Here is a 71,295-nt window from a genome sequence, read left to right as displayed (position 1 = left end):
CCAGCACCCTGCCGGAGGGGGGATCCCTCACCGGTGGCCATCTTCATCATCCCGGCGATCTCCATGACGAGGAGCGAGTATTTCACCCTCGGGGCTGAGGGTATGTACCAGTAGCTATGTGTTTGATCTCTCTCTCTCTCGTGTTCTTGATTTGGCACGATCTTGATGTATCGCGAGCTTTGCTATTATAGTTGGACCTTATGATGTTTCTCCCCCTCTACTCTCTTGTAATGGATTGAGTTTTCCCTTTGAAGTTATCTTATCGGATTGAGTCTTTAAGGATTTGAGAACACTTCATGTATGTCTTGCATGGGATACCCATGGTGACAATGGGGTATTCTATTGATTCACTTGATGTATGCTTTGGTGATCAACTTGCGGGTTTCATGACCTTGGGAATCTATGCATAGGGGTTGGCACACGTTTTCGTCTTGACTCTCCGGTAGAAATTTTGGGGCACTCTTTGAAGTTCTTTGTGTTGGCTGAATAGATGAATCTAAGATTGGGTGATGCATATCGTATAATCATACCCACGGATACTTGTGGTGACATTGGAGTATCTAGGTGACATTAGGGTTTTGGTTGATTTGTGTCTTAAGGTGTTATTCTAGTACGAACTCTATGATAGATCGAATGGAAAGAATAGCTTCGTGTTATTTTACTACGGACTCTTGAATAGATCGATCAGAAAGAATAACTTTGAGGTGGTTTCGTACCCTACAATAATCTCTTTGTTTGTTCTCCGCTATTAGTGACTTTGGAGTGACTCTTTATTGCATGTTGAGGGATAGTTATATGATCCAGTTATGTTATTATTGTTGAGAGAACTTGCACTAGTGAAAGCATGAACCCTAGGCCTTGTTTCAACGCATTGCAATATCGTTTTCGCTCACTTTTATCATTAGTTACCTTGCTGTTTTTATATTTTCAGATTACAAAAACCTATATCTACCATCAATATTGCACTTGTATCACCATCTCTTCGCCGAACTAGTGCACCTATACAATTTACCATTGTATTGGGTGTGTTGGGGACACAAGAGACTCTTCGTTATTTGGTTGCAGGGTTGTTTGAGAGAGACCATCTTCATCCTACGCCTCCCATGGATTGATAAACCTTAGGTCATCCACTTGAGGGAAATTTGCTACTCTCCTACAAACTTCTGCACTTGGAGGCCCAACAACGTCTACAAGAAGAAGGTTGTGTAGTAGACATCACTGCTCCATCAGATTCTACAGCCTGAAACATTAGCACTCAGGTCAAATGATTTGTGCTTATATACATCCGATGGTGCTTTTATCTGCAAGGACTGTAAACTTTATGCCAACAGGCCTTTTGTTGTATGGTTGGAATTTATTTTGTTGTGATACAGCATTTATGATGCTGCCAAAGGCTGCAGTAATTACGACGCTATTTTTGTATAGTGCAGGTTTATCTTAGTAATGTATTCGACCGAAAGCTTCGTAGGATCCCAACATGCCAACATTCGTCGGGCCCATTCCAATTGGGATAAAAATGATTCTGGGCCGAAATTTGCATGTAGCCCACTAAAAATATCTGGGCCTAAATCAGCATAAGCTTTCATATTTTTCTGGTTGGCCTGTGCCCATAGTGGGCCTTTAACAGGCCTAAACATAATTTGGGCCCTCAGTAATAATAGGCCGTTTACAGGTGTAAATATCTTGAGCCCATAAAAAACATGGGCCTTTAATAGGCTGAAAGTAAGATTGGGCCCTGATTGTGCCAAATAACCCACTGGTCTTAGCAGGCCGAAATGGTGGCCCATTTACAATGCGGATCGTCCACGGGCCGAAATTCAAACGGGACGTAAATGCGCCGACCTACTACACGGGCCTTTAACAGGCCGGAAGTTCGATCGGGCTTGATTAGTGTCATTTTTATATGGGCCGTTAGTAGGCCTCATGTGACGTTGGGCCACATATGGCCCATGGATTTCGTCCGATGTTAACAGGCCAAAAGTCACAACAGGCTGAAAGTGGCCCAAATCTATAGTGGGCCTCTAACAGGCCGAATGTCAGACATGGCCGAATATGACCCATATCCTTCACGATCGTTTATGGGCCGAAAGTTTCAATGGCCTATAAATGGGCCCAAATGAAGCAAGACCTTTAATAGGCCAGAAACACACCAGGCCGTAATTCGGCCCAAATACTTAGCGGACTATTAACGGGCCAGAAGTGACCATGGGCCGCGATGATGACAAGTTTAGGACGGGTCGTTGACGGGCCGATTTGACACTAGCCGTACGGGCCTTAACTGAGAATGTTGGGCCTTTAGCTGGGCCGACCCATTATGGTCTGCAAAATCTTGTGGGCCTTTAGCTAGGCCGGTCCATTATGGTCCGCTAAATCTTGTGGGCCTTTAGTTGGGCCGGCCCATTTAATCTTTATGGGCCACTTTTGGGCCGGTCCACGTGTCAACATATCATAGGTGCATCTCGCCCATTGGATGAGTGACACCTGTGCCAACGCGGAGCTGACACGTGGTTCCGTCAGCCAATGAGAATTTTACACGTGGAAAATCGGCATTGGTCGTGGCTGTTAGCGGGTTATCGGATCCAAAACCGGACCCGATAGCTTAACGGCGACCCGTTACAGTGGATGCCACGTGTCGGTCACCCTTGACGAAAGCACTCCTATGACGCGTGATTTATCGTCATGGAAGTGGACACTTCCGTGATGATAATTTTGGTAATGTCATGGAACACTTCTATGATAGCACAGGTATGACTATCTTGATTCTGTCATAAACTCGTCATGGATGTACATGCATGACAGAAAACGTGACCTACTGTGACAAGCATGTATCATCACGGAAGTGTATTTTTTTTTAGTGAGCCCGGTGACGGTGTGCAGCCCCAGGGTTGTGGCAATGATGAGAAGCCGGCCGGAGACCCGACGCTTTGCTGGCTCCCGGACGCGTACGAGCAGTGGCCGCTGAGTGGATTCATCATCCCCACGCGAGCCGCCTCAGCTTGTTCGGTCGAGCGCTTCGCCACCGCCGCAGCCGCGAGCGCCGCCCTGTCCCGGGCCTTCTTGGCGTTCGCCCTGTTCCGCCGGTCGGTAGTGACAGCCTCCCAGCGCTGAACTTCCGCCCTCCAGTCGGCGTTAGACATGCCCGGGGGCTTGGACGGTGGTGCCCTCTGATTCCTCTGCTTCGACTGGGTGGCGGCAGCGGTGGCATCCTTCGCGGCGGGGGGGCCATGTACTTCTTTGGTGGCTGGCTGGGAGGGGAGGAGGAGGAGATTGGCAAGAGGAATGGAAAATGGGAGGGAAGCCGAGGGGGGAATGGGAGGAAACGGTGTGAAAAGGGCCTCCTCTCGATGACAGAGCGGCCCCACGCCCCTTTTCGCTTCTGCCGGCGCCCCCAGGCGCTTGTGTTCGGCTCGGGTTCGCCGGTGGTTATTTCGGCCCAAACCAGCGCTAAATGAGATCATGGGGGCGCGACTGGGCCGATTTTTGGGCGCCAGCGCTAAAAAAATGCCTTGGGGGCCTGTTGGGGGCGCGGCTGGAGATGCTCTTAGGTGTTGTTCTTACTTGAACAAACCTCCTACTTATACTTAACCCCCTCGCAAGCATCCTCAACTACGATAAAATAATTAAGAATAAATTCTAACCATAGCATTAAACTTTTGTATCCAATCGGTCCCTTATGGAATAGCGCATGAACTAGGGTTTAAGCTTATGTCACTCTCGTGATACGTCTCCAACGTATCTATAATTTTTGATTATTCCATGCTATTATATATTCTGTTTTGGATGTTTAATGGGCTTATTTATACACTTTTATATTATTTTTGGACTAACCTATTAACCAGAGGCCCAGCCCAAATTGCTGTTTTTTTGCCTATTTCAGTGTTTCGAAGGAAAGGAATATCAAACGGAGTCCAAACGGAATGAAACCTTCGGGAGAGTTATTTTTGGAACAAACGTGATTCAGAGGACTTGGAGTGGACGTCAAGAAACACACGAGGAGGCCACGAGGCAGGGGCGCGCCTACCTGTAACATCCCAAATTTTCAATTTGGAATGTTATACATAGATCATCATTTGCATATCATGTTTTGTTGCATTTTGACAAATCCTCGATAAATCCTAAGCAACTCAAGGACCCTCGGAGAGAGTTGGGGATTTTCCCGAATTTTTTTTTAAAATTAATTTTTCCAACGAGGATTTTGGTTTTAATTATTTTTCTCTTCGGACAAATATTTCAATTTTAAATGAACGAGAGGAGAAAATATGACTTCTCCAAAACAATTGAAAAACAGGAGGAAAAATTTTAAAATCAATATTTGGGATTTATTTGGATTTTATTTGCAATTTTTATTGCATTAAAAATATTGCATGTTTTCAAAATATTTATTTTTGATCTTAAAAATGTTCACCCTATTCTAGATTTTCTAACTAGACGGGGAAAATTTATTTCATATTTTTCTGATTTCTATTTATTTTTCTACGCAATATGTTCCGCGGAACTTATTTAAAAAAAAACGCGCCCGCGCCGACTGGGCCAAAGGCCCAGCCGACGGCCCGCCCGCGGCCTCTCCTCCTCCCGCACGAAGCCGCCGCCGCCGGAGTCCGTTCCGGGCACGGAAGCCGCCGCCGCCTCGGGTGCCCCCTTCCCCAAGCACCGCCGCCCCCCCCCCTCCTTAAATACCCCCCTCTCTTCTCTCCTCACCCCGCCGCCGCCGCCGACATCGCCGCCGCCCGCCCGCATCATCGCCGCCGCTGCCGCCGGTTGCCTCGCCCGCCGCCGCCGCCGGGAGCCCGGAGCCGCCGCCCCTCGCCGCCTCCCCGAGCCCCGAGCCCGCCGCCGAGCCCCGCCCCGCCGGAGCCCCTCGCCGGAGCCCGCCCGACGAGGTACTGCCGCCGGCCGTTTTTCCCCGTCGTTGACCGGTTCTCTGTAAAAAAAACCCTTCGTTTAAAAAAAAACCTAGATCGGTTTTTTTTCGGTTTTCTTATTTCGCGAGCGTTCACCGAACCGTTCGTTTTAACGAACGCGTTCGTCGGTTTTTCTCTGTTAACGAACGTCTGTTATTAACCGTTCGTCCGTTTTTCTTTTTTCGACGGATTTTCTCGTTATTTTCTCAGATTCGATTTCTGATCGAATCTTCGAATCTGTTTAACTTCTCACTCGTTTATCGGAATCAGGCGATTCAAGCGCCCAGAGTTTCGTTTCGAAATTCTCTTTCCGTTTAACCTACTCAAACAAGTTTTTGCTACAGTAAAATTTGACCTAGATCCAGATTAGCAAACGAAGTTTCTTTCTTTCGCCGTTTGACTTTCGTTGCTTCTTTCGAGTTGATTCTTTTTGCAAACCGGAGTTCTTAAGTTGAATTTTCTGGTTGGATCTTTCATTCGAATTTTACCTGTGCATTAGTTGAGTACTGATTGTATGCTTGTTGTTTGCGATAGAGTACCCGGAGTGTGCCGCTTGTTACTTCGACTCGCTAGGTTTTGCGGATCATCAGCAAGGCAAGTAACACTTTGATCATACCCCGTTCCTACCCAGTTTTATTGCATTAGATCTGTTTTCCTCAAACACTTGCATGATTAGGATCAAATTAAACTGTGGGTATTCGGTTGTAGTTGAGGTAGTACCTATTACCTGTTTCATTTATCAAACCCTTGGGAGTTATTTCTACGTTGCTCTTATATTGCCATGCTATGCTCGTAGACGTGGATTGGGTTTGAGTGATATTCATGACAGATGTGAGATGTTTAATAATGGTTCAACTTAAGGTGGCAACTAAAACTCACATCTGGGTGGATTGAGGCACCTGGAGAACCCAGTGTTGTCTGTATGTATAAGGTCCGCCACCCAGGCTCAAAGGGATCATAAGATTATTCATGCTAGAAACTTCCGTGTGCAGCCACAAGCTATTATGGGCTCTAGCATAGCTGAGTAGGTTACAGGATCTCTTGAAGAGGTGGACTAGCAGATGTAGGGGAAAGTAGGTGTACCGGTCCATCCAGAGTGAAGAGTGATTGTTTCTGAAAGACTGTGTCTCGGTCATCCGTTTCTCAAACATCATGCAGTGCGAGAATCAAGCGGAGGCGATCGAGTCTTGTGGGGAAAAGTGCACAAACATCTGCAGAGTGTACAACTGATCATGATTAGCCGTGTCCCCGGTTATGGACGACTTGAGTATCTAGTATCTGGATTATCATTTGAATCTCATCACTGTGATACTTATAATTAATTTTGTTGGGTTAATGATGTTACTTAATTGGGATTGAGTTGGAGGTACCTTCTCAATGTTTCAACCACCATGATAGTTAAATAAAATTTATTCCTTTGTAGTAGGATAAAATTGGCTTTTCGCAAAACTGTAACCATAGAGCCTTTCCACCAGCCATATATGCATATAGTATAGCATTATTATTGTTCATTGCTCTCTATGTGTTACATTGCCAGCATATTCTATGTGCTGACCCGTTTTCGGGCTGCAACGTTTCATGTTGCAGACTTTTCAGACGACGAGTAAGGTGCCTTAGGTCGTGGTCTTATATTCAGTGATGCCGCTGGAGTTGATGGACTCACTTATCTTCCAAGTCTTCCGCTGTTATCGTTGTTAGATGGCCTTAAGCCATGTTTTTCTTACTCAATCTCTTTGGAGATATTCGATGTAATAAGTGTGTGATTGCTACCCTGTTATAAATCCTCCATTTGTACTGTGCGTGTCAGCATTACTGATCCAGGGATGACACTGGTGCACAGCAGCACAGGCCATTTGAGGTCTGGTCGCTACAAAGTTGGTATTAGAGCACACGCTGACTGTAGGACACGACCACTAAGCTTAAGCCCTAGAAAACTTCTCTCTTCTCATTTCTGACCCCTCTCCACTTTCTACTCTTTTAGGAATGGCGAATGCAAGGAGCAAGTTCATGCAACCAGATGAAGATACGCTGTTTGGACGACATTTGAAGGAAGTCACCAAGTACTTGAACATAGGAATACCAAGCATCACCGGAACCTACAACGCCACATTACCTGAAGAGGAGAGCTGGAAGATTCAAGTTATCATTCCAGGAAGAACGTTTGCGCCAATTACGGAACCCATGAGATTGGTTTTCGAAGCACCAACTTGGAGTTTAGGGAAGAGCATGGCCGCACACATCACCATGGGACGCATTGGAGAAGTCTATCACCAGGAGCTTAAGGATACGATTTATCAAATTTGTGGACGTCGAGACGCGCAATGGGAGATGATCAAGACCAAGAAGGATGGATCAATTGCAGCTTTCATCCAGGAGCAGAACCAACATATTCGACGCCAGGAGAATCAGATGTGCACGGACAAGGAAGAACTGAAGAAGGCATTCACGAAGATCAAGGAACTCCAAGAAGAACTCAAGACTACACGCGAAGATTACTTGGAGGAAATCAAGGCACTAGTCGGGAAGATTGACGACCTGGAGATTAAGATTGGATCATTCGTGGGAAACCCAGTGCCAAAAGCAGAAGTCGACGAATGCACTTGTCCGGATAACTACATCATCATCGACGACACCGACTCGGAACCAAGTGAAGACGAATGGATTGATGAAGCTGGAGCAGACATCATGGAGTCTTCAACGGATCAGAATTTTTAGTAGACCACCATATCAGTAGTAGTTTTTCCCCCATCTAGTAGTATAGTTCAAGCACTTTGTAACGCTAGTTAGATCGATTGTTTTGCCTTGTTTGGATTGATTGAGTGATATTGATTGAATTTGTCTCATGAGCATATGGGTAGTGTTTTCTCTCTAGACCTCATTCTATTCTTAATTCTCATCTTTTCTAAACCTATCAGATGCCTCCGAGACGCGACACCGGATTTGTTTTCCCGCCAGAGATCACCCAGTTGATTCAGCAACAGAATGCCCTAATGCAAGTGTTAGTGCAGAACCAAGGCAACAACAACAACAACAACCCACCGCCACCACCACCTGTTGATCACTTAGCCCGTTTCTTAAGGCTAAACCCGCCGGTGTTTTCCAGTAGCACCGAGCCGATTGTTGCAGATGATTGGCTCCGCAAGGTTGGAAGGGAGTTGACCACTGCAGGATGCACAGATGCGGAAAGAGTGCGTTTTGCCGCACATCAGCTTGATGGACCCGCATCATCATGGTGGGAGAATTATACAGCCACGCACCCTATTGACACTGTCACATGGGACCAGTTTCAGCAAGCTTTCCGTACAGCTCATGTTTCAGCAGGAGCTATGGCTATGAAGAAGCGTGAGTTTCGCAACCTACGCCAAGGAGGACGCACCGTAGGCCAGTATGTGGAGGATTTCAGTAAGTTAGCACGTTATGCACCAGATGACGTTGCTACAGATGCAGCCAAGCAGGAGAAGTTTCTGGAAGGATTGAATGATGAGCTGAGTATGCAGTTGATGGTAGCAACTTTCAACAACTACCAGGAGCTGGTAGATAGAGCTCTCATGATTGAAGGGAAGCAACAGCAGATTAAAAACCGCAAGAGGAAGTATGGACAAGGGAAGTACAATTCTGGAGCCCAGCAGAAGCCACGATTTACCCCGAAGGCGGGAGGACAGTTTCAGCATACCCATGGAGGAGGTAGTTCGCACAACCATAATGGCTCCAAGATTGGTAATGGGAATGGAGGAGGAAACGGACAGAACCGCACCAACCCATCTACCCCAACCAAGAGAGATCTAAGTCACATTACCTGTTTCAAGTGCCAGAAGACGGGACATTACGCTACCGATTGTCCCGAAGCCCAAAATGGAAATGGAAATGGAAGCTCTGGGAAGAAGCCGAACCCGTTCAACAAAGGACATGTGAACCACATGAGCGTGGAGGAGATTGAAGCTCAGCCTGATGCAGTAATAGGTAAGTTTTTGGTTAAGTCATTTACTGCAACCGTTCTTTTCGATACTGGTGCATCGCATTCATACATATCAAGGGGATTCGTAAACAAGTTTAAGATGTCCACCCAAGTTCTCAAAAGCCCCATGTTAGTAACCTCGCCAGGAGCAGGGTAAATGGCCACCCAAGGATGTTTTCAGATACCGTTGGCCATTGGTAGGCATGTTTTCCCCTCAGACCTCATTGTTTTGGAATCGCAAGGTTTGGATGTGATTTTGGGAATGGATTGGCTATCGTTGTATGGAGGAAACATCGATTGTGCCAGCAAGACGATTTTTCTTACCACCCCGGAAGGAAAAAGGATCAAGTATGTATCCAGGCATATGCCGAAGAGGACTCAAGTGAATTCCTTATCAGGAGTTGTACAGGAGGAAGTACCAGTGGTGAAGGACTATCCGGATGTATTTCCAGAAGAGTTGCCAGGCATGCCACCAGATAGAGACATTGAGTTCTTGATTGAACTTTTGCCAGGCACAGGGCCAATATCTAAGAGACCGTACAGGATGCCCGCAAAGGATTTGGAGGAAATTAAGAAGCAGATTAAGGAGTTACTGGATAAAGGCTATATTCGCCCAAGTTCGTCACCTTGGGGATCACCAGTACTTCTAGTAGAGAAGAAAGATGGATCACTAAGGATGGTTGTTGATTACCGTGGATTGAATGAAGTGACCATCAAAAACAAGTACCCACTGCCGATGATCAATGATTTGTTTGACCGCTTGCAAGGAGCTAAAGTATTTTCCAAGATCGATCTACGATCAGGATACCATCAGTTAAAGATTCGAGAACAGGATATACCTAAGACGGCATTTACCACCAGATATGGATTGTATGAGTATACCGTTATGTCATTTGGACTGACTAACGCACCGGCCTATTTCATGAACCTGATGAACAAAGTGTTTATGGAGTTTTTGGATAAGTTCGTCGTGGTGTTCATTGATGATATTTTAATCTTTTCCAAGGATGAAGAAGAGCATGAGGAGCATTTGCGATTGGTACTTGAGAAGCTCAGAGAACATCAGTTATATGCCAAGTTCAGCAAATGTGAGTTTTGGTTGAAGGAAGTTGGATTCCTTGGACATGTTATTTCTGGAGAAGGAATAGCAGTAGACCCTGCCAAGGTTGACACAGTGACAAGTTGGGAATCGCCCACTACAGTTGGAGAAATCCGGAGTTTTCTTGGACTTGCAGGATACTACCGGAGATTTATCGAGAATTTCTCAAGGATTGCTAAGCCCATGACTGAGCTATTGAAGAAGGACACCAAATTCGATTGGACTGAGAAATGTGAAGCTAGTTTCCAAGAGTTGAAGAAATGATTGGTTACCTCACCAGTGTTGATTCTGCCTGATCAACGCAAGGACTATGAAGTTTATTGCGACGCTTCTCGTCGAGGACTTGGAGCAGTGCTTATGCAGGAAGGAAGAGTTGTTTCATATGCTTCACGACAACTTAAACCCCATGAGAAGAATTATGCTACGCATGATTTGGAATTAGCAGCCGTGGTGCATGCATTGAAGACATGGAGACATTTTCTCATCGGAAACCATTGTGAGGTGTACACGGATCACAAGAGTTTGAAGTACATTTTCACGCAGAAGGAGTTAAACCTCAGACAGAGGAGATGGTTGGAGCTCATCAAAGACTATGATATGAGATTGCATTATCACCCTGGAAAGGCTAACGTAGTAGCAGACGCGTTGAGCCGCAAGAGTCATGTCAACACCCTCATGACAGGAGAGTTACCTCAGGAGTTAGCCGAGGACCTACGTGAGCTATGTTTGGAGATAGTCCCTAGAGGCTATTTAGCGACATTGGAGATTCAGTCTACCTTGATGGAAAGGATCAGAGAAGCTCAGAAGACAGACAAGGAGATTGAAGAGATAAAAGAGAAGATGAGCAAAGGAAAAGCCAAGGGATTTCGTGAGGATGAGCACGATACCTTATGGTTCGAGGACCGCGTATATGTGCCAAATGATCCGGAGATCAGGAAGTTGATTTTGCAAGAAGCCCATGATTCACCGTACTCAATTCACCTAGGAAATACCAAGATGTATTTGGATTTGAAGAATACTTTCTGGTGGACCGGAATGAAGAAGGATATTGCGGAGTATGTAGCAGTTTGTGATGTATATCAGAGAGTGAAGGCAGAGCATCAGAAGCCAGCAGGATTGCTACAGCCATTGCCGATACCCGAATGGAAGTGGGATAAAATAGGCATGGATTTTATCACAGGATTACCCAGGACTCGTACAGGCTATGACTCGATATGGGTTGTAGTCGACCGTTTGACGAAAGTGGCTCATTTCATTCCAGTGAAGACCACTTACACCAGTGCTAAGTTGGCAAAGATATACATGACCAGAATAGTATGTTTGCATGGAGTTCCGAGGACCATTGTATCAGACAAAGGAACCCAATTTACCTCGAAGTTTTGGAAGCAGTTACATGAAACGTTGGGAACCAGGATGGAATTTAGTACAGCTTTTCACCCACAGACAGATGGACAGACCGAGAGAGTCAACCAGATTTTGGAGGACATGTTGAGAGCATGTGCACTAGATTATGGATCTAGTTGGGACGACAATTTGCCATATGCGGAGTTTTCGTATAACAACAGTTATCAAACCAGTTTGAAGATGGCCCCTTTCGAAGCTTTGTACGGAAGGAGGTGTAGAACACCGTTGTTGTGGGACGAAGTTGGAGACCGTCAGTTGTTTGGACCAGATTTGATTAAGGAGTCTGAACAGAAAGTAAGGTTGATTCGCGATAGGCTCAAGGTAGCCCAGTCCAGGCAGAAGAGTTATGCCGATTCTAAACGAAAGGAGACAGTTCACGAAGTCGGAGACAGAGTGTATCTTCGAGTATCACCACTTCGAGGAGTGAAGCGCTTTGGAGTTAAGGGAAAGTTAGCGCCCCGTTTTATCGGACCATACAGAGTGTTGGAACGTATGGGAGAAGTTGCCTACAAGCTGGAATTGCCCGAAGGATTGTCTGGAGTACATGATGTATTTCATGTTTCGCAGTTGAAGAAGTGCCACGCAGAGATGGCTGAGATACCACTAAGAGATACTGTGCCACTAGAAGCGATTCAGTTGGATAGTGATTTGACTTATGAGGAGAAACCAGTTAAGATTCTCGCGTATGCCAGTCGAGTTACCCGCAGCAAGGTTATCATGTTTTGCAAAGTCCAGTGGAGTCACCACACGGAGGATGAAGCCACCTGGGAGCGAGAGGAAGATCTACGGAATAACCACTCCCATCTGTTTTCTAGCCAACCCGAATCTCGAGGGCGAGATTCATCTTAAGGGGGGTAGGTTTGTAACATCCCAAATTTTCAATTTGGAATGTTATACATAGATCATCATTTGCATATCATCTTAAGGGGGGTAGAATTTGATTTTAAAAATGTTCACCCTATTCTAGATTTTCTAACTAGACGGGGAAAATTTATTTCATATTTTTCTGATTTCTATTTATTTTTCTACGCAATATGTTCCGCGGAACTTATTTTTTTAAAAAAACGCGCCCGCGCCGACTGGGCCAAAGGCCCAGCCGACGGCCCGCCCGCGGCCTCTCCTCCTCCCGCACGAAGCCGCCGCCGCCGGAGTCCGTTCCGGGCATGGAAGCCGCCGCCGGCTCGGGTGCCCCCTTCCCCAAGCACCGCCGCCCCCCCCCTCCTTAAATACCCCCCCTCTCTTCTCTCCTCACCCCGCCGCCGCCGCCGACATCGCCGCCGCCCGCCCGCATCATCGCCGCCGCCGCCGCCGGTTGCCTCGCCCGCCGCCGCCGCCGGGAGCCCGGAGCCGCCGCCCCTCGCCGCCTCCCCGAGCCCCGAGCCCGCCGCCGAGCCCCGCCCCGCCGGAGCCCGCCCGACGAGGTACTGCCGCCGGCCGTTTTTCCCCGTCGTTGACCGGTTTTCTGTAAAAAAAACCCTTCGTTTAAAAAAAAACCCTAGATCGGTTTTTTTTAGGTTTTCTTATTTCGCGAGCGTTCACCGAACCGTTCGTTTTAACGAACGCGTTCGTCGGTTTTTCTCTGTTAACGAACGTCCGTTATTAACCGTTCGTCCGTTTTTCTTTTTTCGACGGATTTTCTCGTTATTTTCTCAGATTCGATTTCTGATCGAATCTTCGAATCTGTTTAACTTCTCGCTCGTTTATCGGAATCAGGCGATTCAAGCGCCCAGAGTTTCGTTTCGAAATTCTCTTTCCGTTTAACCTATTCAAACAAGTTTTTGCTACAGTAAAATTTGACCTAGATCCAGATTAGCAAATGAAGTTTCTTTCTTTCGCCGTTTGACTTTCGTTGCTTCTTTCGAGTTGATTCTTTTTGCAAACCGGAGTTCTTAAGTTGAATTTTCTGGTTGGATCTTTCATTCGAATTTTACCTGCGCATTAGTTGAGTACTGATTGTATGCTTGTTGTTTGCGATAGAGTACCCGGAGTGTGCCGCTTGTTACTTCGACTCGCTAGGTTTTGCGGATCATCAGCAAGGCAAGTAACACTTTGATCATACCCCGTTCATACCCAGTTTTATTGCATTAGATCTGTTTTCCTCAAACACTTGCATGATTAGGATCAAATTAAACTGTGGGTATTGGGTTGTAGTTGAGGTAGTACCTATTACCTGTTTCATTTATCAAACCCTTGGGAGTTACTTCTACGTTGCTCTTATATTGCCATGCTATGCTCGTAGACGTGGATTGGGTTTGAGTGATATTCATGACAGATGTGAGATGTTTAATAATGGTTCAACTTAAGGTGGCATCTAAAACTCACATCTGGGTGGATTGAGGCACCTGGAGAACCCAGTGTTGTCTGTATGTATAAGGTCCGCCACCCAGGCTCAAAGGGATCATAAGATTATTCATGCTAGAAACTTCCGTGTGCAGCCACAAGCTATTATGGGCTCTAGCATAGCTGAGTAGGTTACAGGATCTCTTGAAGAGGTGGACTAGCAGATGTAGGGGAAAGTAGGTGTACCGGTCCATCCAGAGTAAAGAGTGATTGTTTCTGAAAGACTGTGTCTCGGTCATCCGTTTCTCAAACATCATGCAGTGCGAGAATCAAGCGGAGGCGATCGGGTCTTGTGGGGAAAAGTGCACAAACATCTGCAGAGTGTACAACTGATCATGATTAGCCGTGTCCCCGGTTATGGACGACTTGAGTATCTAGTATCTGGATTATCATTTGAATCTCATCACTGTGATACTTATAATTAATTTTGTTGGGTTAATGATGTTACTTAATTGGGATTGAGTTGGAGGTACCTTCTCAATGTTTCAACCACCATGATAGTTAAATAAAATTTATTCCTTTGTAGTAGGATAAAATTGGCTTTTCGCAAAACTGTAACCATAGAGCCTTTCCACCAGCCATATATGCATATAGTATAGCATTATTATTGTTCATTGCTCTCTATGTGTTACATTGCCAGCATATTCTATGTGCTGACCCGTTTTCGGGCTGCAACGTTTCATGTTGCAGACTTTTCAGACGACGAGTAAGGTGCCTTAGGTCGTGGTCTTATACTCAGTGATGCCGCTGGAGTTGATGGACTCACTTATCTTCCAAGTCTTCCGCTGTTATCGTTGTTAGATGGCCTTAAGCCATTTTTTTTACTCAGTCTCTTTGGAGATATTCGATGTAATAAGTGTGTGATTGCTACTCTGTTATAAATCCTCCATTTGTACTGTGCGTGTCAGCATTACTGATCCAGGGATGACACTGGTGCACAGCAGCATAGGCCATTTGAGGTCTGGTCGCTACACTACCCCCCTGGGCGCGCCCTCCACCCTCGTGGGCCCCTCGTGGCTCCACCGACCTACTTCTTCCTCCTATATATACCTACGTACCCCCAAACCATCGAGGAACACCACGAAAACCTAATTCCACCGCCATAACTCTCTGTACCCATGAGATCCCATCTTGGGGCCTTTTCCGGCGTCCTCCCGGAGGGGCATTGATCACGGAGGGCTTCTACATCAACACCATAGCCTCTCCGATGATGTGTGAGTAGTTTACCTCAGACCTTCGGGTCCATAGTTATTAGCTAGATGGCTTCTTCTCTCTCTTTGGATCTCAATACAAAGTTCTCCCCGATTCTCTTGGAGGTCTATTTGATGTAACTCTTCTTTTGCGGTGTGTTTGTCGAGATCCGATGAATTGTGGGTTTATGATCAAGATTATCTATGAACAATATTTGAATCTCCTCTGAATTCTTTTATGTATGATTGGTTATCTTTGCAAGTCTCTTCGAATTATCATTTTGGTTTGGCCTACTAGATTGATCTTTCTTGCAATGGGAGAAGTGCTTAGCTTTGAGTTCAATCTTGCGATGCTCGATCCCAGTGACAGTAGGGAAACGACACGTATTGTATTGTTGCCATCAAGGATAAAGAGATGGGTTTTATATCATATTGCATGAGTTTATCCCTCTACATCATGTCATCTTGCTTAAAGCGTTACTCTGTTCTTATGAACTTAATACTCTAGATGCATGCTGGATAGCGGTCGATGTGTGGAGTAATAGTAGTAGATGCAGGCAGGAGTCGGTCTACTTGTCACGGACGTGATGCCTATATACATGATCATACCTAAATATTCTAATAACTATGCTCAATTCAATCAATTGCTCAACAGTAATTCGTTTACCCACCGTAATACTTATGCTATCGTGAGAGAAGCCACTAGTGAAACCTATGGCCCCGGGGTCTATTCTCCATCATATTAATCTCCCGTCAACAAGCTATTTCTATCGCCGTTTATTTTGCTTTCTTTACTTTTAGTCTTTGTTATAAAAAATACCAAAAATATTATCTTATCATCTCTATCAGATCTCACTCTCGTAAGTGACCGTGAAGGGATTGACAACCCCTTTATCACGTTGGTTGCGAGGTTCTTATTTGTTTGTGTAGGTGCATGGGACTTGAGCGTGGCCTCCTACTGGATTGATACCTTGGTTCTCAAAAACTGAGGGAAATACTTACGCTACTTTACTGCATCACCCTTTCCTCTTCAAGGGAAAACCAACGCAGTGCTCAAGAGGTAGCATCTTGCAACCGATCATCTAATAACTACTTGAAAATGCATTCCCTTAGGCCCAAATATGGTGAAGTGTCATGTAGTCGACGTTCACATGACACTACTAAGGGAATCACAACATACATACTATCAAAATATCGAACACATCAAGTTCACATGATTACTTGCAACATGATTTCTCCCCTGACCTCAAGAACAAAAGTAACTACTCACAAATGACAATCATGCTCAAGATTAGAGGGGTATTAAATAGCATATTGGATCTGAACATATAATCTTCCACCAAATAAACCATATAGTAATCAACTACAAGATGTAATCAACACTACTAGTCACCCACAAGCACCAATCTATAGTTCCGGTACAAAGATTGAACACAAGAGATGAACTAGGGTTTGAGATGAGATGGTGTTGTTGAAGATGTTGATGGAGATTGCCCTCCCCAAGGTGGGAGAGTTGTTGGTGATGATGATGACGATGATTTGCCCATCCGGGAGGGAAGTTCCCCCGGCGGAATCGCTCCACCAGAGGGCAAAAGTGCTCCTGCCCAAGTTCCGCCTCGAGACGGCGGGGCTCCGTCCTGAAAGTTCTCCCTTTATTTTTTCTAGGTCAAAATGACTTATATACCAGAAGATGGGCATCGGAGGTGGGCCAGGGTGAGCACAACCCACCAGGGCGCCTGGGTTCCCTGGCGCGCCCAGGTGGGTTGTGCCCACCTGGTGGGCCCCCTCTGGTACTTATTGGCTCCAATATTCCTCATATATCCCATAAAAATTCTCTGTAAAGTTTCAGCTTATTTGGAGTTGTGCAGAATAGGTAGCCTGACGTAGCTTTTCCAGGTCCATATTTCCAGCTGCCGGAATTCTCCCTCATTGTGTATACCTTGCATATTATGAGAGAAAAGACATTAGAATTACTCCAAAAAGCATTATTATGCATAAAAACATCATAAGTAACAGTAGGAAAACTTGATGCAAAATGGATGTATCAAGGCTATAAGCAATCATGCATATAAGAGATCAAAACTCAAATAAATTTCATGGATAAAATAGATCTGATCATAAATTCAAAGTTCATCGGATCCCAACAAACACACCACAAAAGGAGTTACATCAAATAGATCTCCAAGAGACCATTGTATTGAGAATCAAAAGAGAGAGATGAAGCCATCTAGCTATTGCCTACGGACCCGTAGGTCTACAATGAACTACTCACACATCATCGGAGAGGCACCAATGAGGATGATGAATGCCTCTTTGATGGTGTCTGGATTGGATCTGGTGGTTCTGGAACTTGCAGCAGCTAGAATTGTGTTTCATCGACTCCCCTAGTGTTTTTAGATTTTTGGGGTATTTATAGAGCAAAGAGGCGGTGCGGGAGGCCACCGAGGTGGGCACAACCCACCAGGGCACGTCTGGGCCCCCAGGCGCTCCCAGGTGGGTTGTGCCCCCCTCGGGGCACCCCTCTGGTACTTTTTCGGCTCAAGTTGTTCCTTCTGGTCCAGAAAAATTCTCCAAAAAGTTTTGCTGCGTTTGGACTCGTTTGGTATTGATTTTCTACGGAGTAAAACCCAAGCAAAAAATAGCAACCGGCACTGGGCACTATGTCAATAGGTTAGTCCAAAAAATGATATAAAGTTGCTATAAAATGATTGTAAAATATTCAAGAATGATAATATAAAAGCATGGAACAAGCAAAAATTATAGATACGTTGGAGACGTATCACGCACCCCCCTATGGCAGTCGGCCTATGGGAGAAAGGAAGGAGGGGGATTCGCCCCCTTCCTTTCCTCTCCCCCTTTCCATTCCCCCTGCGACATATATGGTAAGAGGGGGCGTAGCCAGGGCAGGAGCCCAAGTAGGATTCGGCCCTACTTGGGGCGCCTCCTGACTGCTCCCCTCTCCCCCCTATATATATGTGTGGAAGGGGAGCGCCACACATAACCACGACAATCTCTTAGCCGTGTGTGCCGCCCCCCTCCACAGTTTTATCCTTCGGTCATATTTTTGAAGTGCTTAGGTGAAGCCCTGTGGAGATAGCATCACCACCACCGACACCACGTCGTCATGCTGCCGGAACTCATCCACTACTTTGTCGTCTTGCTGGATTAAGAAGGTGAGGACATCACTGAGCTGAACGTGTGCTGAACGCGTAGGTGTCGTACGTTCGGTACTCGATCGGTTAAATCGCGAAGAAGTTCGACTACATCAATCGCGTTAACAAACGCTTCCGCTTACGGTCTACGAGGGTACGTAGACACACTCTCCCATCACATTGCTATGCATCTCCATGGATAGATCTTACGTGTGCATAGAATTTTTGTTTTGTTTTCCATGCAACGTTCCCCAACACCACCTCCACAACCCGCCTGCGGCTAATCGGCTGGTGATGATGAGCCCACCAAGCTCTGGGCCGGCATGAATGCGGCACTGATCGCTTTGTGCGGGAAAGGGCAAGGCAGAGGGAGAGGTTTTGGGTGGGCCAGGTGAGGGAGTCCTGGATTAGGGGGTCCTCGGATAGCCGGACTATATACTTTAGCCGGACTGTTGGACTATGAAGATACAAGACTCAAGACTTCGTCCCGTGTCCGGATGGGACTCTCCTTTGCGTGGAAGGCAAGCTTGGTAATACGGATATGTAGATTTCCTCCCTTGTAACCGACTCTGTGTAACCCTAGCCCCCTCCGGTGTCTATATAAACCGGAGGGTTTAGTCCGTAGGACAACAATAATCATAATCATAGGCTAGCTTCTAGGGTTTAGCCTCTATGATCTCGTGGTAGATCAACTCTTGTAATACTCATATCATCAAGATCAATCAAGCAGGAAGTAGGGTATTACCTCCATCGAGAGGGCCCGAACCTGGGTAAACATTGTGTCCCCCGCCTCCTGTTACCATCTGCCTTAGACGCACAGTTCGGGACCCCCTACCCGAGATCCGCCGGTTTTGACACTGACATTGGTGCTTTCATTGAGAGTTCCACTGCGCCATCACCATAAGGCTTGATGGCTCCTTCGATCATCGACAACGATGCAATCCAGGGTGAGGTTTTTCTCCCCGGGCAGATCTTCGTATTCGGCGGCTTCGTACTGCGGGCCAACTTGCTTGGCCATCTGGAGCAGATTGAAAGCTACGCCCCTGGCCGTCAGGTCAGGTTTGGAAGCTTGATCTATACTGCCGACATCCGCGGAGACTTGATATTCAACGGATTCGAGCCCATGTCAGGTGCGCCGCACAGTCACGACGGGCATGACTTAGCTCTGCCGTCGGACAGTGTTCGGGAGATCCCACCTGTAGCTACTCCGGCTCTCAATCCGGAGCAGATTGCGCCGTCCGAGGACGGGTGGATGGACCCTGCCACAGAGACCGCACACTCAGTGGCGATAGAGCCGAATACTGACTTCACCACCTATGAGACCCGTGTTGCCGGACACCTGAATTCGTCCCCGGCCACGGGCTCCGAACCGCCTACATCCGTGCCAATCGAATCTGATTGGGCACCGATCATGGAGTTTTCCTCCGCGGATATCTTTCAGCACTCACCATTGGGCAATGTGCTAAACTCATTAAGGTCTCTCTCCTTGTCTGGAAACCCTTGGCCGAACTATGTTCGGCTTGAGTGGGAAGCGGACGACGAAGAAATTCGTTCCCCACCCACCACCCACTTCATAGCCACTGTCGACGACTTAACCGACATGCTCGATTTCGGCTCCGAAGACATCGACGGAATGGACGACGACGCAGGAGACGAACAGGAACCACCGCCCACAGGGCGCTGAACTGCCACCTCATCATATGATATATACATGGTGGACACCCCCAAAGAAGGCGATGGCGATAAGGCAACAGAGGATAATCCCTCCAAGAAGCAATTCAAGCACCGGCGTCAGCGGCGCCGCTCTAAGTCCCGCCATAGCAAAAGCAGCGATACCGGCACAAGAGACAATAACGCTCCGGATAGTGTCGAAGACGAAGACAATCCCTCCCAGCCAGGCCTCGAGCGGGAGGATGGGCAAGCCAGCCCTCAAGAACAGGCAGCAGACGGAGAATCAGAGGATGACAATTACATGCCTCTCTCCGAAGACGAGGTGAGCCTCGGCGACGAAGAATTTATCGTGCCTGAGGATCCCGTCGAGCAGGAGCGCTTCAAGCACCGACTTATAGCCACAGCAAATAGCCTGAAGAAAAAGCAACAACAACTTCGAGCTGATCAAGATCTGCTAGCGGATAGATGGACTGAGGTCCTGGCGGCCGAGGAATACGAACTCGAGCGCCCAACCAAGGGTTACCCAAAGCGCAGGTTGCTACCCCAACTTGAGGAGGAAGCATTAAAACCTACATTACCAGTGTATGATGCGGCTGATCGGCCACCTTGTGGCCGAGACAGAGTGGCATATCAGCCCGAAGTCCAGCATGCACCCCGTCGCCATTCAAACAAAAATACCAAGGCCCGGGGCAACACGCGGGACCTACGAGACGTATTGGAAAACAAAGCAGGACATACAAGATCGATCTACGGATCACGGGGGCGCGCCCCAACGTGTGACAATGATCGTCACGCCGGATACACTAAAAGCAAATCCGGCCGGGCCGAATACAGCAGACAAGACTCGTATGAACTGCGTCGTGACATAGCCCGGCACAGAGGCGCCGCACACCCCCTATGCTTCACCGATGAAGTGATGGATCACGAATTCCCAGAAGGATTCAAACCCGTGAACATTCAGTCATATGATGGTACAACAGACCCCGCGGTATGGATCGAGGATTTCCTCCTCCACATCCACATGGCCCGCGGTGACGATCTACACGCCATCAAGTACCTCCCACTAAAACTCAAAGGACCAGCTCGACATTGGCTGAATAGCCTGCCAGCAAACTCCATTGGCAGATGGGAGGATTTGGAAGATGCATTCCTTGACAACTTCCAGGGCACTTATGTGCGACCACCGGATGCTGATGACTTGAGCCATATAACTCAGCAGCCAGGGGAATCGACCAGGAAATTCTGGACCCGGTTCCTAACTAAAAAGAACCAAATTGTCGACTGTCCGGATGCAGAGGCCTTAGCGGCATTTAAGCATAACATCCGTGACGAGTGGCTCGCCCGGCACCTCGGACAAGAGAAGCCGAAGTCTATGGCAGCCCTCACAACACTCATGACCCGCTTTTGCGCGGGCGAGGACAGCTGGTTGGCTCGCAGCAACAACACATCAAGAAATCATGGCAATTCAGATGCCAAAGATAGTAACGGCACACCACGTCGTAGCAGACACAAGCGCCGCAACAACGGCGACAACGCCGAAGACACGGCAGTCAATGGCGGATTCAGTGGCTCCAAATCCGGTCAACGGAAGAAGACGTTCAAAAGAAGCAATTCGGGCCCGTCCAGTTTGGATCGCATACTCGATCGCTCGTGTCAAATTCACGGCACCCCCGATAAGCCAGCCAATCACACCAACAGAGAATGTTGGGTGTTCAAGCAGGCCGGCAAGTTGAATACCGAAAACAAGGAAAAGGGGCTGCATAGTGACGATGAGGAGGAGCCCCGGTCGCCGAACACAGGAGGATAGAAGAAATTTCCTCCCCAAGTGAAAACGGTGAACATGATATACGCAACCCATATTCCCAAGAGGGAACGGGAGCGTGCACTAAGGGACGTCTATGCGATGGAGCCCCAAAGTTCAACCCATGGTCTTCTTGTCCGATCACTTTCGATCGTAGGGACCACCCCACTAGTATCCGTCATGGCGGTTCTGTCGCATTAGTTCTTAATCCCATCATTGACGGATTTCACCTCACTCGAGTCCTTATGAACGGTGGCAGCAGCCTGAACCTGCTTTATCAGGACACAGTGCGCAAAATGGGTATAGACCCCTCGAGGATGAAACCCACAAAAACCACCTTCAAGGGTGTCATACCAGGTGTAGAGGCCTGTTGCACGGGCTCAATCACACTGGAAGTGGTCTTCGGATCTCCGGAGAACTTCTGAAGCGAGGAATTAATCTTCGATATCGCCCCCTTCCATAGTGGCTATCACGCACTACTCGAACGAATCGCATTTGCTAGATTCAACGCGGTACCGCATTATGCGTACCTCAAGCTGAAAATGCCAGGACCCCCCGGAGTTATAACAGTTAATGGAAACACAGAACGCTCGCTCCGCACGGAGGAGCACACTGCAGCCCTCACAGCGGAAGCACAAAGCAGCCTTCTGAGGCCAACCGCCAATTCGGCGAAAAGGCCCCCAGACACCTTCAAGCGAGTCCGGAGTAACCTGCAACAGGATCTCCGGGCACGTTCAGAGCTCGGATAGCAATTCGGCCTCCGTCATAGTCCCAGTCAAGCGGCGAAATTTGTGCCGCGCGTACATAACTACGCACTCAAGATACCATGGGCATAGGCGGAGGAACGGCTATGGCACGGCCCACAATGCGGCTCAACCGCCCCAGGGCACGTATACCTTTATCATTTTTTCTCTTTCAGGACCTTACTCTCTGGAAGACCTCTCCGGCAGTCTGACTTTTGACTCATTGCGGGAAGGAAATACCAAGGAAGCAAGACGCTCTAACGTACAAGGGAATCCCCAGGTGGTCTCTGATAACGATCGAATACCTGTTTTACATACCCATACGCAGCCTGCCCTTGGATAGGACATGTCAAATAGTCCTATTTTTGCTTATTGCACTACTTGTATCCGTACGCTTTGACGTATTATTTAAATAACAATGCATAGCGTTAGTCTATTATTGCATTTCCTTTTTCCTTGTCTGCTTATTTTATGACAAATTGCACCCGTACATTCTGGTACGACCAGTGCGCCAGGGGCTTCAGTCTATCCCATAACACGGCGTGAAAAGTCCGAACACTTTCGACAGTGCGGCACCCCGAACTTATAGCATTATATGCATCAGCTCCGAATCATGTCTTGGGTCAATAGTTGGGTTTGCCCGGCTTCCATGTTTTGGTACCTTACGTTCCGCTATATCCGCTAAGGTAGCACTGGGAGAACTACCGCGATTGTGTCCCGGTTCTTCCGGACGAGCACCTCAGAAGAGAAAGCCGAAAACTGACTGTCATGATGAGGCGAGAGATGGTCGCTGTTCGAGAGGTCTCAAGTCCTTAAAGACTTCTTCCGCTTCGGGCGAGGAGTCGGCCTTGCCCGACTTAGGCGTATATAGCGCCCCAAATTCGGTCTTCCGAATACTAGGGGCTTCGCCAAAATTTAAAATTGTAGACTTCTATGGCTAAGTGGGAGTGATAAAGCTTTATAGTCCGATTGCCTGGTTCGTTGTGCTGAACACCTCCTTCGAAGGACCCAAAATTGGGATAAAGAGTGCTCATGTTTATCCCGAACACCTCAGTACTAGCTACATGGGGGCAGAAGCCGACGACTGGCCAACTCTCAGATTTTGTAAACGGCCGCACAGAAGGTAATATTTTAAATTAACAAAGCATTGCATAGCGCACATGAGCTCGTTTCATATTACAGGATCTCATGAGTACATTCATTCAAATATTACATCCTTAGCACATTCCTCCGCCACAAGGCGAGCACCCTTCAGGACACTGTCATAATATTTTTCGGGGTGGCGATGCTCCTTGCCCTCCGGCGGCCCCTCCTTCACCAGCTTTTCGGCGTCCAACTTCGCCCAATGCACTTTCGCCCGGGCAAAAGCCCTGCGCGCACCTTCAATGCAGACGGACCGCTTTATGACTTCAAACCGGGGGCAGGCATTCACAAGCCGCCTCACCAGGCCAAAGTAGCTGCCAGGCTGGGGCTCGCCAGGCCACATCCGGACTATGAGACCCCTCATGGCCAGTTCGGCCGCCTTGTGCAGCTCGACCAGTTGCTTCAACTGGTCGCTCAGGGGCACCGGATGTTCGGTCCCAGTATACTGAGACCAGAACAACTTCTCCGTCGAGCTCCCCTCCTCGGCCCGGTAGAACTCCGTGGCATCCGACACACTGCGGGGTAGATCTACGAACGCTCCTGAGAGCTCCGAACTCGGGTAAGTAAAAGGAAAGTTTCCTTCACATGCTTGCTTTGCATAATGAATGCCTTACCCGCCGCTATCTTCTTAACCGCCTCAATCTCCTGGAGGGCCTTTTGGGCTTCGGCCCTGGCATGTTGTGCGTTTTCGAGGGCCTTCGCAAGCTCGGACCCTTGCGTCTTAGAGTCACGCTCCAAGGACTCGTGTTTCTTGACGAGAGCCTGGAGCTCTTGCTGCACCTCGCCGACTCGGGCTTCTTGCTTCTCTCGCTCGATGCGCTCCTTGGCCGCTTTGTCTTCGGCCTCCGACAGTGCCTTCTTCAGGGCCGCCACTTCGGTCGTGGCCCCTAGCAAAATTCATGACGATCCTGTTATTCAAAAACCAAATTTTTCTTTATCAATATTCAGGCGGGGTGTCACTTACCCTTGCTCTCTTCGAGCTGCCTCTTGGTAAGGTCGAGCTCTTCCTTGGACCGCTCAAGGTCCCGCTTCAGCGCAGCGACCTCCGCAGTACGAGCGGCGGCGACCAGCAGTGAAGCCTGCTCATTCACATAGACACATTCTGATTAGACTCCTGCGATTATTATTTGATCCTCTATTCGGCCTTTCTTCGCGAATGCCAAACAGAGCATCAGGGGCTACTATCTATGCGGCAACATTTTCTTATAATTCGATTACTTACCTCAAAGCTTGTTAGGAGGCTGGCACAGGCTTCAGTCAGTCCGCTCTTAGCGGACTGAACCTTCTTGACCACCGCACTCATAATAGTGCGGTGCTCTTCGTCAAGGGAAGCGCCGCGAAGCGCTTCCAGCAAGTTGTCTGATGCCTCTGGATGGACAGAGGCCATCGGCACAGACGGCTTGCCCCCCTTAGCGAGGGGTTGCCTGACAGAATCCGGAACCGCTGGAGGTTCCGGTCGTATTCGGCTGGGGGCTAGACTTGCTGCCCCCGGCGTTAGGGCCCAGGGGAGTCTTGCCCCTCATGCGCCCAGCGCCTGGAATGTCGCCTTGGGGCGCCTACGGAACTGTCCCCCCTTGGTTCAGTGCCCTTTGAGACAACACCTCGGCGTCGTCCGTAGGGCGGGGGGAGGAGGCGGTCGGGAGTGAATCGCTGTTCATATCCGACGGGCCCAAAGAATCATCCGACGAAGATACGTCGATATGGGCTCAGGATGGACTGCATAATCATGTTCGGCGTGATAAAAAGCAGTAAAATAAAACGTACCAAGAGTTATTATGGTATCCGGATACTTACGACTTCGCCAGGGGCTTATCCCTGGGCAGCCACTCGTTGTCCCTGTAGGCGGCGGTTGTGGAGTTGTCCGGAAGGAGGGTCCTTCCCTTCTTGGACCCTTCGGCCTCCCCAGAGGGGGCGACCTTCCTTTTCTTGTCTCCCCCGGCTGGGGGGGAGAACTTTCCTCTTCCTCCTCCTCGTCTTCATGGGAGGAGGGCGCTTCGGTGTTATCGGACAATGAGTCCGATACAACCTTGCGCCGGAGACCTTTCCTGGTCCTCGTGGCCTTCTTCTTGGCCTTCTTCTCCGGCACCTTATAAGGCGCTGGAACCAGCATCTCCGTTAAGAGAGCATTTTCGGGATCTTCGGGCAGAGGGGCCGGACAATTAATCTGCTCCGCTGTCGCTACCCAGTCCTGTTAAAATGGTGTGGAGGCTCAGTTCCTTCACATAGTTATACTGGGGAAAGGAACATCTGGTGAGATGTGAAAAACTTACCGGATTGGCAGGGCGCATGGTGCTGAGTCCACGATCTTTGGTAAGGGGAGGAGGTACCTCGGCACCCTTGAACAGCACCTTCCAGACGTCTTTGTGCGTCGTGTCGAAAAGCTCTCGCAGCGTGTGGTGCTCGGCCGGGTCGAACTCCCACATATTGAATGCCCGTCTTTGACACGGGAGGATCCGGCGGAAGAGCATGACCTGGACCACGTTGACGAGCTTGATTTTCTTGCTCATCATGTTCCGGACACATTTCTGTAGTACGGTCAACTCCACCGACGAACCCCAGGATAGGCCCTTCTCTTTCCAGGAGGTGAGCCGCATGGGGATGCTGGATCGAAATTCGGGGGCCGCCACCCAGTTGGTGTCACGCGGCTCGGTGATGTAGAACCACCCCGATTGCCACCCTTCACGGTCTCCACGTAGGAGCCCTCGAGCCAGGTGACATTGGGCATTTTGCCCACCATGGCGCCTCCGCACTCCGCTTGCTGGCCAACCACCACCTTTGGTTTTACATTGAAGGTCTTCAGCCACAGGCCAAAGTGGGGCTTGATGCGGAGGAAGGCCTCGCACACGACGATAAACGTCGAGATGTTGAGGATGAAATTGGGGGCCAGATCATGAAAATCCAGCCCGTAATAAAACATGAGCCCGCGGACAAACGGGTGGAGGGGAAATCCCAGTCCGCGGACGAAGTGGGTAAGAAATACCACCCTCTCATGGGGCTCTGGAGTAGGGACGATCTGCCCCGCATCTGGTAGCCGGTGCGCAATATCTGCGGCCAGGTATCCGGCTCCCCAGAGCTTTGTAATGTCCTCCTCTGTAACGGAGGAGACCATCCACTTGCCTCCTGCTCCGGACATGCTCGGAGTGGTTTTGAGGAGAAAATGCGGACTTGGGCGCTGGAGCTCGAGTGCGCAAGAATGTATGAGCAAGGAAGAAGAAGGCGTGGGTGAAAAAGATGAATCCTTGTCCCTTTATAAGGGCGGAAGACACTATGCGCCTCCCCACCTGCCTGGTAAACTCGCTTATTCCCCAAGCGCCGCAATTGATGGCACGGTTGGGTTACCCACACCCGTATTGATGAGAATCCCGTGATAAGGGGACACGATCTCTGCTTCGACAAGACGTGCCAAGAAAACCGCCTGGCAATATGTGCAGTAGCTGGTTAGGAAAAATGGTTCGAATAATGACCGGGCCGTGGCGTGATGTCACGCTATGAAACTTGTCAGCAGATTAGATTTGTGGAATATTATACTCTCTACGGCGGTATGTGGAATTTATTTTGCAGAGCCGGACACGATCCTTGTGTTCAAAAATCTTCTATGGAGTATTCGGAGGAGGAACCCGTCTTGCAATGCCGAAGACAATCTACGCGCCGGACTCATCGTCATTGAAGCCTGGTTCAGTGGCTACTGAGGGAGTCCTGGATTAGGGGGTCCTCGGATAGCCGGACTATATACTTTAGCCGGACTGTTGGACTATGAAGATACAAGACTCAAGACTTCGTCCCGTGTCCGGATGGGACTCTCCTTTGCGTGGAAGGCAAGCTTGGCAGTACGGATATGTAGATCTCCTCCTTTGTAACCGACTCTGTGTAACCCTAGCCCCCTCCGGTGTCTATATAAACCGGAAGGTTTAGTCCGTAGGACAACAACAATCATAATCATAGGCTAGCTTATAGGGTTTAGCCTCTACGATCTCGTGGTAGATCAACTCTTGTAATACTCATATCATCAAGATCAATCAAGCAGGAAGTAGGGTATTACCTCCATCGAGAGGGCCCGAACCTGGGTAAACATTGTGTCCCCCGCCTCCTGTTATCATCCGCCTTAAACGCACAGTTCGGGACCCCCTAACCAAGATCCGACGGTTTTGACACCGACACCAGGGTTCTTGGATGCTTGCGTGGCATCGGTCTGAACGCCCGTAAAGTCCCCCATTGCTTAAAAGTGACGTCCGTCGAGCAGACTGATGGCAAATCGTTCGGACGATTGCCAGAGGGTCCGCAGTCCTTAATTCACATTTTCACCCTGACTGCCCGACAGCAGATAACACGTAGGATCATCAGTACATGATCTAACCAACAACGCAGATCACAGATCACATGGCACGGTTATAAATAGAACAACTAATCAAGAAGTTGGATGATTTGCCCCACTTTTCAAGGCGTTGGATGACTTGTCCTTTGATTGTCTCAATGATAATGGCTCCGGGCCTCACCCGATAGCCTCTCAGGAAGGCGAATGATCAAATGAAGAAGTAAAGCGGGGCGAAATATCCAATTTCTCGTCAAAACGGAGCAACGCGACGGCGAGCTTTGCGAGCTTGAACGCGTCGTCGTCCTCCGCCGTCAGCGGCGAAGCCGCTTTGCTCTTCTCGAACCTGCCCTCGCACTCCTTCGCCGCGGCCGCGGCCTTCTCCAGGATCGCTGTCGCCTCTCCGAACCTCCCGCCCTTGACCGCGGCGGTGGACGCAGGCCCGTCGTCCACTATGCCGCCGTACAGCGACCGGCACCACCGGAGGCACCGCGCCAGGGCGGCGTCACCCGGCTTGACCTTCACGCCGCTGCCACCGAGCAGGCGATCGATCTTGGCCTCCGTGCTGGTGGCGTTGGTCGCGAGGAGGTCCACGGCGACGGCGGCGAGGTCTTGGTAGCCGGCGGCGCTGCCGGCGGAGCCGAGGGCACCCAGGCAGAACGTGACGTCGAAGTAGGTGCTCCCGCCGCCGACGGTCTTGCATGCGGCAAGTATGATCTGGTCGCTGGCCGACCGCGCAGGCGCAGGTGCCTCGGCAGCCGCAAGGAGGACGGAGAAGAGCAGCAAGATCACGCTCATCATGCTACTAGAGGAACAGGAGAAGGAAGCCATTGCCTGAGAAGGATTCCGTCTTGTGTACGTGTCGAAGATGGCAGATGAACATGTGAGGTGTTGGAAGATCGATTGCATATATTTTTATTTTTCGACTTGATTCTGTATTTGGCCACCACGCTCATCACACGAGTATCGTGGAGTGTTCTTCATGCTCATACTGATATCATGTGTACTTTTGGATTTACATTACGACATTAAAACTGCCCGGTAGTTCAGAGAAATGGCACTTCAGACCGTCGGGAAAAGCCATAGAAAATTGTCATCCACGTGGCTAGCAGCCTAGCACCACAGAAGAGGAACTGCCAAACTACTACGCGCCGGTGCAAATGAGTCACGCTATCGTGCCATAGTGGCCCTTTCCTTTTAAGCTTCTTTTAGACCAACATAACTAGCCAGTGAGCCACCGCAGCAAGCAATGGACTTGTCAGCGATAGCTAGCCTTTCCAAGTTTCATCATCGGTGTGTGTATCCATCTCATCACGTTGCATGTGACGACACACATTATTGCTCCTCACTCTACTACCTACAAATGGCTATATTCGTTTTCCTTTGTTGTGATTTGAGCAAATTTTCCGGCCTGCAAATCGAGTATGAAACAGAATACTATGCATGCAATTGTATACACAAGAAGTGCTTCAGAGGTGGTAATAATGAGACTCGAAAAATAGGTGGATGCCAACCAAAGGGGTACAATTATGAGCGGGCCGCGACATTTCTTGTCTGTCTATTTCTTACTAAAAAGGAATGAAAGTAGAACGCAAGTAACATAGCGTGGGGCTTTTCCTATAAATCGGGTCATAGAAAGCGACTGTGGTCCAGAAGCAATCATGTGGATGGATGTAATCCTTGACGAAAGGATGTCTCCTGCAATATGGAATTTCTAGGCATGAGACACATGGCAGTCCATTAACTTTGCAAAAAAAAAAAAGCTCTCACCAATGCGTTTACTTAATAAGGGCGAGTAGACCTCTACGAGCTCCTTTGATTATTTCTTCTTTTGAGAGCGCGAGAATAGGAATGTTGTTCCTATACACGTCTCCCTGATATGTTGTGTCTTAGGGCATTTTTGTATGCTAGAACTGAATTGGGTCAACTGAATTAGGTAACCGATTCGTGGTAGGGTCTCCATCTCTTTTGTTTTGATGGCCTTGAAATCTGAAAACAAATTCAATTTCAATTTTTCTAAGATGCTATTCGTAAAAAATGTCCTCTCCTTTGTGGCCACTAGTCTTCACTCGACCCAATCACCCTTATCTCCACCAGCAGCGATGTGGTCAGCCAACTCAAGAAGGTTATTTACTGTCATGGATTAGTTGCCCACATCAATTGTCGATGTTGTGCCCATTCAAGATTTTAGAAAATGTTAAGAAAGAGTAGTTGGGTGGGCATGGATTCTATCCAACACATGCCTTCTTACTCTGCTTGTATACTCTACAATACAGGGTGCAGGCAAAAGTTCACCGTCCAGCTATTCTTCAGCTGCAACTTACAGTAGTAGTTTTGCCCCTTTAGCCTCCAGATGTCGTCACCCTTTTTCTTTTACGAAAGCATATGTCGTCATCCTAAATTCTGAATTCTCGTCTTCCACAACCCAAAAGACAACATCTAAACCAGTAGCTACATTCATGCTAAACTAGGGGGAAACTGGAAATTCAACTCGCTAACCAGAGTCAAATTCACATCAAAACTAAAAAAGCACAATTGACCATCCCCAAGCGTATACAGAGGCGAGGCTGGGAGAACAACTATTTCTGCAAGCTCTGCAACAGAAGTTTAGAGTCCTCTATGCATCTCCTGTGGGAGTGCACAGTTTCCCACGCGATCTGGGCGAAGGCAGCCGCCTGGGATGGCTGCAACGCGCTGTCGCCTGCAACTTGGGCACGTAGCAAGACTACGACGGAGGCAATCAAGGCCATCATCGCCGCCTCACCCCCGGCCGCAAAGAAAGGGATCAAGACCATGGTTGCCCTAGTGGCATGGCACATCTGGCAGGAGCGTAACTGCTACACCTTCAGAGGGAAGATGGCGAGCGCCGCCACTGTGATCGAGGCATGTCGAAGGGATTTGGAGCAATGGAGGTTAGCCGGGGCAAAAGGAATAGAGATCCTTTGGGGAGATCACGGGAGAATTTTTCCCTAGGTTAAACTAGAGGGCGCGTATGCTGGCCGCGCCACCTTTTTCGGGGCACTCATATCTAATCACTTGATCATATTTTTGTAATCTCTCCTCCGCTAAATCAATGAAAAGTCAGGATACTGATCTTTCAAACAAAAAAGCGTACCAGCCATGGGGAATTGCATGAACAGGTGACCGACCGTTTTCGATTTATTGTTGACTGAAATAAATATTTTGAAATAAAAGAAATACTGTATTTCGTAAAACCAAGACTGAATTCCACCTCCGAACACCGACAAGTCAATCACAACGGGACATGTCCAGTCTAGCCCGGGAAGCAAGGACCGAGGGTGTGCTCGTTGTCCATCGGCCATCGCCACTCGCTCCGCGGCCGGATCAACATCCAACGGCTGAGACGGGCAAAGATGCTGGCTCCCAGCTCCACGTGGCACGCGGTCCCACTCTCTTGGACCCACCAAACCCACCCACCTCTCTTCTATTCCTCGTTCGCAGTCATGGGCTCGCAGCAGCTACTTAAGCAGCGGCACTTCCTCTTCCTCCCCGAGCACCCCACCAACACCATCGCGGCATCACAGTTCACGAGTGCTTGCCATCCCTTCGCTCCGTCCTCGAGTGCTGGCCGGAGGTGAGCAGTTCCATGATCCGATCTTGTTCATTACGGCGCCCCCCCTCTCTGTCTGCGTCATTTTCTCCCTGCTCCGGTCAGTACTACTGTTCATGCGCATCATGGCTGAGAGGTTGAGGTGTTCGATGGAATGTCTAAGGGAAGAGGTTTAGTTGATTTCCCTTGTGTTTTGTGCTTTCTTCCCGCTATATTCCTCCCAAACGAGTTCACCTTTGCCACTTGGTTTTTCTTTTCTTTCCTTGATCGGCGCCCCCAATTATTCGGTTTTATTGTGGAAACAATTCTACTGTTTGTCGCCATTTTACATGCTCGATCGATCCGCGAACTGATCTGATGATCTTTATCTTCAGGCTAGAGTAAGTGGGTGATGGGCACCAAGGATGCGGCAGCTTTGCATACCATCCTCTGCTCCTTGCTTCTTCTCTCGTTGAGCTGCGGGTGCCTGGCGGCAGAGTCGGAGGGGGCTCAGACGGCACTGCTGGAGGTCGATACGTCATGGAAGGCCGCCAGAAAGATCCCTCAAACCCTCTTTGGCTTGTTCTTTGAGGTGCATGTCATCTTTTGGCTAACGATCATTGCCTTTAAATCCCATCACAAAACCCTTCTGATTATTCTTGATTTTTCGCAATATTCCTCCACCGAATATTCATTCTAGGAAATCAACCACGCTGGAGCTGGTGGATTGTGGGCGGAGCTTGTCAGTAACAGAGGTACTGCTGTTACGTACCATCACTATCAGCTCTTATATGTACACTGCCTCTTGGAACATGTTATCAGAAAGTTCTGGACTACGTTACAGACAAATGCGCTTGATCCATAGCTCCAAAAGCCATGCAATGACTTACATGGCAGTGATACACATACACCTAGTTGCATTTTTTGGAACTCTGAAATTTTGCACTGACCTATATCCAAATTTCCCTGTTAACAAGGATTCATATAGGCTGAATGGTCAGTCATGTATAAAAGAGTACAGTACCCTTTTTTGCGCAACTGGATCATACGAAATTTTGTACAAAGAACAATAACAGATTTCTGTTACTTCTATATTTATTCCCGTTCCATATTGACAGTTGGCACTTGGCAGTCCTTCCTGCTTCTTGTTTTCTGTTCCCTAGGTAGTTCTGCAATCACTGCAGAACAAAACAAATCACTATTACTACCAATAACAATACAAAAAAATTGTTGCCCTTTCCCTTTTATAAGATGTCGATAAAATTTCACATTTAGCCATGTACTGACTGTTACAGAATTGTGCTTTAGGTTTTGAAGCTGGAGGGCCTTACACTCCTTCAAATATAGATCCATGGTCCATCATTGGTGACGAATCCTCCATATACGTGAAGACTGAAAGAGCATCTTGTTTCAGTAGAAATATGGTTGCTCTAAGGATGGAAATTCTTTGTGCCAAGTGTCCAGCTGGCGGTGTTGGTATTTACAACCCAGGATTCTGGGGCATGGTACGTTTTATTCATCAATATACTAAGTGGACAGGAACATCAGCATTAAAATATAAATATAAAAAATGATGGTCAACAGTTTACAGGCTACAGTATTGCTAGCTGAAAAATGATAGCAAATGTTTTTCTTCCCAGAAGTGAAAACTGAAACATAACTTGATCTGTTCTAATCCACATCCATAATTTTAGCTCTCCATTTAATGCTGTGCCTTCGCTTCCTTGGAATGCATCCTTTTTCTCAGAAGCATTTTCACTTTTTCCCTCTGGTTTTGTGCTGCACCTGACCATTTCAACTTCCAGAACATAGAAGAGGGGAAGAGCTATAATCTGGTAATGTATATCAGATCACTAGAATCCGTGGAGTTGACTGCTTCACTCACATGTTCAGATGGACTGCAAAATATAGCAGCAGCTGTCATAGTGTATATATCTTCCCTAGCACTGGAGATAAGATGATTTTCAATTTGTTAATTTTTTCACTAAGACTTGAAAGGATTACATACGGTGTGTTTACAGAGATACAAATGTGTCAGATTGGAGAAAGATACAGATGCAATTATTAGCTAAAGTAACGTGCAGAACTTCAAGACTTGAGTTAACAACTTCCAAAAGGGGAGTCATATGGATCGATCAAGTGTCACTCATACCTTCAGATACATACAAGGTGAATTGCATTTTTATCCTGTCTTCCTATTGGGTACTGACACTCCCAAACGCATGATGTGATCTGGAATAATAATAATAATGATGATGATGATAATAATAATAATAATAGTTTGCATTTATATTTTAGAAACTTTAATAATAATAATAATGATGATGATGATAATTTAATCCATCTTATCTAATGCTTCTAAGTACGAGTTTACAAGGGACCTTAATCGTTATTTTGTTGTACATATACAGGGCCATGGCTTTCGCAAGGAACTCATACACATGCTTGTGGATTTAAAACCACGGTTCCTACGATTTCCTGGTATTTCATATGCTTTTGAAATTAAGATCAACTAATAAATGCTGCACGTTTATGTTCTAAACTTCTAACATGTTTATGAACTGTTTATATCCAATGGTTCTCGCAAACTTTTGGTGGGTATTCCTTTGTATTTTTTAGATCATATTCAGCCATTAGGATTTGGTAGGAACTAATTAAGCAGCCAATCTCAAACAGGAATATGCTTAGACTGACAATCATAAACTTTATTACGTCTGCCAAGAGAACTACTAATGACTGAAGCAAAAAAATGTAGAAGTATATGGTAGTCTCCTTTGTACTGCATAGCCTCCTTTTGTCCTGTAGAATGCATTTTTTATGGTTGAGAAATCGAGTGAAAACTGGCAAGGATTCTTCAGCTGCAAGATAGGGTAGGACTCTCTACTGTACCATGTATTGTGCTTATATATGCCCCATTAGGGCATATCAATAGCTGACCTTTTACATAAGAGTGTTGAACATATCTGATCAAATTGATCCTTAATGTTCTCTTATCTATCAAGTTGGCTAACCCAAAAAATAGATCTTGCAGCTGGTGTACCCAGCAGACAATTTTTATCTTGTGTTATTTTTTAATGTATAATGGAAGCCTTTATTACCCCTGGCCTCTGCACCATAAGATGCATAGACATAAACTTATCTTGTGGTATAGTAAAAGATATGGATAACACAAAATTCTAAAACTACTTTACAAGAAGAAACTAGAATTGAGCACAAAGTTCTTATTATTTTAGTGTCCTATGCAACGTTCCTTTTTACATAATTGTTCTGTTTAGGTTGATTTGAGATGATACGCTTAACATATAAGTACATCATTGCCTTTTTAAAACTGTACAACTTATTAATCGTCCTAGTCCAGATTAGAGTGATGATGCTAATTTACTTGATACTGTAAGCTTAACACCTAAATTTGAAGAATGAGTAGAAGTTTCAAATTTGACGACAAGTTAATCCAGATTGCAAGTTAAACTGAAAATGACTATCTTACCCCTGATGTCATATGTTGCCTTATTTCTCTGTATATTTCATATGGATGCCATATTTCTCTGTATTTTTTTCATATGGATGCCATAGTGGGTACTTTATTCTAGAAACAAATGAAATTTTGTAACTAGAATTTTAACAATTCTTCAATCATAGGTATATTGATATTTCGCACCATTTTTTATAGGTGGTACCTTTGTTGAAGGCATTTTGTTAAGAAATGCTTTCAGATGGAGGGAAACTATCGGTCCATGGGAAGAGAGGCCTGGGCACTATGGAGACGTTTGGAATTACTGGACAGATGATGGTCTTGGGTATTATGAGCTTCTCCAGGTATGCTGATTAATCTCATATGGATTTTCTAGGTGTAGCCATATCTAAACTCATACATTGAGTGTGAGATGTCTATTAAAGCTCGCGGAAGACCTGGGCGCCGAGCCAATCTGGGTTTTTAACGCTGGTAAATAGTACTCTTGCTATTTTTTCATTAATCCTACTTTAACATATCTTGAATAATCACTTGCATACCAATTAGTTTCTTGAACTTTTTCTCTTGAATTTTAGGGATCAGCCGGAATGATCAAGTTGATACCACTGCCATCGCACCTTTTGTAAAGGTATTTTTTTATGGAGTAGATCTTTCACTTATGGATCACTCTTAGTGCAGTACAGTTTAATGTTCCCTTTTTTTCTGGGTGAGTATGTTAGGAATAAGCAACTTATATTCCCATGAGGCCATAGGCCGATATATATACATGTACAGGTGTGGAACATATGCAGGAAACCCCTTATACAACGGGATAAATACAAAGGGGTACATGGCCTATATTATAACTCTAACACCCCCCCTCAAACTCATGGTGGAGGAACAACACTGAGTTTGGAGAGATAAAAGCCATGTTGTGCTCTAGTCTGGGCCTTCGTCAGGAAATCCGCCAACTGTAACTCGGAAGGCACATACTGAAGAGCAATAACCTGATCCTGCACAGTAGCGCGCACATAGAAAGCATCAACACCAATATGCTTGGTGAGCTCATGCTTCACAGGATCGCGCGCAATGCTAATAGCACCTGTACTGTCAGATAAGAGCAGAGTCGGTGTAGTGACAGAAACACCAAAATCCTGAAGTAACCACCGTAACCAAGTCACCTCTGCCGTCAAAAGAGCCATGGCTCGCAACTCAGCCTCAGCACTCGAACGGGAAACTGCAATCTGTTTCTTCGTCTTCCAGGCAATGAGAGAACCACCAAGAAAAACACAGTAAGCAGAAAGTGAACGGCGATCAGAAGGATCACTAGCCCACGTAGCATCCGAATAGGCCTGAAGCTGTAAAGAACTGGAGCTAGGAAAGAATAGACGGTGAGAGATCGTGCCCCGAAGATATCGGAGAACACGAAGGAGATGACTATAGTGAACCGATGTGGGAGCAGAGACAAACTGACTCAGAATATGAACCGGATAAGAGATGTCCGGACGAGTGACAGCTAGATAGACAAGACTGCCAACGAGATGACGATAACGCGTCGGGTCAGGGAGAGGAACACCATCAGTAGCACGGAGGTGAACATTGAGCTCCATAGGAGTCTCAACAATGCGCTCGTCAGTAAGAGCAGCACGAGCAAGAAGATCCTGGATATACTTTTCCTGAGATATAAAAAAGCCATCAGAGGTAGAAGAGACTTCAATCCCAAGAAAGTAGCGAAGAGGTCCAAGATCAGACATAAGAAACTGCTCACTAAGACGGGCCTTTACAAAGGCAATATACTCGGGGTCATCCCCAGTGATGATCATGTCATCAACATAGAGAAGAAGAAGAGTCCGACCATGAGGAGAAAGGTGAATAAACAATGCTGGATCATGAGCACTTGCTGAAAACCAGCAGTAGTGACCACAGAGGCAAAACGCTCAAACCAGGCGCGAGGGGCTTGCTTAAGGCCATAGAGAGAGCGACGAAGACGACATACCATGCCATCAGGAACATAATACCCAGGTGGTGGCTGCATGTACACCTCCTCACGCAGCTCACCATTAAGAAAGGCATTCTTAACATCAAGCTGAGATATAGACCAGTGGCGTGCAGAGGCAACAGCAAGAAGTGTACGAACAGTGGTCATATGGGCCACAGGAGCAAAAGTCTCGTCATAATCACGACCATGCTCCTGCTGAAAACCACGAGCCACAAGACGAGCTTTGTGACGCTCAAGAGAACCATCGGAGCGAGTCTTAACCTTGTAGACCCACTTACAAGTGATGGGACGGACTCCGGGAGGAAGAGAAACAAGATCCCAGGTACCAGCGCGTTCAAGAGCAGCAATCTCCTCTGCCATCGCAAACTGCCATTCAGGATGAACAACAGCCTGACGATAAGAAGTCGGCTCAAGAACAGCAGCACCAGCAGTGGGAAATCCAAAGCAATCAACAGGCGGACGAGGACGAGAACGCAAGCCATAAGTAGGCTGAGTGGAAGAGGACGACTCATCCAAGGAGGCATCCACAGGTCTTGAACGACGAGTGTAATGCTGAGGAAAAGATGGAACAATAGAAGGAGAAATCGCCAAGGTAGAATCGGGGGGTGGCGACGAAGAAGTCGCCGGAGATGAAGATGTGGGTGGCGACGAAGAAGGCACCGGAGATGAAGGTGTAGAATCCGGTGACATGCTAGGCGAGGAGACCGGAGAAGATGGTTGCTGCAAATCGACTAGGGGTGGAGAAGCAGAGGGAGTGGGACGAATAGGCACAGGCGCGACGGGGGTGATAGGTGAGTCAGGAAAAGTGAGAAAAGAGATATCCTCCATTGAAAAAATCGAGGAAGATGGGCGTGGGTAGAAAGGACGAGACTCATCAAAAGTCACGTCGCGAGAGATACGCATCCGACGACCGATAGGATCCCAACAACGATAGCCCTTATGCTCATCACTGTAGCCTAAGAAGACACACTCAACAGATTGAGCGGTCAGTTTGGTGCGTTCGCGAGGGGCAAGAAGAACATAGCAAACACAACCAAACAAGCGAAGCATCGAATAATCGGGAGAACGATCAAAAAGACGCTCAAAAGGAACGCCACCCTGCAAAGCAGCAGACGGCTGAAGGTTGATGAGATAGGCGGAAGTGGAGATAGCCTCGGCCCAAAAATGAGGCGGAAGAGAGGCGGCGATCATCATCGCACGAGCCGTCTCAAGAAGGTGACGATGCTTGCGCTCAGACACGCCATTCTGAGCATGAGCACCAGGACAAGAGAACTGGGCAAGAGTACCCTGCTCAGCAAGGACTCCACGCAACATCTTGGAGATATACTCTCCAGCAGAGTCAGCACGGAAAACACGAATAGGAGTAGAGAACTGAGTGTGAACCATGGCAGCAAAACGCTTATAGATAGATAACACCTCACTACGAGAGGACATAAAATATATCCAGGTGTATCTAGAGAAATCATCTATAAAAATAATATAGTAGCGATGACCTCCTTTCGAGGCAAAGGGAGCTGGACCCCAGACATCGGAGTGAACCAGGTCAAAAGGACGCTGAGACATAGTGTCACTATGAGGATAAGGTAACTGGACCTGTTTACCAAGCCGACAACCCTGACAGTCTAAAGACACACCGCCGGAGACAGATCCAAGAAGACCACGTCGAACTAAGGAGGAGAGGCGAGAGCCACACAAGTGACCAAGGCGATGATGCCACTGCTGAGAAGAGCTGGTAGACAAGGCAACAGAGGGGGAAAGACTGGCGGCGGTGGCAGCGGAGGGAAGGTGAAGCCAGTCAAGCTCCCAGAGACCCTGAGAGTCACGGTGTCGGGGGCCAGCACCAAGGAGAGCACCAGTGTGACGGTCCAGAACAGAACAAGAGTCAAAGTCTAGAATCACCCGACAACCGGAGTCAACAATCTGACCACCAGAAAGGAGCTGCATGGTAAGTCGAGGAACATGAGCAACATCAGGAACATGAAAAGATGAGGTGTTAAGAATGCCTCGACCATTAACCGGGAGGGAGGTACCATCAGCAGTAAGAACATGAATAGGAGAATCAAGAGCACGAAGAGAAGACAAGGTGGATGAATCATGAGTCATATGAAAAGATGCTCCAGTATCAAGAATCCATGGAGATGTACCTGACTGTGTTGAAGGTGGTCTCACAATGCCAGAGGAGTCAGTAGCAGAACCAGCAGAACCCGTCGGTGAAGAACCAGAGCATGCAGCGAGCAAGCACCGAAGGCGCGTAATCTCCTGCTCAGTCAGGGGCTCAACTGAAGAGGTCGACGTAGATGCACCCGGCAATGAAGAGCCGGAGGCAGTGAGCAGACCACGAAGTCCCACAATCTCCTGCTCGGTGAAGTACATAGCTGAAGTAGATGACGCAGTAGCACTGGGAGAGGAGCGGCCACCAACATCATCCGTAGAGGCCGGTGAAGGAGACGAGGGCACATGCAGACAAGCCCCAAGCGCCAAAGGAAGACGCGGGTCAATAGAGTCATATGCATCAACACATCCGATGGGGGCCGTGAGAGGAGCCGGTGTAGAATGATAATCACCGATGAAAGTCGCAGGAGGAGTCGATGTAGAGCGACAATCACCACGTGCGAGAGTCGCCACAGGGGACGATAGCACAGACGAACGAGCACCAAGCACTGAAGAAAGGCACATGTGCGAGACGGGGTCAGTATAGCAAACACTGAAAACACCGTCAGGAATCACCTCGGAGCAGGCGAGAGACACCATGTTTTTTTTTTTTGGAGAGACCCGAAATCAGCAGAATCCGAGACGGCAGGCGGAAGACCACGAGCAGGCGGGAGACAGGCGGGAGCGAACGGCGGCCGCGGGAAGTGGAGCTGGGGCGCACGGGTAGCAGCACCGGCGCCTGAGAGCAGGAGGCGTGGCTGCGAGCCTGGCGGGCCTGGCGACCGCGAGCCTGGCGGGAGGAGCGGACGACGGGAGCCGCCCTGGGCGGACGGCGGAAGCAGCGCCTGGCGGGAGCGGCGCTGGGCGGGAGCGGCGCTGGGCGGGAGCAGCGCCTGGGCGGGAGCGGCGCTGGGCGGGAACGGCGCCTGGGCGGGAGAAGACGCGGCGGCGGCGAGATGGGATCGGAGCACGAGTTGCGCGTGCGAAAAAAGAGACCTAAAGCTCTAATACCATGTTAGGAATAAGCAACTTATATTCCCATGAGGCCATAGGCCGATATATATACATGTACAGGTGTGGAACATATGCAGGAAACCCCTTATACAACGGGATAAATACAAAGGGGTACATGACCTATATTATAACTCTAACAGAGTATACAAAAAGAACATATGGCGCCTCTTTTCAGAGCATGTTTATGAGCATATTAGATCCAGGTAAGTTAGGTGGTCTTGTCAAAATAACAGCTGCACGCTAGTTCACTGGTATGGTATCTGAATGACAACAACATATAGACATATAGTGTGTATACTCGATTGAACATTGCTCAAAGGGAAGATAGTTAGCATAATGAGAAGCCAAACTGGCACAATGGAACATAGTGTGTCACCTATGTCACTGTCAATGTTCTTCAAAAAAAGTTAGCCCATCTGTTTTTTCCTTCATAGCAGATGCTATCGATCTAACAAGAGCTTTTTTGAAATTGTACTGGTATATTTATGTATTTATGAAAAGGCATCAATATCTTTAGAAATTAGAAAGGTCAAAGTGGCCTCTTATCCTCTACAAGGTAATGGTTCATCCTAGCCATTATATTTCAACATAAATGGACGATCCAGAACAATTTGGGAGCATCTTAAATTTTTTTCATCTAACATATATTTAGGCCTATGCATTTCTCATGATTTTAAGTTCTTTGTTTTCTTGACTTGCTATAGGATGTATTGGACAGCCTTGAGTTCGCTAGGGGAAGTGCAAAATCGACATGGGGATCTGTTAGAGCTGCAATGGGGCATCCTGAAAGATTTCAGCTGAAGTATGTCGCGGTTGGGAATGAAGATTGTGACAACACCAAACCATTTTACCAGGGTAATTTTTTATTAGTAATTAACATGCATAAACTGTAAAGATAACGTTTCCTATTGAATATCTTAGTAGTCTCAAGTGATGTGATGGCCATTGGCCAAGTCTAATCGACAATTCCTCGACATGACTTTTTTTGTAGAGCATATCTGAAACCACATTTTACTTCTTCATTCCCCCTTTTTAGCCATCACTGAATTGTGGAGTTGATTATGATCATAGCAATGCCATGAAAAAAAGGAAGAAAAATTGAGCCGTCCACTTTACCAGTTCATGGCCCACTAGACTACTAACACTGGATTTGCACATAAATTAAGCTATTCCATCATAGCTTACAGAATTACAGTGGCCTTCACTTGTTTTGCTGGAATACTAAAGAGTGAAGAGCTAGCTCAGAATTTCCTATGTTGCACGTGATGCCCTTAAATTCTATTTAACAGGACATTACCTCAAGTTCTACAATGCCATACGAGAGGCCTATCCAGATATTCAAATTATTTCAAACTGCGATGGCTCATCTGAGCCACTTGACCATCCTGCGGATTTATATGATTTCCATGTGAGTTTATTGCTTGCAAATTAGTTTGTCATTTCTCCCTGCTTAACTTTCATCAGATATTTTAGTAGTTATTTTATCAATGGTTTCTTAAAATACTCTGCCTTCGTTTCTGTAGATATATAATAGTGCTGATGATCTTTTTCTCAAGAAAGATACGTTTAGCAGGACATCACGTACCGGGCCTAAGGTATGGCTTAGTTTCTAAAGGCCTATGGAGTGGTTTATGTGGGCAATAGATGTTTCATGGACCTAGTTTCTGACTTTCTAGGGTGTTCTGAGGTCACTATTTCTTCCGCTTATTGTGCAACTGAAGTTGACATCTACCTTTACTGATTTATATACCAAAAAGTCTATTGAAATCGTCGTATTAGATCTTTGTAATTCCCATGCAGATTTCTTGGAAGGAGGATCTTAACTGATTCATGTGACAAGCATCTCACTGTTATCATGTTCTAGAGTTGTGTATTCTGTAGACTGAAGGTATCTTATAACTATCCTAAGATCTTATTTCAGGTATTCGTTAGTGAGTATGCTGTTCATGTTGATGGGGATACCAGCAAGGGAAGCCTTCAAGCTTCATTGGCAGAGGCTGCATTCCTCATTGGATTAGAAGTGAATAGGTAATGTCTTGCCTTCCTTGTTTTCTTGAGGTTTAGGGAAACACCACTAATGCAAAGGGTTGTCTTTCTATCGTAAGTTATCTTTCTATATAAGTTTTCCTGGGTGTAAATCGGTCTTTGGTACTTGTTCATATGGTAAGAAACTATGAGATAAGTACATATGTTGAACAGTGAATAATCTTCTAAATATTTATTTAACAGTAATTCCTTACTGCGAGTTAATGAGATGGTTTTGCGTCATTCTCCTGTGCAGTGATATCGTCCACATGGCGAGCTATGCCCCACTCTTCGTAAATGACAACGACCGCAAGTTAGCACTGACAGGATTCTGTGTGTTTTTTCGTACTAGCATTCTTATTATGACGGTTTCAGTGATTATGTCTGAGTATAATGAACAGATGGACCCCAGATGCGATAGTCTTCAACTCCTGGCAACAGTATGGAACTCCTAGTTACTGGATGCAGACATTTTTCGGTGAATCAAGTGGTGCTGTGATCCATCCAGTGAGACTCAATTCCAGCTACTCTGGTTCATTGGCAGCATCTGCAATTACCTGGCGAGACAATGAGGATATCTTCCTGAGGATAAAGGTAAACTCAGTTGTCCCAATTTCCTCCCATCCTGCATGCCATTTCTTCACTTCATTAGATAAAGAGCAGTAAACTTGCCTTGATGTTTGAAATGACCCAATCCACATACAGCAATACGGTTTCTACTGCTTGAGTAACATGTTTAGGTCTTAGAAATTAGAGCTCTGTACCAATCTTTATGTGATCCTCTGTAGATTGTGAACTTTGGGCCGAATACTGTGAACCTCACATTATCTGCAACCGGACTGGAAGCTGGTGTCGATACGTCAAGATCAGCTGTCACCGTTCTCACATCCAACTATTCGTTGGATGAGAACTCGTTCGATGACCCACTTAAGGCAAGATGGCGCCTTTGCTTTGCTCACGGTCTTTTTGTTTCATACGGTATGCACACTGTAATTTTTTGTAAAACATGTATCTTGCAACTGATGCAGGTTAAGCCGGTAAAAAGTGGTCTAGCCAGTGCTGCAGAAGAGATGCAGGCCATGCTGGTTCCGTACTCTTTCACTTCATATGATCTGGCTCTGGATGAGTACGGCGAGCTCGTAGCTGACATGTGAAGAAGCAATGGTGAGGTGGAAAACAAGATGATCTACACGAGGCATTGATCGATCAGGTCTGGTGCATGGATTCCAGAAAGCAAGCGAAATGTGAAGTTGTCTTCCCTGGTTCATTGGATATATAGATAAATAAATATAGGTTTGTTTTTCTGGTATTTGCCTATCAGGCCTCATGTGATCGGTCCTGGTATCCATGACACTACTTGTTGACGTTCCACAAGCATATATCAAAATGAATGAAAAGGTTCCCACGATGATATCTTTGTTGATTTGCTTTCGCCTGTTGACCTGTCGCAAGCATATATATATATAAAAATTGTCATTGGCTTGAAGTAAGCTGGAAGCACAATTTAATTTGCTGATGTTGGACGAAACTTGTCTGAAGCCATATAGCCTGGAAAAATAATCAGGAATGGTGTCTGTCTTGCTGACGGAACAAGGTATAGTGAAGAGTGTAGGCAGAGATCTAGAGGGAGCTGTAAAATGATGCACAAAAGCCTGCCCATCCAAACTTGGGCAGGAGCAAGTGTGATTTTACCAGTTACTCGTAGATGCTATGAGCAAACCTTTGGAGTAGAAATTGAGGTTCAGATGGCTCACATCGCTGGACCTGGAAGGAGGAACGGTGGACGCCGATTGAGATTTGAGGTTGATGCCCTCAGCCAGCACGGCGACTGGAGCAGGAGGCTCAGGGTTGGTCACGTTGGGCTTGGATTTGCGACAGGGATGAGCAGAGCACGGATGGCCACGTCTGACATCTGGCGAAGGCCGCCGCTCCAGGCTCCACGGGCACGGGGGAGTGAAGGAAGGAACGAGGCGACCGGTCGTGGTTAGGGTGGCGGGAGGGGCGGACGGACGGTGCGGATCTCCCCATCCTGCTAATCTAGCGGCGACCGAACGAAGCAGCCATTTTGGGTCTCACTCTCTCCTCCGCCTTGTTCTGCTCACTCTGCTTTCCCTCGCGCCGATACCACCGCCACCGCCACCGGTCGCGCCGTCGCCCTCGTCCTCTGCAGCCACCAGGCTCTGCCCCTATCCTCTTTTCCTGCTTCCTCGCGCTTGCCCGTGACCACACTCCGCCGCCAGGCAGAGCTCGCTCCTATCCACCCAGAGCGCATCCTGTTCGACGAAATGCCCAGCTCGCAGCCGTCCCTTGTTTCCCCAGTCGCATCTGCAGCTGCACACATGATGCATGCGTGCGCCTTGTCTCAGTAGGAATTGGCATTGCTACTTTCTCTAGAGATTCAGTTTTTTCTTCGCAGCTGGGTAAGGATTCAGTCTGTTAGCATACAAGCAAGATGGCATCCAAGCTATTCAGCCCAAAAAATCTGCGCGTCTTCTCCCCGAGGCTGCACATGCTGAACGAGGCGTTCTGTTACAGCCCGTTTAACCGTAGCATGCAGAGGAGGTGGAAGAAGCCGGTGGACTCAGCACGAACCCGCCTGGAGAGCAGAACAAGGGACCATAGGCTGGACAAGCTGATGATCCAGCTCAAGAACCTGAGGCTGGCCTTGGATTTGCACGCCGTGATATCCCAGCAGAGGAATGGCTACGCGTCGCTCCAGCTCCTTCTGAGGTGGAGGCGTGAGATCGGCCTCAACACCGAGATCGGCGCTTTCCTCAAGAAATACCCCCACATTTTCGAGATCTACGTGCACCCTGTCAAAAGGAACCATTGCTGCAGGATCACCCGAAAGATGGCTGATTTGGTCGCCGAAGAAGATGCTGTCATCAGGGAAAATGAGCCCGCCGTGGTTCAGCGGCTCAAGAAACTTCTCATGATGTCTACGGACGGAACTCTGAATATGCATGCATTATGGCTCGTAAGGAAGGAGCTTGGCCTGCCCGATGACTACAGGTCTTCTATGCTGCCAAACCATCAGTCTGATTTTTCTCTTGAAACCCCTGATACTCTGACATTGATCACCAGGGATGAGAATCTGGCTGTAGCTAATGTCGAAGAATGGAGGGACAAGGAGTATACAGAAAAATGGTTAGCGGAATATGAGACCAAATATGCTTTTCCAGTAAACTTCCCTACAGGCTTTAAGATTGAGAAAGGTTTTAGGGAAAAGCTTAAGAATTGGCAGAGGCTTCCCTACACCAAACCTTACGAGAAGAATGATTTGCATCCAATCACCAACTCTGAGAGGCTTGAGAAACGTATTGTTGGTATTCTTCATGAACTCTTAAGCTCGACAGTCGAAAAGATGGTGCCACTGGAGAGGTTGTCACACTTCAGGAGACCATTTTCGATGGAGGTAAACTTGCGGGAACTTCTTCTTAAGCACCCTGGCATTTTCTACATCTCGACGAAAGGAAGCACGCAAACTGTGCTTCTTAGGGAGAGTTATAATAAAGGATGTTTGCTTGAGCCAAACCCTGTTTATAGCGTGCAAAGGAAAATGTTAGATCTGATTTTGGCTGGATGCCGTGGCATTGTTCAAACTGAAAATGCCATCTCACTTGTTGAGGAGGATAGCCAGGGAAGCAGTCATGGGTCACAGAATCACACATGCCAGGTGGATAACATGAATTCCATGTCACAGTTTGAAAGTGACTCCTCTGTAGAGTCATTTTCTTGAGGAGTCTTTCTGTGACTCAGGTGAAATAGGATTTGGTGAATTAATGCAGTAATGGGAGAATCTGAAGCATTCAGAAGACAACAAACAAGCTTTTGGCGCTCTCTGAAGTACAAGTAGTCAGGCAGGGGTTCCTAAACTTGGTACTGAAGAAACTCCCATCAGATTTTTCTTCTTGTATTCATATGCATTGCTTTTCTAGGATAATGCATCCTTTCCACTGAAGTTTCTTTCTTTGAGGCTATTCAATGAAGCTCGTTGCTGACAGAAAAGTGCATTAGCTAGACTACTTTATTTCTTCTAGTGTTTTTGTGTAAAATTTAAATGCTGCATATGTTGTAGCTGGCATTCATGCTGAATTAAAAAAATTATCGTGAGTACATTTCTAGCTGATTTCAGTGCCTGCTTTCTTCTTCTGCTGCAGCTTATTATAAACGCCTTCTAATTTACTTTATTCAAGTATATTTATCTGGTAGTGTTCTAGTTTAAAGACACTGGTAAAAGTACAGTGTGAACATGGCAACAGGGACAAAAAGAAGGAAGCGGATAACACCCACTTTTATGTTACTATTTACATTGATAAAACTAAGGTTCGGTCTGCAGATGTCGTGATAGACGATACAAAAGTAAATTACAGCCTTCTGTCTTTCTTTCAGAGTTGTCTTACAGCAAGTGCTCAAGTGTTCATCCACTGCTCTGAAGCAATGTAACCCGTAAAAATATCGCACCTTCAGAAGATAAACATGGGAAACTTTGATTTTTAAGGTCAAACCAAAGCATGTAAGTTAACCCTTCTAACTAACGAAATTAGCACCTGTGCGCAATCCATTGACACATTTTTCTGTAACAGCAACCCACTTCTCCAAACTGATCATGGATTTCTGCTTGGCTGTAAATTTATCTCAGATACTGTGGATGTTTGCTTCTTTCACCATCCTGCAGCAGGTTCCTCCTAGGGTTTGGGTTAACTGGACCCCGGCCTTTGTGGACAGCGTCTGTTGCGCTGTAGTAGTGTTTCTCTGCTCTTGAAGAAGAGGAGGCACGGCTGTAGAGACTTGCGGGCAGAATATGTACTTGAGCACTTGTCATCTTGTTGTGAATGATGCTCCTGTTAATTTCTTTTGCAAACTTGCATGATCCTGCTACTCATTATTCACTGATTTGGATATTTGTAATGGGTTGAAGATATCTCAAGTGTTGTGGCTGACTTTAGTGACTGAGATCAACAATATCTCACATTTGTAACACCGAACATTATTTACTTTGAACGGGCTAGACCAGGATATGCCTTGATTCATTTTTTGATGTGCTATTTGACGGGCTTTGTTGTTCGTGTGATATTTCATTGACTGTTAAAGTTGCAGGACACGCAGGGTTGGTGAGCAGGGTGCAAGGGGTTGAATAGAAATTAGATACTGCCACCTTGCTGGACAGCGACCGCCCCTGTTTAAAGCTGACTTGATCCTTAATATTCTTGAAATGTCACAATCAAGCATGGCCATGCGGCTCTATATTCATTGACGAGTCTCAAGCTCAGACAGATGAACTATTGTGTTGGACAAGATGCATCTCTCAGCTTGTGGACTTCTAATCTATTTCAGGTAACAAAGTCCAATTAGTAGTCCCTCTCTTCTGCACTATATCGTTTTTACAAGTCTCAAACCTGCATGCAGATAAGAAGTATGACAACCGTGGTTACTAGTGGATTTAACGAAGACAACGGGAGTCTTGCTGTGACTCGCACAAAATAGTAATTGATGAAATAATGCAGTAATGGGAGAACCTGAAGCTTTCAGCAAACAACAAACAAGCTTCTGGTGCTCTCTGAAGTACACGTACTCGGGCAAGGGTTCCTAAATTTGGTACTGAAGAAACTCCCATCAGATTTTTCTTCTTGTATTCATATGCATGGCTTTTCTAGGACAATGCATTCTTTCCGCTGAAGTTTCTTTCTTTCAGACTATTCAACGAAGCTTGTTGCTGACAGAAAAGTGCATTAGCTAGACTACTTAATTGCTTGTCATGTTTTTGTGTAAAATTTAAACGTTGCATATGTTTTAGCTGATATTCATGCTGAATTAAAAATTTAAACGCCGCATACATTAGTATACAAAATGTAAAAATGTGAATTACAGCCTTCTATCCTTCATTCATTTCTCCGTTGATCAGAGTTGTCTTACAGCAAATGCTCAGGCATTGGCCGCTGCTCCGAAGCAATGTAACCTGTAAAAATATTGCACCTTTCAGAAGATAAACAGGGGAAACTTTCATTGAAATCTGAAACCAAAGCATGTAAATTTATATTCTAACTAGCGAAACAGTTGGCCCCTGTGGGCAATCCATTGACACATTTTGCTGTAACAGCAAACCACTTGTTCAGGCTGATCATGGGTTTCTGCTTGGCTGTGAATTTGTCGCAGATACAGTGGACGTTTGCTTCTTTGACCATCTTCCAGAGGGTTCCGCCTAGGCTTCGGTTAACTGGACCCCGGCCTGCCTTTGTGGACAGCTTCTATTGCGTTGTAACAGCATTCCTCTGTTCTTGAAGAAGAGGAGGTGTTGTAACAGTATAAAATCACAAGTTATGAATACACGTTAACAACAAGCCAAGCTTCACTTTCTCAAAAGTTTGCTGAGGAGAGCGACTCCCCACCTGAATATTTCATTGCTGTCCAAGTTGCGGCACACAGAAGGGGTTGGTGAGCAGGGGTACAAGGGGTTGAAAAGAAGTTAGATGCTGCCACCTTGCTGGACAGCGACCGCCCCTGCTTAAAGCTGACCTGTCCTTAATATTCTGGAGATGTCACAATCAATGGCCGCCATGTGGCTCCATGTTCATTGATGAGTCTCAAGCTTAGACAGATATAAACTAGTGTGTTGGACAAGATGCATCCCTCAGCTTGTGGACTTTTAATACATTTCAGGTAACCAAGTCCAATTGGTAGTCCTTCTCTTCTACAGCATATCGTTTTTACAAGTCTCAACATGCATGCAGACAAGAAGTATTCCAACCATGGCTACCAGTGGATTGGACCAAGACAAACGGGGAGCATCTGGAACTTCATCGCCTACTCAACTCATCCTCATCCCGGTCCTGCAGGCAGCAGCTCAGATAATCTCTGCAACCAACCATGGCTACCCCCTTTCTACCCACCCTGCTCCTATCCTTGCTTGTTCTACTTCTACCAGCCGTGGGTGTTGGTGGCGCGGCACCTCCCGGCGGCGACGTCCTGGCGCTGAAATCCTCCCTCGCCGTCGAGGATCATGAGACCAGCTTCCTGCGGTCACCTGACGGTACGTTCTCCTGCGGCTTCCACAGCATCTACAGCGGCGCCTTCACCTTCTCCATCTGGTACTCCGACTCACCTGGCGAAACCGTCGTCTGGAGTGCCAACCGCGGCCGCCCTGTGCACTCCAGGAGGTCAGCCGTCACCCTGAACAAGGACGGCAACATGGTCCTCACCGACCACGACGGCACCGTCGTTTGGCAAACTGAGGGCGACCTCCCAAATGTCCAGTATGCTCAGTTTCTTGACACCGGGAACCTCGTCCTGAAGAACACAAGCGGCACCATTGTTTGGCAGAGCTTCGATTCGCCAACCGACACCTTCCTACCCACCCAGCGAATCCCTGCCACGGCAAAGTTAGTCTCTACCAGCCGGCTGCATGTTCCTGGTCACTACACCTTCCGTTTTAGTGACCAATCCATGCTGTCTCTCTTCTACGATGACACCAATGTTTCTGACATATACTGGCCTGATCCTGATTACCAGTACTATGAGAATAACAGGAACCTCTATAACAGTACTCGGATGGGGAGCCTTGATGATTACGGGGAGTTTTTCGCCAGTGATTTCGCTTGGCGTCGGCCTCTTGTTGCCTCTGATAGAGGCTATGGGATTAAGAGAAGACTTACCCTTGATTCTGATGGTAATCTTAGGATATACAGCTTGAGCAATGGATCAGATTCAAACAGGAGATGGACAGTTTCATGGGTGGCTGTCTCTCAGCCATGCATGATACATGGCATGTGTGGTCCATATGGGATCTGCCACTACTCCCCTGCACCAACATGTTCTTGCCCACCTGGTTATGCAATGAGGAATCCTGGCAACTGGACACAGGGATGCGAGCTTACCGTAGATACCATCGGATGCGGGGATAGTGAACGGAATGTGACATTTTTGCGGCTTCCAAACACTGATTTTTGGGGATCTGATCAGCAGCGCATCAACAAAGTGTCATTGGAGCGTTGTATGAACGTATGCTTGAGTGATTGCACGTGCAAGGGTTTTCAGTACCAACAAGGAAATGGCACATGCTATCCCAAGAATCTTCTTTTCAACGGAAGGAGTTTCCCAACACCTACTGTGCGAACGATGTACATCAAGCTCCCCACAAGTTTCAATGTTTCAAATACCCCAATTCCACAGTCCAATGTGCTCAACACTGAAATACATCGTCTTGAATGTGATCATGTGAGCAAAACAATCATAGAATCAGTGCCAGACATGGTTCGTGAAGATGGCAGTGATGATCCAAAATGGCTCTATCTATGTGGGTTCATTGCTGCATTTTTTGTCATTGAGGTTTTCTTCTTCGCGTTTGCATGGTTCTTTGTTCTACGGAGAGAGTTTAGGTCATCGCAATTATGGGCGGCCGAGGAAGGCTACAAGGTGATGACTAGTCATTTCCGGATGTATAGTTACAGAGAGCTGGCCAAGGCGACTGAAAAGTTCAAACATGAGCTCGGATGGGGAGGTTCAGGTATTGCCTACAAGGGAACCTTGGATGATGAGCGAGAGGTGGTCATAAAAAGGCTGGAAAATGTAACACGGAACAGGGCAGAGTTCCAGGATGAGTTGCATGTCATTGCAAGGATTAACCATATGAATCTGGCAAGAATATGGGGGGTTTGCTCAGAGAGATCCCATAGAATGTTGGTCTTGGAGTATTTTGAGAACGGCTCATTAGCTAACATACTATTCAGCAACAAAATCTTGCTGCAGTGGGGTCAGAGGTTTAACATTGCTTTAGGTGTTGCAAAGGGGCTGGCCTATCTTCACCATGAGTGCCTAGAGTGGGTCATCCACTGCAACCTGAAGCCGGAGAACATTCTGCTGGATCAGGATCTAGAGCCTAAGATCACCGACTTTGGGTTCGCAAAGCTGCTCAGCAGAACGGGGCCTAATCAGAATCTGTCTCGGGCGCGAGGAACCTTGGGCTACATGGCTCCGGAGTGGGTCACTGGTTTACCGATCACAGCGAAGGTTGACGTGTACAGCTATGGGATCGTGCTTCTTGAACTAGTGTCAGGAACAAGAATTCTCGACTTTGTTGTTGATTTGGAGGAGGATGTCCATGTGGTGCTCAAGAAGTTTATTAAGATGCTTTCTTACAGGTTGGAAGGGGATGAACTGTTGTGGTTAACGGAGTTTGTAGATGTCGGACTGGACGGCAATTTCAACTACCTGCAAGCGAAAGAGTTGATCAGGATAGCTGTTTCATGCCTGGAGGAGGACAGGAAGAACAGGCCAACAATGGAATCAATAGTTGAGAGCCTCCTCTCAGTTGAAGAAGCTTCAGTTTGAACTTTGAACATAGTTGTATCCTTGTGCATAGGTATTCCATGTTATGTAGTAATTGAGTAATAAAATAGTAACACATGTACTAGTTGTTCATGTATATATTCAGTCTTTTTGTTTCTGAAATCGTTTTAGGACTTCTTAGTAGTTATGAGAACATACTGTAAATCTGACAATGATAATACCAATGAGGTTGTCACATATCAGGTCTGTGCTAGCCTGTGGTATCATCTGGTAACTGCTTGCCAACTGATATATGTGTTCTATGTATTGACATTCTGTATCAAAGGTTTTTCATCTGGCAGAGGAAATGCAGCAGGACTGCACAGGTATCCTGATCTAGTTCACAATCTAAGTGCTGCTGTCCCAAATCAGCTATGATACCACTGTCAAACCAATAGTTTAGGGCAAGAAGAACAAATCCAAGTGCAGCTTGTCCAACATCTGCAACAGGTAAACTTCTAGATTTCTGCCATCACGCATTAGCAAAGACATAATTCGTGGGTTCTAATTTCAACTCCCTCTGGTCCATAATAAGTGCCGCGGTTTTGAACTAAGGTTGAACTGCGACACTTATTTTGGATCGGAGGGAGTACAATAATATATATATGATTTGATGTGACAAAGATTGCTGTATACACACACACACACTAACACATGTCCAAAAAAACTGAATCATATTTCCGGATATTCATTATCTCTTGACTCATCATCTGCAGAGATGAGCGTCTGCACTACATTCTTCATACCGGGCCTTTTGTTTCTATCTTCCTCTAAACATGAGACAGCCAACTGGGCAAATATTCTAGCTTGCGCATGATTATATTCGCCATCCAGCCGTTCATCCACGAGGTCCGCAACCCATCCTCCATCGCCGCGCTTCGATCTGTCAACGATCATCTTCACCACGGTTCTGACATCAGTTTCAAGCCCCTCTTTCCCATCCACCACCCAGTCTGAAACCCTCTTCCCTTTCATCAGTTCCAGGAGCACCACGCCATAGCTGTACACGTCGACCTTCTCGGTGATGGGAAGGCTGGACACCCACTCGGGCGCCATGTACCCCCTTGTTCCTCGGATTCGCGACAGGCCCGAGTCGGACCCGTCTCTGTTGAGCAGCTTCGCCAGCCCGAAGTCGGTGATCTTGGGCTCCATTTCATCATCCAGCAGTATGTTCTCCGGCTTCATGTCGCAGTGGATGATCCACTCCAGGCACTCATTGTGAAGATATGCCAGTCCTTTGGCCACGCCGACGGCGATGCTGAACCTCTGCTTCCATCCCAGCAACCCGCCGGAATTTCCGGTGCCTTGGAACAGCACATTTGCCAATGATCCGTTGTGGACGTACTCGTAGACCAGAATCCGGTGCGCGCCTTCCGAGCAGAACCCCCACATTCTTACCAAGTTCATGTGGTAGATCCTGCCGATCGCGCTCAGCTCGGCCTGGAACACCTCCTCGCTCTGGCTCACGTCCTGCAGCACCTTGACGGCCACCGTCCTGTCGTCGTCCAGGACCCCCTTGTACACGGTGCCCGAACCGCCGCGGCCGATCTCGGCGCGGAACTTCCTGGTGGCCGTCTGCAGCTCTGAGTAGCTGTACGCCCGGAAATGGCTGGTGATCATCCTGTACCCTTCCTCCACGGCCAGCAGCTCCGATGGCCTGGACAGTATCCCTTTCTTGGAGAAGAGCCAGCACCCAAACGCTATCACAAACACCTCGATGACGAAGAACGCGGACAAGAAGCCGTAGAAGTAGAACCATAGCGACTTGCCCTGGTTGCTGCTCATCTTCGCCGTGCCGGAGACGTTGAGCAAGACCTCCGGTGCCGCGGCGTCGCATCCGGCAATGCCCTCCTGGATGGCGAGGCCATCATCGGTCTGCCATTGATGGATGCGCAGCTCCGGCACGTTGAAGTCGGCTGGGACCTTGAGGTAGGCCGTGCCGGGCAGGCCGGGGAACGTCCTGCCGTTGAACATGAGGCTCTTGGGGTAGCACTCCCCCTTGCCCTGCTTGTACTGGAACACCACGCACGACGGCTCGCCGGTGCACTGCGCCTCGCACGCGTCCAGCGACAGGTACTCGCTGTTGTTGAGGTCGAAGCCCCAGAAGTCGGTGTGCGGCAGCGCCACGAACTTCACCTGCTCGTCGCGGCCGCCGGTGGAGTTGCTGAACGTCGGCCGGCAGCCCCTGCTCCAGTCGCTCCGGTCGGCGCGCTCGTGCCCGGGGGCGCAGACGCAGGCCGGTGAAGGCGTGTAGAGGCACACCGCGTTGATGCCGCACACGCCGTGGATGATGCAGGGGTTGGAGAACGCCATCCACGACACGGTCCATGCCTCGCCGTCCAAGCTGTACAGCCGGAGGTTGCCGTCGGTGTCCAGCGTCAACCTCCTCCTGACCCCGGTGCTGCCCAGATCGGCGGCATCGAACGTCGCGTTGTCGCTGGCCAAGAAATGGCCCGTGGAATCCAACTCGGCCTCGCGGCTGAAATTGTAGATCTTGCGGCTGTTCTGCCAGTAGCTGAAGTAGGGGTTGGGCCAGTAGATGGTCGATACCTCGCCACCATCGTCGTACACCATTGAGAGCATGGCGTAGTCGCTGAACCGGAAGCCGTAGTGCCCAGCCGCGAGGAGCCTGCTGGTGGACACGAGGCCGCTCCCGGCGGCGCCGCTGAGGCGCTGGGCGGGGAGCAGGGTGTCGGTCGGGTGGTCGAAGCTCTGCCACAGGACGCTCCCCCGGGCGTCCTCGACGGCGAGGTTGCCGGTGTCCCGGAGCCGCGCCCGCGCGGCGCCGTTGTGGGCGGTGGAGTTCCAGACGGCCTCTCCGTCGTAGTCGGTGAGGACGAGCGCGCCGCGGCGGCCGTCGAGCGCGAGGCGGGAGCCCTGGCTGTGCACGGCGCGGCGCGCCGTGGCGGTGGCGGCGGCCGTCCAGACGACGGCGCGGTCGGCGGAGCGCGCGAACCAGACGGAGAAGGTGAAGACGGTGGGGGATACGGCGTAGAAGCCGCAGGCGAAGGCGCCGTCCGGGGAGACGAGGAGGTCGGACGCGTGGTCCTCGACGGCGAGCGAGGCGCCGCGCGGCAGGCTGCCGCGGCCGCGCTCGCGCTGCGCCCCCGCGCGGCCGGTGCCCGGGAGCACGAGGGCGAAGAGCAGAAGCAGAGCACAGCGGCGAGCTGCGGTCATGGCCGTGCAGAGCAGAGCTGAGCTTGGTCGGTGATCAGGCCGGGACAAAAAAATCGTTAGTGCTCTAGCTGCCGGGCTGTCACTGCGGAAAGAATTGTTTGGCCCGGTGCGGATCGGGAAAAGGATAGAGAAGCTAGCGGCGGCACGTAACGTAATCAAGCTCGACGCCGGTCGCCGGAGTTTGTAATATTTTATGCAGGGGCACTAGGACGAGGAGGTCAAAGGCCCCACTTCTTCCGGTAATGGGACGAGAAGTCACCCACATGTGCAAGCAAATACAGTAAGAAAAACACTTCACGCTGTTGGTGTTGGATCGCACGTTCAGGCGCGAAGTCTAGCTCCTACTGTAGTTGGTTGATTATTAAGGTGGAAAAGCGAGGATCACGTTGAAAAATTCTACTCCATACGTTTCAAAATATAGCGCGTCCACGCTTTCCGAGGTTCAACTTTGAGCATAAATCTAACCAATAAGACCGACTACAGCGGGAGCGAAAATTATACTAATGAATTCGTATTCAAAAGAAGTTTTCAATTATATAATTTTGCTCCCGCCGTAGTTGGTCTCGTTGTTTAAATTTATAGTCAAAGTTGAAGGGCGGAAATCGAGGACATGCTATATTTTGGAACGGAGGAAGTAGTATCTTGGATCGATCGTACTAGTTCTCTGTCCGGTCGTAAGACTAGTCACAATGCGTAGTAACTTAGACTAATATGTTACTACCTCTATAGTGGGGAGTAACATATGTGTGGTGTCATGTAACACTTCATTTATTAGGTTGTAGACTCATCTTGTCTTGATATGTGTGATGTTACAGTAAGGCTGGTCATAATAGGAGTATTATAGGTAGTATCATGCATGCCAACTAGGCAAATTTGATAAGGTGGCATAGGATTAAATGAAGGAAGAGAGGGTTGAGTATCATATCATGATACCATATCATATTAAATATTATGCTACTATATGTCATGCATGCTAATAAATAAAGTCATCTATGATACTAACATATGATATTATGCACTACGGATGTAGTATCATACACTAGTATCATATGCATGATACTAGTATATGATACTTGTCATCACGACCAGCCTAACTAGCTATGCTACTATATGTCCCTATTTCTTCATTAATTACTCGCCACATTATCTGTTTTGCCTAGAAATGTATGATGTTATCATCTAGAGGTAATATCACAGGTGGTGCTTAAACTTGCCACCAATGTTCACTTTAGTGCCTGAAGTTGAAAAATACACCGAACTGGTTTCAAAACTTGGCACGAGCGTACAAATACAGTGCTAATCCCATTAGTAGACGTCTTTACGCTGACGTGGCACCGTAGTTCGCTTAGCATGCACAGACAACCTCGCCCTAGCAAACTGGAACTACTGGCCAGTACGCCATACATTTTCTCGTGCATGTTAATGAAAACAGATTTTTTTTTAGAATAATGAAAACATTTCCTATTTTGTTAGATAAAGAAACACGTTCGTGGGTTTTAATGGCCTGCTGCAGTGCAGCCCAGTTTGCGCACGTTAGTTTGATTTAGAAATTTGTAAAAAAAAATTGTAAATTATAATCACAGTAAAAAAATACATTTCAAATATTTGTGCTTCAAATTTTTTATAAATACATATAAATTAAATAACTAAAATGTTCATGTAATTTAAAAAAATAGTCAGCAATTTACATGTGATTTATAGTTAAAGCTTTTCGTAAATAAATTTTCTAAATTGTTTAGTATATGCAAAAATAATTATAAAAAACTTAATTTTTTGAGTAAATTCCAAAAGATTATGCATGCTTGGCTTATGCTTAAATGAAAAAAAAATGTTATATGTAGAAACATTTTTATTAATATTCACATGTGTATAAATTTCTTTTTTGCGAGAAACATGTGTATAACTTTCGTCGTGTCATATATTCAAAAAAAAATTATAATTAAAATATAGTCAGTAGTGAATATTTTTCATAAACTGAAATTTTAAATTTTGGATATTTATGAACATTTTACATTGTTGAAAAATTCTTAAACAATATGAATTGTAAAAATGTACATGTAACTATTAAAAGGTTTATGTAGTTAAAATAATATTCATGAATTGTAGTATAGAAAATATTTATATAATTCTAAATTTACAGCCATTTTTATAATCAGAAATACCATTTTATTTATATGATATGTTTAAAACAAATATGTGAATATTTTTATTACTGTGATTATAATTTGCAAACTTTTTTACAAATTTCTAAATGAAACTAAGATGCGCAAACTGGTCTGCACTGCTGAGGCGATTAAAACCCACGTACGTGTCTCTTCTTTCTTATCTAAAAAAATAGGAAATGTTTTCATTATTCTAAGAAAAAGGATCTGTTTTCATTAACAGGAACGAGAAAACGTATGGCATACTGGTTCTTTCCTAGGGCGAGGTTGTCTGTGCATGCTAAGCGAGCTACGGTGCCACATCAGCGTAAAAACACGTCTATTAATAGGATTAGCACTGTATTTGCACGCTCGTGCCAAGTTTTGAAACCAGTTCGGTGTATTTTTCAACTTCAGGCACTAAAGTGAACATTGGTGGCAAGTTTAAGCACCACCTGTGATATTACCTCTATCATCTATATTACTCTTACTGTGGGTAGTCTAACAGGCACAGTAGCATGCATCCAGACCGAGCAAACTGTTCCCGGTGCCCGGAGCACCTCTTTCGCTCTCAACTCGATCACTCTCTGAAGAAAAAACCGAGACAGGGGAGGTTTTGTGCAGGCCAGGTCCTGCTGCTTTTCTGTTCTTCTCTTCCTTTTATTCAGTGATCCTAAAACGTGTCATGATGCCTGCAGTAAACTCCATAGTGCCCGTGCCATCACACGGATAAAGTCGTGCAGCAGGCCTTAACCTGTTCGTGCGGAGCACACATCAAAACATGTCCTTGTGTAGCTAGCAGGAATCTTAAACTGAAACCCGAAACTACTGAAAAAAAAGACACCTAACGATTTTGGCTGCCATGCCATGGCAGCGAGTATTTGCGTAACTGAATCATCCCAACAACCCCACCCTAATTTAGGTGTGCCACCTGATGTCGAGGGTGCCGATCTTCGAGCACAGCTCCTGGAAGCGACTGCGCCCAAGCGGCTTGGTCAAGATATCCGCCTTCTGCCCACCTGAGTGGATGAACTCGCCCGCCATCGTGCCATTCTACATGTTGTCACTGATGAAATGGTATCGGAAGGTCAATGTGTTTGCTCCTGTCGTGCAGCACATGATTCATCCGAGTTAATAGCACTGCAGGTCCCTCAACTTGTCAGGGAGGTGATGATTTGGTCCTTGAGCTTGAAAAAGTGGATTATTTCATTCCTTAACTTGTCATGGAGGTGCAAGTTTAGTCCTGGACCAATCAGAACTCGCCAGGTGGAGCCAGCTGGCCTGGGCCGGTCAGTGCCGTGCATTTTGCAGTTTACCCCCTGCCTTTAACACCTATCAACCCGCACTTGTCCAAGGCAGGTGAAGTAACAGATACGTTGGACCTGCACAACTAATTTTGGGTTTCTCTTCTGCATAGTAGTACTGAACAGGTGAAGTATCCTGACTTCTAATTCTCTCTTTGGCCGATGATGTGCTGAAATATCGTGCTGAACATGTGAAAATATCTGTTACATGACGTGCAAAATTGAACGCTAGTGCGTGCCTGAGGTCTTCTACTTCTCTTAATGATATCTGTTCTTGACTCGCCTGTGCTGTAAGCTGTTCTTGACAACCTCTTCTTCTTTTGCTGCTTTGTGCCTTTGTACGCCCGAGCCAATTGTGAGTTTTACTGACACTGTAATGAAGTGACATTTCTGCAGTGGATACAATAATTTCTTGATATCTGTCTTGGTGCTAGTATGTGATAAATGCAATGACACTTCTGAAGTTCTGAGACATCCAGAATTCTTCTGTTGCTTCCATGGTTTTGGTTTTGTTGGCCGTTGATGTCCCAGAATCTCACTATCGTTCTGAGGCCATTAAAGCGGCCATTAAAGCACCTGACATTCAACTTGTAGCAGTAGCATTTTCCTCTTTCGCTTCTTCTTAATTAGGGAATAATTAATAGGCCTGTGATGGAAAGCATACCGGGATTCACTCACCTGTGAGTTGGTACATGAAGTGAAAATTTACAGCGCTGATGCATCTCCCATTTCTCTCTTCTTTGCCCTATTTCCTTTCTCAGTGAACTTTGCTCATGTCTCTCTGCTGCCAGCTGTCACGTGTTTCTTTTGGTTGGTTAATTATTTTCCTTCCTGCTACTTACTGGAAGTTTGCCTTGCTTAATTATTTTTCTTTTGCTGCACCGGTTGTGGTTTGAGTTACATATGAACTTGAGCTACTCCTTTTGTGCCCAAGCTACGTTTCTCTCTTAGTTGATTTTTCTGAAACCTCTTGTGATGTAAGCTGTACATTGCAGAGGCCGTGGATAACCTTGACAAGTTACACACATTGCGTCTCTGGGGCCTTCTGTTTGGATCTAATTCAGCTGAGTTTGGTCAGGTCTGTGGCCAAAACTTATCAGTCCAGTTTCTTTAATCTGAATGAACACAATTCGCTGCTTCATTTCTGCTATGATTTCCTTCGGTTTTCTTACTCAATTGAGCATTCCTGCTGTATATCCAGGATTCTTAGTGTTATGTGATACGATTGAGCATTTCAGTCACTTGCAGTGTGGGCAGCTTTCATCTTCTTGGCCCATTTTCAGCCTAAGCTTCAGTTGCGCCGAGTGGATTTTGTTAAAGGCAGGGGGTAAACTGCAAAATACACGGTGCTGACCGGCCCAGCCGAGCTGGCTCCACTTGGCGAGTTCTGATTGGCCCAGGACTAAACTTGCACCTCCATGACAAGTTGAGGGATGAAATAATCCACTTTTCCAAGTTCAAGGACCAAACCATCACCTCCATGACAAGTTGAGGGACCTGCAGTGCTATTACCTCGATTCATCCTGAGCGAGATGGCGGATTTGTTGTCGATGAACATCTTGGCCGCCTCTGTGTCCTGGTTCAGCAACTCGCCGGGCCGGGCATGTGAGATAACCAGATGCCCTGATAGGCGGCAGTGGAGCCGGCAATGTACTGTACCTCGCACGAGGAGAGAGCAACCACCTGCTGCTTCTGGGATTGCCAGCCGTGCAGTGATTGGCGGGATGCCCCCAATTATTTCAAACGGATGGGCGCGGATCAGGTTGGGGTGGATGCCGCTGGTGGAAGCATCGCGCCCACCAACTCGCTCGTGGTGAGAGAGCCACTGCATGTGGCGGGCCCGGAGAGGATTCTGGAAGCACCTGCGGGCACGGATACCCCGCCAACCACGGTTGCTGCTGCTGACACGACGGCTGCTGCATCGTTTGAATTGGGTGGCAACGGATCATGCGAGCCAATCTCGGTGATCCCTGCCGCTGGACCCCAGACTCTGGGCCCGGTGGTGGGGCAGACCTTGGTCGTTGTAGACCCCAAGGAGGTGGACGTGGCTGCCGCGGGTGGACCCCCTGGAGACAGTGACTCGGCGCCCCATCCGGTGGAGGCAGCTGCCGCGGGTGGGGCCCTGGTGAAAGCGACTTGCCACCCCAGTTGGAGACATGCACGGATCCCAAGGAAGATGCGCTAGTTGCGGCCTGTGTGCCGGATATTGGTGGGGCCCTTGATGGGAATCATGCAACGAGACGTGACTCACGTTGCTCGGCTGCTTTGGAGACGGCGATCTCTGCTGTTATGGATTTAAACCCTCCCTCGGATGTGAACATGACTGCCCAGGAGACTCAGACTGCACTGATGGTGGGGGAGTTGGGTGACCCGGCAGCCACATCGGCTGACCATGGCATGCATAACACGGTGCTGAACTTGGACGCTGATGGCGACATGCAGCCCGTGCAATTGTCAGAATTGGGAGGAATGAGGGCACATGAGGTGGTTGCCTTTGATAAGCTCAAGTGGTTCTGCTCATGTCTTGTGAAGAAGCTTGGCCCCCCATTGCTCAAGGAAGTTCAAGCATCTGGACTCAGACCCGAGGCGGAGCCTTTCACACCGCGGCGAACTACACATGCTACGCAGAGGGCACCCCACAGCAAGCAAGGAAAAGCCTCTCCGACCGAGAATGTTCTCATGCATGCGTTGGGATTGGCGCCACAAGACCTGGAGGTGGACGAGGCTATAGTGGATGAGCTACAACAGCTATTTGACTCCCCTCTTCGCTCCCAGCATGTTAGGGTGATTGCCGCGTTGTTTGGGAAGGAGGTTCCATCTGGGATTGAGATGTGCAAGGAGCCTGGGCTGTCGGTTGTTGCACACTAATTGTGCGCTCGGTGTTGGCTGTTTCTTCTTCTATATGGATCTAAACCCTCACATTTTGTGTTGGAATGTTAGGGGCCTAAACAGCCCGGCTAGGAAAAAGGATGTTAGAGATTTTGTGTCTTCAGTGAAAGTAAACCTAGTATGTCTTCAAGAGACTAAGCTTGATGTAATCGACCCCTTCATTGTTATGCAATGCATTGGACCGTCTCTTGACGGTTTTGCTTATCTACCGGCACATGATACACGTGGTGGTATCCTATTGGCATGCGACGACACGGTAATGGAGGTTGACAACATCATGCTTGATAACAACTCCCTTACCGGTCTTGTGCACACTAAGGATGGAGTGAATTGGTGGCTCACAGTGGTGTACGGCCCCCAAGGAGACGATCTTAAATCTCAATTCCTGGAGGAGCTTAAGAATAGAAGGGTGGCTTGTCAGGGCCCGTGGATGATTCTTGGAGACTTCAACATGATCCTACGGGCCTCGGAGAAAACCAACACCAATCTCAACCGTACGATGATGAGAAAGTTTAGGGACTTTGTGGACGAGCATGAGCTGAAAGAGCTATACATGCATGGTCGAAATTTCACCTGGAGTAACGAAAGGGATGCACCGGTCATGACCAAAATCCATAGAGTCCTAGTGTCGGTTGATTGGGAGCTCCACTTTGCGGATAGCTTGCTGCAAGCAATGTCCACCAATGTCTCGGATCACGCGCCGGTGCACTTGTCTACTAGTTGAAAGGATCGATATAGTTGACTAGAGGGGGGGTGAATAGGCAACTAACAATTTTTAGCTTTTCTTTACCAATTTAAACTTTGCATCAAAGTAGGTTGTCTAGATATGCAACTAAGTGAGCAACCTATATGATGCAATGACAACAAGCACACAAGCAAGCAAGGGATTTAACACAAGTACGCTTGCGAAAGTAAAGGGGCGAGATAACCAAGAGTGGAGCCGGTGAAGACGAGGATGTGTTATCGAAGTTCCTTCCTTTTGAGGGGAAGTACGTCTCCGTTGGAGCGGTGTGGAGGCACAATGCTCCCCAAGAAGCCACTAGGGCCACCGTATTCTCCTCACGCCCTCACACAATGCGAGATGCCGTGATTCCACTATTGGTGCCCTTGAAGGCGGGGACCGGACCTTTACAAACAAGGTTGGGGCAATCTCCACAGCTTAATTGGAGGCTCCCAACGACACCACAAAGCTTCACCACAATGGACTATGGCTCCACGGTGACCTCAACCGTCTAGGGTGCTCAAACACCCAAGAGTAACAAGATCCGCTAGGGATAAGTGGGGGGGGGGGATCAAATTTCTCTTGGTGGAAGTGTAGATCGGGGCCTTCTCAACCAATCCCGAGCAAATCAACAAGTTTGATTGGCTAGGGAGAGAGATCGGGCGAAAATGGAGCTTGGAGCAACAATGGAGCTTTTTGGGGGAAGAGGTAGGTCAACTTTGGGGAAGAAGACCTCCTTATATAGTGGGGGGAACAATCCAACCGTTACCCCCAAACCAGCCCCGCAGAGGGCGGTACTACCGCAGAAGGCAGCGGTACTACCGTGGAGCTCGGAGGGCAGGAGAGATACGGACTCGAGCGGTACTACCGCGGTGGTAGGGCGGTACTACCGCTCATGAGCGGCACTGCCGCCCTACTGCCGCTGCAAAGTACCGCACAATCCGACACGAAAAATGACCCCTCGAGTCGACGCGGTAGGGGCCTGGTGCCGCAGCGGTACTACTGCTGAGGACCCACCGGCGGTACTACCGCTGCGGAGCGGTACTGCCGCCTGTGACCCCTAAGCGGTACTACCGCTGGGACCAAACTCAGCCCAAAGAAGGGGGAAAGACACCTCCAATGAAGCGGAAAGGCTCAGAGGGTGTAAAGAGGATGTGTACGTGTTGATTCCACCCTAGCCTTACCAAAGCGGACCCCCTCTTGATAGTACGGTGACTCCTACGAAACTAGTCCACCAGAAAAGAAGCGAAAGAGCTACACCGTCTTGAATGACACTCCGAGGGGAAAGAAATCGTCTCGTGCCAAATGATGAATCTCTGAAATGCTCAAATCACACGATTAGTCCGCAAACATGTTGTCATCAATCACCAAAACTACATCTGGAGAGATATGCCTTAACAATCTCCCCCTTTTTGGTGGATTGATGACAACCAGGGATTTGCTCAAGGATATATCATGAAAGTGAAGATACTTAGAACTACAAAATATAGACGGGCTCCCCCTGAATGTGTGCACCTAGTTAGTAGTGCCTTTGGAATGTAGGACACACACATTTAGGATCAACACTCCCCCTATATTTTATAGTCCAACAACCTAAGCATAGGATACATGAGAGCAGGTAATATAACAGGATAGACAAGCAACTCAAGATACTAAAGAACTAGAAAGACATAGATAAAGATAAGGTAGCATATGTCTTACACCATATGTCTGGAACTTAGGTCTCACTGGCACACAACCAAACAAGGCAAATAGCGAGAAAACACAACGACACAACAAAGAAAACGACGACACCATAAAGCACAAATCCAAACAAATCCCTAAGCTCTCTCCCCCTTTGGCATCGAGACACCAAAAGGGCAAAGAGCGACGCTATGGCTCCAGGTGAAGGCAAACTGAGGAGCTCTCTCATCACATCCTGGCAGGGTCATCTGCACTGCCATCCTCAGTCGGAAACTGCTCGGTGTCGGAATCGGTCCATGGACAGTGCTGCTGAATCCAGATTCCCGATGCGAGGAAAGAGGGTCTCTCGAAAGACACGATGAAGGATGTCCAGGTAGGTAGACAACTCATAGGTTTCCTTCTTAGTCACAGGGTGAACCTTCACAGTGTAGTAGGGCCAGAGGGCTTGCTTGTGAGTGGAGTTGACGTTGCGGTGAGGGCGAAAGCCGACAGGAGTCTCAAGCCCGCGATCTTCCACCTCAAGTAACTGCATGAAGGCCTTCCACTTGACAGACAGTACCTTGCCATTTGTCATCCAGGTCAGAGTCCTTTCTTCATCAGTGCCAAGATGGACAGTAGCATAGAATTGAGCCACCAAATCTGCATCAAAGTCCTTGTTGAACTGCATGATTCTGAGAATGTTTAGCTGAGCACACATCTGAAGAGCTTCACCAAAGTATTCAGGATCCTTTTCCATGGCATCCGTGTCGATGGAGCGAACATCAACATAGAGATTCTTCTTGGCCTTGATCACATCAAAGTAGATGGCAAACTGAAAGCAGTTCCAGAACGGGCGGTTGACCAAATTGGATTCTTGGTCTTCCGCATAGGGGTTGCGGCGACGCCTTTCCCAGAACTCCTTGGCAGACAACTCAGTCATAGTCTTGCCCCTTGGCTTCGGCCTGTTGGCAGGCTTCTTCTGGAGTTGAGGCAGAGGTGCCGCACTAGAGGAAGCACCTACTGACTCTGAGGTGCGGTAGCGCTTTGAAGTTGCACGTCCGGGGTTGACACGGCGGACTTGCTGCTCAGGATGTTCATCACCTGGAACCAAACACACGAACAGAAGAACCAACACGAAAGAAAGAGCGTAAGCTTCCAAACAAAACAACATGGATCAAACAGTGGTAGGAAAATGATGGAATCTGGCAGGCAGCGGTAGTACCGCTGGCCATAGGCGGCAGTACCGCTCCAGCGGGAGCGGTAGTACCGCTCAAGACTGGGGAACGGCGGTTCCTACTGCCGTGGTCAGATCCGGCACTACCGGACTGCCAAATTCAAAAATACTCCTACCAAAACTTAATCCACACAGTCTGGACGCCTTCTCCAAACTAATCAAGCCGAGATTTAGCCAAAAATCGAGAGATGCAACCACTATTGCCCCAAAAACGCTAGATCTGAGAACTAGACAAAAGGAGAGAAGGAACGAGGGCAATACCGGCATCCATGGCAAGAGGACGAGGTGGGGATCGACTCCACCAAAGGGAATGGAGAGGGATGGCTCGGAGACGGCGGCCCGCCGGAGGCCTCCCGCGGCGAGGCGATGCTGGAGAGAAGAAGAGAGACGAAGGGGCGGTGCGAATGGGTATGGGGGAGGAGAAACCTCCCCCTGCCCCGACATAACCCCCTGGTCCCACCCCCAACGGTAGTACCGCTCGGGTGGGCGGTAGTACCGCTTGTCAACATAAGCGGGAGTACCGCGCACCACCAACGGTAGTACCGCCCAGCAAGACCCAAAGCCGAGACACCAAACGACTAGCTCAAAAGAAGGGAAAAACAAAAAGGCAAGAAGAGGAGACTAAGACAAGGCAGAGAAAAAGAAAGGCAAGAGACAACGAGGACCAACCACAAGACACAACCTCTCCAAGGAGAGGGCGGTGGCCGGAGCCACCTATGTTTGAGTCAATTGGTATGGCACCGCGAAGAATTATCCTTGGGCCCATGACCAAAACTCGTCTTTGAAGCACAAGTACCATAAAAATGGCTAATGTGAAAGAGTTGATCAATTTATGCATAATAAGGAGAGGGAGAGTTCATTAAGAGAACAACACTCCCCCTATTTCCATGCCTACACCTAAACAAGATAACAAGTTGAGTATGGTGGGGAGTGCAAGTGTTCAAGCAACATTGCTCGAATCAATGATATTTAGTTCATGCCTTAACTCGCGAAATCTTGCTTCATCCAACGGCTTCGTGAAAATATCTGCAAGGTTATCATGAGTGTTGACATAGTTGAGCTCGATCTCCCCTCGCCTAATATGATCCCGGATGAAGTGATACCGAATCTCAATATGCTTCGTCTTGAAGTGTTGCACCGGGTTGAGAGAAATCTTGATGGCACTTTCATTGTCACACCAAATAGGCATTTTGTCACAAATGACACCGTAATCCTTTAAAGTTTGCCTCATCCATAAGAGTTGTGCACAACAACTGCCGCCCGCCACATACTCCGCTTCGGTGGACGAGAGAGACACACAACTTTGCTTTTTAGAAGACCAACTTACCAAAGAGCAACCAAGGAATTGGCACCCTCCGGAAGTGGACTTCCTATCCACTTTGTCTCCCGCCCAATCGGAGTCCGAATACCCTACAATCTTGAAGTTTGTTCCTCTTGGGTACCATAAGCCAAAGTTTGGGGTATGAGCCAAATATCGAAAGATTCGCTTGACCGCCACAAAGTGGCTTTCCTTAGGTGCGGCTTGAAAAGATGCACAAATTCCCACACAACATGATATCCGGTCTAGATGCACAAAGGTAAAGTAAGGAACCAATCATGGAGGGATATACCTTTTGATCCACTGCTTTACCATTGGGATCGATGTCAAGTTGGCACTTGGTGGGCATTGGAGTGGACGCCGGCTTGACATCACTTAGCTTGAATCTCTTGAGCATGTCTTGAGTGTATTTGGCTTGGTTGATGAAGGTTCCTTCTCTTCTTTGCTTTACTTCGAAACCGAGAAAGAACTTCAACTCTCCCATGGAGGACATCTTGAGTTTTGAGGTCATGAGTGCGGCAAATTCCTCATTGAAAGCTTTGTTAGGGGAACCAAAGATAATGTCATCAACATATAGTTGGCACACAAACAACTCCCCTTTAACCTTCTTAGTAAAAAGAGTGGGGTCGATTAGCCCAACTTCAAACCCACGATCTTGTAACAACTCGGTAAGATGGTCATACCACGCACGTGGGGCTTGCTTAAGGCCATAGAGTGCCTTATCGAGTTGATACACATGATCGGGAAAGTAGGGATCCTCGAACCCGGGGGGTTGCTTGACATAAACCAACTCATTAATAGGACCATTAAGAAAAACACTCTTCACATCCATTTGTTGCAACTTAAAGTTGTGATGAGAAGCATAAGCAATCAACAAATGAATAGATTCAAGGCGAGCAACGGGAGCAAAGGTTTCACCGTAGTCGATACCCTCGACTTGGGAGTAGCCTTGTGCCACCAATCGTGCCTTGTTGCGGATGATGGTCCCATGAGCATCTTGCTTGTTCTTGAATATCCACTTGGTTCCAATGACATTGTGGTTCCCCGTTGGCCTTGGCACTAATCTCCACACCTTGTTGTACTCGAAGTTGTTGAGTTCTTCATGCATGGCATTGAGCCAATCCGGATCTTCGAGTGCTTCATATACCTTCTGGGGTTCCACACAAGAGACAAACGCGTGATGTTCACAATAGTTTGCCAATTGTCTACGAGTGCTTACCCCCTTTTGAATGCTTCCAAGCACATTCTTCATGAGATGACCCTTGGTGGAGAGCTTGGAAGCAATCTTGGCGGCACGACGCTCCAATTCCTCCTCGGTGGTGAGTTGAGGAGCGGTCACTTGATCATCTTGAGCGCCGTCTTGAGCTTGTTCTTGATCTTGAACTTGCTCGGAGGAGAGAACTTGACCTTGGGCATCACTTGGTGTGTCACCACCGTCTTGAGCATGATCTTGCCCTTGGTCTTGTTCATGAGGTTGAGGGCCTTCACTTTGTTCTTCGGAAGCGTGCGGGCCTTGGGTTGGTGATGGCTCCACTTGAGTGGAGCATTGTCTTTCTCCTTCGGCCACAAGGGGTTCCTCAATGGGTAGGATAAAACCAACACCCATTCTTCTTATGGCTTGAGGAGGAATTTCATCACCTACATCACAAGTGCCACTTTGCTCCACTTGGGAGCCGTTATTCTCATCAAACTCCACGTTACACGTCTCCTCAATAAGTCCCGTGGATTTATTGAGGACACGGTAAGCATGAGAGTTTGTAGCATAGCCAACAAATATGCCCTCATAAGCTCTAGCCTCAAATTTAGACAACCGAACACCTTTCTTGAGAATGAAACACTTACACCCGAACACCCGAAAGTACTTGAGGTTGGGCTTGTTACCGGTGAGTATCTCATATGGAGTCTTGTTCAAGCCCTTGCGGAGGTAGAGCCGATTGGATGCATGACACGCGGTGTTGATGGCTTCGGCCCAAAAGTTGTATGGAGACTTGAACTCCGCCATCATGGTCCTTGCGGCATCCATCAACGTCCGGTTCTTGCTCTCCGCAACACCATTTTGTTGAGGGGTGTAAGGTGTGGAATATTGATGCTTGATCCCCTCATCACTAAGAAACTCATCCAAGGTGTAGTTCTTGAACTCGGTGCCTTTGTCACTTCTTATTGTCAAGATCTTTGCATTGTGTTGACGTTGGGCTTCATTTGCAAAGTCAATGACGGTTTGTTGGGTCTCACTCTTCCTCTTGAAGAAATACACCCAAGTGTATCTTGAATAGTCATCCACAATCACCAAGCAATACTTTCTACCCCCAAGACTATCAAAGGATGGAGGCCCAAAGAGATCCAAATGAAGGAGCTCCAAAGGCCTCTTCGAGTAAATGAGAGTCGTGGGAGGGTGAGCCTTCTCATGAAGCTTTCCTTCGATACAAGCACTGCAAGCACGATCTTTAGCAAAACTAACGTTTGTTAGTCCATGGACATGGTCCCCTTGAGAAGACTTTGCAAAGATCTCATATTGACATGGGCTAAACGGCGATGCCAAAGCCATCCCACGTCAACTTTAGCCATTAGGCATGTCGCGGTCTTAGTGGGTCGCTTCGAAAAGTTAATCACATAGAGACCATTCTCGACATGCCCAACAAAGGCTACTTTAAGAGTCTTGCTCCACAAGAGGGCCACGGTATCAATATCAAAGAAGGTGGCAAAACCCATGATTGCAAGTTAACGGACGGAAAGTAAATTGTATGCAAGGGACTCAACAAGCATGACTTTCTCGATCGTGAGATCATGAGAAATGACTACTTTGCCGAGTCCCAATACCTTAGAAGACGAGGCATCACCCCACTCGACATTGGTGGGCATAGATGGAATCTTGTGCACGTCCACCACCAAGTCCTTGCTTCCGGTCATATGATTTGTAGCTCCACTATCGAGCAACCATGATCCCCCACCGGAAGCAAACACCTACAAGAGATCAGTGCTTGGTTTTAGGTACCCATTTTGTAATGGGTCCTTTGATGTTAGTAACAAGGGTCTTAGGAACCCAAATAGACCATTCAATATACTCATGAGGAGAACCAACAAATTTGGCATAAACATGCCATCACTAGCATGACATAGCACATAAGAAGGATTAAAGTCGCCGGCTTTGTTGGAAGGGGTGGCATTGCCCTTCTTGACACCGCCACCCTTCGCATTGTTCTTCTTCTCCTTGGAAGCACCCTCTCCCTCCTTCACAAAAGTTTGCTTGAGAGGAAGAGGTCGTTTGGTCTTGTCATTCTTCTTCTTATTCTTGGGCTTGGGTGCAAACCCAATCCCCTCCTTGGCCACAACTTCCTTTTGATTTCTCAAAAGGTCGTTGAGGTTCTTCTCACCTTGTATGCATGACACAAGCCTTTCTCAAGTTGCTCCTTCAACTTAGCATTCTCCTCAACAAGATGCACATGCTCACAACAAGGGTTAGTAGCATTTGCATTATCAATTAACACCATATGAGGAAAGGTGGCTTTCTCCTTAGTTAGCTTCACTTGGAGTTGATCATGAGACTCCTTGAGGCTAGCATGAACACCCTTCAAGACTTTGTGAGCCTTGTCGAGAATGTCAAACTCCTCTTTGAGTCTAGCAAGATCAACCCCAAGCTTTGCCTTCTCGGAGTTTAGCACAAGAGGCACAACAAGAGCATGATCAAGATCTTTCTTTAACTTAGCATGATCATCGTTGTATGACTCCTCAAGAGCCAAACGAAGACCACGCTCTTCGTCAAGAGCATTGGAAAGATCCGAAATCTCATCGGCATAGTCATGACTATGCCCCTCCATCTTAGAGATGGTATCTTCGTGAGCCTCGATCATGTCATTGGCTTCACCAAGTTGTTCCAAGAGAGCAACGAAGTGCTTCTTGGATTTACCCTTGAGTTTACCCATAAAGGTCTCAAACTCATTTTCCTCCATATTTGTCCCCTCATGTTCATCAATGCTATCCGTCGAAGAAGGATGATTAATGATGGTAGTTTTGATGTTGGGAGTTACCTTGTTGGTGGCTTTAGCCATGAGGCACTTGGCGGTGATGTCCTCATTGGGTGAGTTGAAGAGATACATCCGTGGAGTCATCGCAATGGCAACGGAGGCCATGGCAACCGACTCACCATCTTCATCATCGTCATCATCCTCATTGTACTCTTCTTGTACCACCAATGCCTTGGGAGGAGTCTTCTTGGTGAAGTTACTCTTGTTGGGGAACGACTTGGCCTTGTCCTTTCAAATGAGCTTGCCACCATTGTCTTCCCTCTTCTCGTAAGGGCACTCCGCAACAAAGTGGCTCACATTGCCACAATTGAAGCAAGTCCTCACTCGTTGCTTGCCCTTTGCGCCACTTGAATTGTTCTTGTTGAAGTTTGGCCTTGAGTGGCTAAAGCTCTGCCAGCTTCTTGTAGACTGGCAGTCTCCGAGAGGAACCTTAACCCCCCGGGTTAGGCCGGGTGGGATGGTATACTTTTTTTTCGCCACAAGTGGGAACTCAGTCCTTGGTAAGACACAAGGGGGGAAGGAAGATCTTCACTCATTCATTAAGTAAGTGCCTGTGGTGAGACCCACAACAAACGAAGGGGGTGGAGGGACTCTTCTTGCTCCAAAATTGCCTTGAAGCAAGAGTCATGTGTTCATGATAGGCATACTTCGTATCTTTGAGGTTGCTCTCTTCTTCTTCCTCTTCATTCTCTTCCTCCATACTAACCTTGGCCTTTAGCGCAAGGTTGGGCTTCTTTACTCTTTGAGAGCGAAGAACCGCATTGTCGGCGGTCTTGTCCAAGATGCTCATAGCAACGAACTCATCCAACACTTCACTTGAGGACAAGGTGTGGAAGTCCGGCCTTTGACGAATGACGGAGGACATGGCTTTGTGGTAGGGCATCATTTCCTTGAGGAATTTGCGCTTGATCCAATTGTCATCCATGTCCTTACTTCCATGATCTCGGAGAGAGACCGCGAGTTTGGTTACTCTCCGAAAAAGCTCACGAGGTTCTTCATCTTCTTTCATTGCAAAATCATCGGCTTCATCTTGCACCACTTCATAGTTGGAGCATTGAATGCTTGCGCTTCCCCGATAGAGGGAAACAACTTGGAGCCAAGCATCTTTGGCCACGGTGTAGGGCCGGAGATGAGGAAGATCTTCGGGTGGGATTGCTTCTTGGATGATGAAGAGAGCATTCTCATTGAATTGATGATCCACAACTTCTCTAGGAGTGAAGTTACTTCGGTCATGCGGATAGAAACCTTCTTCAATGATTCTCCAAAGGTTAGTGTTCACATGATTTAAATGACGCTTAAAACGATAGACCCAAGAATCAAAATCTACATTCTTCTCAATCTTAGGGGCGGGGCCGGCATGATTCAAATGAGTGGAAGGGAGCGGTCCACCATAGACAAGTGGAGGTTCCACATGGGCAAAGATGCCGGTGCCATTTTTACCACTAGAAGAAGGAGCTTTCTCGCTAGTAGCTTCCCCTTTGTCGGAGGTAGCATCCGTCACCTTGTTGGCGGGATCACCCACTTTCAACGGTGCGGTGGAAAGTTTAAGCCCTTCTAAGAATTTATTAAACATGCTTTCGACCTCGGTAGTCATGGAGGTTTTCA

At 47.5% G+C, this 71,295-nt stretch overlaps 5 protein-coding genes across 5 annotated transcripts; 3 read left to right on the top strand and 2 right to left on the bottom strand.

The window, feature by feature from the left end:
• Positions 1-27,785: 27,785 nt before the first annotated feature.
• On the bottom strand, positions 27,786-28,940 carry LOC109773151 (uncharacterized). Its single transcript, XM_020331848.4, has one exon. It carries the CDS (start codon positions 28,615-28,617, stop codon positions 27,904-27,906), a length of 714 nt encoding a protein of 237 aa, XP_020187437.2. The 5' UTR covers positions 28,618-28,940; the 3' UTR covers positions 27,786-27,903.
• A 2,232-nt stretch (positions 28,941-31,172) lies between these two features.
• On the top strand, positions 31,173-43,309 carry LOC109773140 (alpha-L-arabinofuranosidase 1). The gene is made up of 18 exons (XM_020331839.4): positions 31,173-31,303; positions 31,654-31,850; positions 31,959-32,013; positions 32,567-32,763; positions 33,064-33,185; positions 33,280-33,427; positions 33,670-33,739; positions 34,929-35,074; positions 35,156-35,201; positions 35,306-35,358; positions 40,578-40,728; positions 41,163-41,281; positions 41,397-41,468; positions 41,795-41,901; positions 42,155-42,211; positions 42,300-42,492; positions 42,687-42,830; positions 42,927-43,309. The coding sequence occupies exons 2-18, from the start codon at positions 31,671-31,673 to the stop codon at positions 43,050-43,052; spliced, it is 1,986 nt and encodes a 661-aa protein (XP_020187428.1). The 5' UTR covers positions 31,173-31,303; positions 31,654-31,670; the 3' UTR covers positions 43,053-43,309.
• A 761-nt stretch (positions 43,310-44,070) lies between these two features.
• LOC109773152 (protein ROOT PRIMORDIUM DEFECTIVE 1) lies at positions 44,071-45,894 on the top strand. The gene has a single exon (XM_040386821.3). The coding sequence runs from the start codon at positions 44,351-44,353 to the stop codon at positions 45,635-45,637; it is 1,287 nt and encodes a 428-aa protein (XP_040242755.1). The 5' UTR covers positions 44,071-44,350; the 3' UTR covers positions 45,638-45,894.
• A 2,538-nt stretch (positions 45,895-48,432) lies between these two features.
• Positions 48,433-51,421, top strand: LOC109773144 (putative receptor protein kinase ZmPK1). The gene has a single exon (XM_073496385.1). It carries the CDS (start codon positions 48,766-48,768, stop codon positions 51,223-51,225), a length of 2,460 nt encoding a protein of 819 aa, XP_073352486.1. The 5' UTR covers positions 48,433-48,765; the 3' UTR covers positions 51,226-51,421.
• A 299-nt stretch (positions 51,422-51,720) lies between these two features.
• On the bottom strand, positions 51,721-54,636 carry LOC109773143 (putative receptor protein kinase ZmPK1). Its single transcript, XM_020331840.4, has one exon. It carries the CDS (start codon positions 54,397-54,399, stop codon positions 51,895-51,897), a length of 2,505 nt encoding a protein of 834 aa, XP_020187429.1. The 5' UTR covers positions 54,400-54,636; the 3' UTR covers positions 51,721-51,894.
• Between the last annotated feature and the right edge of the window lie 16,659 nt (positions 54,637-71,295).

The sequence above is a fragment of the Aegilops tauschii genome, chromosome 4 (assembly GCF_002575655.3).
Source record: "Aegilops tauschii subsp. strangulata cultivar AL8/78 chromosome 4, Aet v6.0, whole genome shotgun sequence".
Lineage (NCBI taxonomy): Eukaryota > Viridiplantae > Streptophyta > Magnoliopsida > Poales > Poaceae > Aegilops > Aegilops tauschii.
The sequence above is the reverse complement of the archived record's forward strand: the minus strand, read 5'-3'. Positions and strand labels throughout refer to the sequence as shown.

What these genes read in the sequence shown, in the direction of transcription:
- LOC109773151 (XM_020331848.4), bottom strand. Translation starts at nt 28,617, where the DNA reads ATGCAATCGATCTTCCAACACCTCACATGTTCATCTGCCATCTTCGAC.
- LOC109773140 (XM_020331839.4), top strand. Translation starts at nt 31,671, where the DNA reads ATGGGCACCAAGGATGCGGCAGCTTTGCATACCATCCTCTGCTCCTTG. An exon ending in ACCCAGGATTCTGGGGCATG is followed by an intron (nt 32,764 to 33,063) that starts GTACGTTTTATT and finishes TTCAACTTCCAG; the next exon opens with AACATAGAAGAGGGGAAGAG. An exon ending in GTAAATGACAACGACCGCAA is followed by an intron (nt 42,212 to 42,299) that starts GTTAGCACTGAC and finishes TATAATGAACAG; the next exon opens with ATGGACCCCAGATGCGATAG.
- LOC109773152 (XM_040386821.3), top strand. Translation starts at nt 44,351, where the DNA reads ATGGCATCCAAGCTATTCAGCCCAAAAAATCTGCGCGTCTTCTCCCCG.
- LOC109773144 (XM_073496385.1), top strand. Translation starts at nt 48,766, where the DNA reads ATGGCTACCCCCTTTCTACCCACCCTGCTCCTATCCTTGCTTGTTCTA.
- LOC109773143 (XM_020331840.4), bottom strand. Translation starts at nt 54,399, where the DNA reads ATGACCGCAGCTCGCCGCTGTGCTCTGCTTCTGCTCTTCGCCCTCGTG.